We start from the raw sequence: 72,089 nt of genomic DNA, 5'->3' as shown, positions 1-72,089 counted from the left end.
GAATTTGGAGTCAGAAAACCTTAATTCAAATCCTTTCTCTGCCACTTACTGTGTATGGGTCTTTGAACAAGTCATTGAAACTTTCTTGCCTCAATTTCCTCATTTATAAAATTGGGGGAACTATTAAATATATAATATATAAATATATTTGATATTTAAATGTATATAAATATTTTATGCACATAAATATAAAATGTCTTTAAATATGTTAAGTAAATATATACATTAAATATGTATATGTAATATATAATTGATTTTCAAATGTTTCTAATGGAAAATTCAAACTTTAAGTATGTTTTTGTAACAAGTTCTCAAAATTGTATTAAGCATTTTACATATATAATTACATTGATAATTATAAAGAAAGTGAAACCATTTCATATTTTGAAGCATCTGTTTTAAGAAACAGAAGGACTCATTTTCTAAGCTAGGCCTTCATGGATTTTTTTTTTTGTATTTTTGTTCTGGTTTGTTTCAATTATAAAAGGAAAAAAAAACTATTCACAAGTCTTTTGACAAAATGGCGAAGGAGTTCTGGCACACAGAAAATACCAGGGTACAAAATCACAAATGTCTGAACCCAGCACCATCAACCCCAATATTATCATTAAAAGACAGAGTTAGGCAAGGGGACGGTTTGAGCACACAGTTACATGAATGCAACTCTAAAAAACTATACAACTTAGAAATCCTATAAATATTAGAATCTAAAATTGTTTGCCTCTATAAAGGTGTTTTTAAATATATATAAAAAGGCCTTCTTTAGTGGCACACTAGTCCTACCAGAAAATAAACACCCACAGCCCCTCAAGGGAGGGAGCCTTGTCAGTAACATGGTTAAGTTGACCAGGCATGCTTAAACTTGTCAAAGCCAGAGGGTCTCTGTCTTTATGATATCTCTTTACTTAAGATCTGGTTTCTAGGTGTCCTGTCATCTAGGAATATTAATGGCTATTAATGGTTAATGGTCCCAGGTTACTGTCTGTTGATGGTGAGGGTTGATAGGAACTAACCCTCTTGATTACTGTAAGAACGCAAACATAAGTTTCTCTGTTAACCCTTTTAGCTACTATTGATCTTAGATTATCTGTTAACCCCTTCTAGCTACTATTGATAGATTATCTGTTAACCTTTTTAGCCTCCTCTATCAGTTCAGAATCTACTTTTCCCAGCATCTCCAGTTCATAACTTTTCAACACTGGTGCTTCCATTGCAACCCCCACTAGGCTCTTCCTCCTGAACGATTGTAGTGGAGCTGGTTGTAGGGCCCTGAGCAAACTTTTGCAGTCTGGATCTGGGGTTTCCATGGCACTGAAAAGAGGGAGAGAGGAAAGAGGTGGAAAAGTATGGGTTGGGGGAGATCTCAACATCATCTTGTGTCATGTCCTTGGGTTTGCTAGTGTAGCTTTGCTGCCTGTAGCTTAGGAGATGTAGGAAGGGTGTTGAGTGAACTCAGGGTCAACGAGCATCATCCTTGATTTTCGTTTTCGTTTTTAACCTTCTTTTGGATTCTGGGTGTCCTAGACCTTGGAGGCAGTGGAAATTGCTTTATCTTTGGTGCATAATTTCTATTTCAGAGAGGTTTGAGAGAGGTTGTAAGGATCAGAGAAAATGTCTCATCTGCCATCTCATCGTTCATGTGACCCAGACCTGTCTAACCAGTGATCTCTTAATGGATAAATCCAATAGCCTTTTTATCCTTTTTGACCTCACCACAGCTCTTGATTCTACTAACTTTTCTTTCCTGGATATTGTCCTATTCCTTGGCTTCTGTAATTCCCTCCTGTTTCTCCTCCTACCAGCCCGGCTATTTCTTCTCATTTCCCTTCCCTGTGTCACCATCCATCTCTTGCTGCAAAGCATGGGTAACCCCAAAAGTTATGTCTTATGTGAATATTCTTCTCTCCCTTCATTACTTAAAAAAATCTCATAATAGATTTCATAATGGATTTAGTTATAAATATGCTGATAACTTCCAATTCTACATGTCCATCACTAACCTCTCTCTTAAGCTCTAGTCCCACAACACCAACTGTCTTCTGGACACTTCCACCTAGATGTCCCCTCAATATCTCAAATTCAACATGCAAACCTTGCAGAGTTCAATCTTCTTTGTCCAATGGATTTAGCTGTAATTGCTCTTTATCTGGCATAAAATTCCTTTAAAAAAAATTGTAGGCTTTTGAAATTGAAAATGTCTAGTGAAAGTGACTAATCTGGTGTCTTCCTGGTCATGTGACCCTTTTGGCTCCCTATAGATGCCATATCTTGAGTTTCTCTAAAATCTGTTCTAATTTCTCTATCCCACCTAGTTCAGGCCCCAATCACCTCTTATACTGATGATTGTAATAGCCTCTTAATTGGTCACCCTGCTTCCTGTCTCATCCCCTTTAATTTCTGATCCTTCAAAATAATCTTCCTATGGCATTGATATGACTATGACACTCCCCTTATTAAAAAAAACACACACACAGAGAATCAAAAAGCATAAAACCTTCAGCAGTTTCCTATTGCTTGTCACAATGCCTATAATATAATAAACACAATAAATATTTTCTTTCTTCCTTCCTCCTTCCATCTTTTCTTTGTCCCTCCTTCCTTCTTTCATTTTCTTTCCTTCTATCCTTCCTTCCTCCTAGGATAAAATACAAATTCTTCAGCCTGGAATTTAAATAACTCCACAATCTGAAAAGCTTCCTTGCTTGGGGGACTCTGAAGGGAATATAAAATCTAAATTTGAAGGAGTCAAAACCTCTATCCAAAATTCCACAAAACTCTGTGGGATCAAACATTTCTCCCTTTATACAGATGAATAAAACCCACTGACCAAAAGGGATTTCTGTCTAGATTGTACATGAAGGGCATCTTATTAATGATATCCTCTGGTTTTGTTCTGTGAACTGTATGATTTACATGTTCAAGCTATGCTGTGTATGAATCCAAACCACCTTTACAAAATTCAGCTGAAATGGCATCAGTCTGGATAGACATATTGAGACCATAAGGCTGTGGTCCTTAGCCCCAAAATGAGCTCTTAAGGTACTTGAGAGTTCTGGGACCATGGGTTTTTGGTTTTTTAGTTTCTTTTTTTTTTTTTTTTTTGCTGGTTTTTTGTTTTTCTTTTTGTTTTTACATATCTGACTGTTTCCCCTCCTTGGGAAAGGCTTAATAAGAATTAATTCTTATAACTAGTTACCTCATTATCTTCCCAAGCTGAACATAAAATAGTACAGGTAAACTTCCAGATACATCCAAGATCATCAGATTCATGAATCCTTTAGAATGTGTTAGAATGAAAGAGAAATAGCTTGTGAGTATGTTGGCCACACTCTCTTTTGCTCCCAGAATCTAAATTTCAAGAAGGAAGGGAAATGTCTTGGCATATATTTCATATAACATAAAAGCACAATATTTTGGCACTGGATAAGACCTTAGGGAACTCTGACCCATTTCAAAGATGAGGAAACGGAAATGCTGAAAGATTAAGTGACTTGCCTAATGTCACTAGCAAAACAGGAACTAGAACCAAGGTATCCTGATTCCTGTAGTGGCAGCTAGATGGCTCAGTGGATAGAGCGCTGGTCCTGGAGTCAGGTAGACCTGAGTTCAAATCCAGCCTCAAACACTTACTAGCTATGCGACCCTGGAGAAGGAAATGGCAAACCATTCTAGTTACTAAGAGTCAGACACAACTAAATGACTGAACAACAACAAAAATCCTGATTTCTATTTAGATATTCTCTCCATTACATAACTCTGCTTCCTTCAAGTTGATTTTAATTGGTTGTAATAGATCTTCTATGTCAAAATGCAAACACATATATTGAGGAGGTCCTCTTGATGCCTCTCCAGACTGTTCATAGCCCTCCTAATCCCTTCCTTTCACAAGATGCACTTCCAATCTTTTGTTGTTGTTGTTGTTGTTCAGTTGTTTTAGCAGTGTCTGAATCTTTGTGACTCCATTTGGAGTTCCTCAGCAAAAATACTGGAATGGTTTGCCACTTCCTTCTCCAGCTCATTTTACAGATGAAAAAACTAGGACGAACAGGGTGAAGTGACTTGCTCAGGGTCACATAGCTAGTAAGTGTCAGAAGCTAGGTTTGAACTCACATCTTCCTGACTTCAGGTCCAATGCTCTATCCATTGAGCCATCTAACTGCCCTCACTTCCAGTCTCTAAGGAGCAAATTATGATTCCATAGAGTAAGACAGCTTGGTGTAGTGGAAAGAGTCATGAATTAGGAATCAAGACTTGGGTTTTAATCATAACTCAACTACTTACCAACTGTGTGACCTTGGACAAATCACTTCAACTCCCCTGGGCCTCAAGTTTCCTTACCTATAAAATGAGGAGTTTTAAATTTGATCATCTCTAAGGTCCCTTCTAAACGTTATGATTTAGAAAAAGTTAAGTTTTCCACTTTCTCATGCCTTAGAAATATAGCCTAGCCTTGGCCACTAGCTGTGATAATTGCATAAATAAGATAATGAGATACCATTGTTTCTTGTAGCTGAAGAAGGTATGAGACTTCACAAGACCTCACACCCCAACCCACAGCTTACACACACACACACACACACACACACACACACACACACACACACTCCACTTTCCTCACCACTGCCAACTGATATAACAGTCTTGAGGAACTGACTGCTGGTTATAATGGTTATAAAGATGCTGGTACTAAGTCAGACAAGGAATGGAGCCCAGTAAGGAGTGAAAGGTGGGGCCAAGCAGAGAAAAATGTAACAGTAAGTGGAAAATGACACTGCAAGAGATGGAGACAAATGAATTCCAGAAACAAAAAATTCTACAGTGGTATATGGAAACGACTATCTGGACTTTTTATATAAATGTGGCCTACCATACCAAAAAAGGTTAGATAGCACAGGATAAAATGATAGTAGCACTAAGCCTCACCTTCAATAGAGGCCTCCTATTATCTATTTCTGCATGTCTGGTCATGAAAACCTTTGCTGACTTATTTTTCCATACACTTTTATATTGGGATTCTCATTCCCACTCCATATGGTTTTCAGCTGAACAATGAAATTGAAATTGCCTTAAGTAGTCCCAAATGATTTCCTACATGATGAGGAAGATCTTCCTTTAAAAAAAATAAAGAAAATGTCCACAGGTAAGAAAAAGCTCACTACTATTAATCATCTATATTGGCTACCATTAAATTAAAATGCAGATTGGCTTATGAATCTCCAAACTGCCTACAGATGGCTTAAATCTTTATCTGCTATCCCAATAGGATCATCTATAGAGCTATCTTGCAAACTTGAAATTTGAAATACAGATTCAAAGGACCCTACAGGTCTTACAGAGGCAGAGCTTTCTATGGACCGAGCAGCCAGGCAGTCATTTCTTGAGAAGTCGGAAGATTATACTGGCCTTGACTGCCAACCATATACAAAAGTTTCCCACCTGGGGGCAGCTAGATGGCACAAAGGATAAAGTACCAGCCCTGGATTCAGGAGGACCTGGGTTCAAATCCGGTCTCTGACACTTGACACTTACTAGTTGTGTGACCCTGGGCAAGTCACTTAACCCTCATTGCCCTGCAAAGAAAGAAAGAAAGGAAGGAAGAAAGGAAAGAAAGAGAAAAAGAAAGAGGAAGGCAAGGAGATAGAATAAGGGAGGGATTTTTAGAAGGGTGTATAGATAAAGAAATAGGATGATGAGGGGAGAGGAAAAGGGAGGGATTCTTTAAAAGGGTACATATTAGGGAGGTAGTAGTTAGAAGTAAATTATACAGGTAAGAAGGGATAGGGTAAAAAGAGGTGAGAAGGATAATCATGAGGAAAAATAGGATGGAGGGAAATACACAACTAGTAATTATAACTTTGAATGTGAATGGGATGAACCCATCCATAGGAAAGAAATGTATAGCAGAATGGGTTAAAAATCAGAACTCAACAACATGTTGTTTATAAGAAACACATTTAAAAATGAGATACAAAGGGGCAGCTAGGTGGCGCAGTGGATAAGAGCACCGGCCCTGGAGTCAGGAGTACCTGAGTTCAAATCTGGCCTCAGACACTTGACACTTACTAGCTGTATGACCCTGGGCAAGTCACTTAACCCCAATTGCCTTGCTAAAAAAAAGAGAGAGAGAGAGAGAGATACAGAGAGTGAAAATGAAGGGCTGGAGTAGAATTTATTATGCTTCAGCTGAGATTGTTTTTTAAAGCATCGATAGCAATTATCTCAGACAAAGTTAAAGCTAAAATAGATTTAATGAAAAGAGATAAGCAGGGAAACTACATTATGATAAAAAATACCATAGAAAATTAATCAATATGAATACTAAATCCATATGTACTAAACACTATACATTTAAATTTTTGAAGGAAAAGTTAAATGAACTACAGCTGGAAATAAAGGTTATACTATAATAGTGGGGTACTTTAACCTTCCCCTCTCAGAATTAGATATATCTATCTAAGCAAGAAGAAGGAGAAGGAGGAGAAGGGGAGGAGGAAGAAGAAAATGAGAATGAAAATGAGAATGAAAAGAATGAGAAGGGAGGAGGAGGAGGAAGAGGAAGAGAAGGAGGAAAAGGAGGACAAGGAGGAGGAAGAGGAGGAGGAAGAGGAGGAGGAAGACAAGGAGGAGGACAAGGAGAACAAGAAGAACAAGGAGAAGAATGTAAGAGAAATGAATAAAGAAACTATTTCAGAGAAACCTGGGAAGAATTATATGGACCAATATTTCTAAGGCATAGCATAGTACCTGACATATTTATTGGAACTGAATAAATGCTTGTTGATTGAAAAAAAACTAATGAGAAACTAAACAATCTAATCTTAAAGAATTAGTGAGTTGAAGAACAAATCGTAGAAACAATCAATAATTTAATTAAAGAGAATGACTACAATGAGACTTGTCAAAATCTATGGGATGTGGCAAAAGCCATAATCAGAGGAAAATTTGTATCTCTAAATGCTTACATCCATAAACTAGAAAAAAAAAAGTAGACCAATGAATTGAGTATACAACTTTTTTTAATCTAGAAAAGAACAAGTTAAAAATCCCCAATTAAACACCAAAGCATGCATCTTAAAAATTAAAGGTAAAATTAATAAAATTGAGTGCAAGAAAACCATTGAATTAATAAGTAAAAGTAGGGATTGGTTTTATGAAAAAAACAATAAAATAGATAAGCCATTGGTTAATATTATTTTAGAAGAAAACCAATCACTAGTATTAAAAATGAAAAGGGTGAATATACCGATAATGACAATGAAATCAATGAATAGGATGCAAAAATCCTAAACAAAATACTAGCTAGGAGACTGCAACAATATATTATAAAGATTATACATTCTGATCAGGTAGTATTTATACTAGGAATGCAGAGATGGTTAAACATAAGTAAAACTGTTAACATAATTGATTATATCGATAACAAAGGTAACAAAAACCATATTATTATATTAATAGACGCAGAAAAAAACTTTTGATAAACTACAACACTCATTCCTATCAAAAAGCACAGGTATAAATGGATTGTTCCTTAAAACGATAAGAAGCATTTGCCTAAGACGATCAGCAACCATCATTTGTAATGGTGATATGCTAGAAGCCTTCCCAATAAGATCAGGAGTGAAACACGAATACCCATTGTTACCAATATTATTTAAAATTGTTTTAGAAATGCTAGCAATAGCAATGAAAGAAGAATAAGAAATTGAAAGAATCAGAATGGGCAGTGAGATAATAAAACTATCTATTTTTGAAGATATGATGATATACTTGGAAAATCCTCAAAATTCAACTAAAAAGTCAGTGGAAACAATAATTTTAGCAAAGTAGGATATAAAATAAACCCACATAAATCATCAGTATTTCTATATATCACCAACAAAATTCTGCAAGAAGAGATAGTAAGATATGCCCCATTTAAAATAATCCTAACCATTGGTAAATTAGGAGAGGAAGGAATAGTATACTTCTCAGATCTATGGAGAGAAGAATTTATGACCAAACAAGAGATAGAGAATAATATGAAATGCAAAATGGATTATTTTGATTACATTAAATTAAAAGGGGGTTGTACAAACAGAAGCAATGCAGCCAAAATTAGGAGAGCAGAAAGCTGGGAAACAATTTTTACAGCCAGTGTTTCTAATAAAGGCCTCATTTCTAAAATATATAGGGAAATAAGAAATGATGAGCAGAAGGATTTTAGAGAAACTTGGAAAGACTTAAGTGGACTGATGCTGAGTGAAATGAGCAGAACCAGGAGAACATTGTACACAGTAACAACAACATTGTGTGATGATCAACTGTGATAGAATTAGCTCTTCTTAGCAATACAATGATCCAAGACAATTCCAAAGGACTTATGATAGAAAATGTTCTCTGTATCCAGAAAAAGGAACTGTGGAATCTAAATGCAGATTGAACCATACTGGTTCTACTTTTTGTTGTTGTTTTTGTGTTCTGATTCTTCTTTCACAACATGACTAATGCAGAAATATGTTTAATGTGATTGTACATATATAACCTATATCAGATTGCTTTCTATCTAGGGGAGGGGGAAGGGAAGAAAGGGAGGGAGAAAATTTTAAAACTCAAAATGTAATAAAAAAAATGTTGAAAACTATCTTAAAATGTAACTGGAAAATAATAAGATACTTTTATGATTAAAAAAGAGAAAAGAGGGAAGCATAAAGGGAACTCAGCTGTCTTATATTAAAGCAGACATTAAAAAGATTTGCAGAAATAAATAAAACAATGTCACTTTTGTCACTACTCCTTTTTTGGCTTGAAAAATGTTTTCATAAAAATATGTATGTTGTGCTAACATGTAATGGGTTTATTAGCATTATTTAGAAATGACTTAATACTTTAATATGTTCAGTATCAATTTTTGATATGGTAAATATTAATAGATATAACCCAAATAAATAATTTCTTCAGGGTGCTCAATAATATTTAAGAGTATAATCAATAATAAATCAATAATCATTAATCAAGCAAATAAATGAATGAATCAATCAAACAAAATTAATTAAATAAATGAACGGGCATGTAAATAAATAAATAGATGGATAGAATAACTCTGGATAGTAGAAAATGCTTGGGAGTATACCTACCAAAACAAATCCAGGAACTACATGAACATAGTTATAAAAAAAACTCTATACAAAGTCAGATTTAAGTAATTGGATAAATATTAATTCTTCATGAGTTCAAATACAGCCTCAGACACTTAATAGCTATATGACCCTAGGCAAGTCACTTAAACTTGTTTGCCTCAGTTTCCTTCTTTGCAAAAGAGCTGGGATATGAAATGACAAACCACTCTAATGTCTGCCAAGAAAATCTCAAATGGGTCATGAAGAGTCAGGCACAACTGAAATGACTGAAGAACAAATTTACATTTAGAAATTTGCAAATACCACACATTTAGGCTTGATTTATTGTTCTGTTGATTGTCTTCATTTGAGAAAATGATGAAGAAAATATTAATAATGCAAATTAAACTTAAAGGTACTTTTTTTCCTTTCCTTAGTCAATTGTTAAACATTTACCAGCACCCTAATGGAGATACCTGAAGGTGGAATGGGTTGCCCTGAGAGCTGGTAGGTTCTTCATCACTGAAGGTCTTCAAGCAAAGGCTGAATAGCCACTTATTTACTTTGCTAAGGGAATTATTCTTCAGGTATAGGTTGGGTTAAATGTAACAAACATTTACTTTATTTTTTTCCAGTTACATGTAAGGGTAGTTTTCAATATTCATTTTCATAAGATTTAGTGGTATACGAATGTAATGGAATACTATTGTGCAATAAGAAATGATGAGCAGGCAGGTTTCAGAAAAACCTGGACTTATATGAACTGATGCAAAGTGAAATGAGCAGAACCAGAAAAACATTGTACACAGTTATCAGTAACACTGTGTGATGATCAATGATGAATGACTTCATTTTTCTCAGCAACACAATGGTCCAAGACAATTACAAAGTATTCATGAGGGAAAATGCTATCCCCATCCAGATAAAAAACTGCTGGATTCTGAATGTAGTTCAAAGAATACTTTTTTTTCATTTTTCTCTCCTGTTTTTTTTTTTCCCCCTTTTGATCGGTTTCTTCTTTCACAATTTTGACTAATATGGAAATGTTTTACATGATTGCACATATAGAACATATCAAATTGCTTACCTTTTTTTTTTTCCGGGGCAATGAGGGTTAAGTGACTTGCCCAGGGTCACACAGCTAATGAGTATCAAGTGTCTATTTGAACTCAGGTCCTCCTGAATCCAGGGCTGGTGCTTTATCCACTGCACCACCTAGGTGCTCCCTGCTTACCATTTTAGGAAGTAGGGAGGGTAGGGAGAAAAATTTGGAACTCAAAATCTTGTAAAAATAAATGCAAAAAATTGTCTACATATTATTGGGGGAAAATAAAAGGCTATTTAAAAAAGAAAACCATAAGTTAACATTAAAAAAAAATAAACAAAAAGATATATCCACTACCTTTTTTCAAAAGGATTTTTAAAAAGACTAAACTAAATGAAGTTGAGAGTTTGTTCCAAGTACTAACTAATATCTTAAGCCTACTCAAAAATCCTGTAAAACACTATGGATACCTAGACTATTTACTTTACAAGATACAAACTGAAGATATGGAAAAATTAATTCATTCAACTTCAGTAATACAAGAGTTTGAATAATTCACAACACCAGGACTTAGATAAACTTTATGTCTGTACTGCCTAATGTAAAGAATTGTTATTTGAGGTTTTTAATGACCCCATCTTTTGGCTAGAATTTAAAAAAACCTTGGCACGCACACTGGCCTGGGGCTCTGCAAACAGCACAGTGCTCCACTGTGTAGTCGTCACCATGGCGCTGGCACCTCAGGTCATCACCACTCACCAACACCTACATGGGCCTGGCAAAATTATAATGATTGGAAGCCCAGTGAGGGCAGTCATGTGACTGTCAGAGCGGCCAGCCAGTTGGCTGGGGGCTGTGTGTGGTCAGCCTGGTTTCTGCTGGGAAGGGAGGTTTTTCACCATTCTAGCTTGAAGCTGGAAGGCGACAGGACACTGCTGTGTGTTCTCAGCTGATTCCTGGGTGGTGGTATGATTCAGGTTGTATTATTTCCCTTTCCCCATTTTATTTCCTTTCCCTTAATCCTACTGATCCTGTTTGTGTTTGTTTGTTTTTTTTTAAGTTCGTTCTTGTTAAATAAATCCTGCTCTGTTCTGAGGGAGGCTGTAGGTCTCCTTCCTTGCCCCAGTATTGCAGCAAGCCGCCTAGTTAACACTCCCCAATTAAAAATTGGTCCCTAGGGGGCAGCTAGGTGGTGCAGTGGATAAAGCACCGACCCTGGATTCAGGAGGACCTGAGTTCAAATCCGGCCTTAGACACTTGACACTAGCTATGTGACCCTGGGCAAGTCACTTAATTCTCATTGCCCCACCAAAAAAAAAAAAAAATTGGCCCCTACACTTCCAAAAAGATTTGTAATAGTCTTCAGAGTAAACCAGTGCTGTCAAACTCAAATAGAAACAGGGGTCACTAAACCATACGTAGGGATCCTTGTAGGATCCGCATTAACTTATTTTTAAAATGTAATATTACCTATTGTGTTGTATTTTTACTTTTTGTTAAATATTTCCCAATTACATTTTAATCTGATTTTGGCTGCACTGTTCTGAACCATGTGGCCCATAGGCTCTTTATCACCTCTAATGTGTGTGTGTGTGTGTGTGTGTGTGTGTGTGTGTGTGTGTGTGTATATCCCCCAGATATCCAGCAGATCCATACTGAATTTCTAAGTCAGTATGTTACCATGGTACGTTTGTAATGATTGGAATGATGCCACCTACTGGAGACTTACTATAGGAAAGCTCCACCATGAGTAGAATGCCTCAGAGGCAAGGCCATGTGAATTTTCCTTGGCGTCAGGAAGTAACGATTGTGCATGGGTACTGTCCACCAAGGCTACCAGCCAATCAACTTGAGGAGCCTCCCATTTTTTGGGAGGGGACAGGAAGGAGGAAGGACCTGTGCGGAGAGGTCTTTCTCTTTTTGGTTCCTGACTTTATGGTGGTGGTGGTGGAGGTGGTGGCAGAGGAAGTCACTGGAAAATTGAGGAAAGATAGGATTGCCATGCTGTTGGAATTCTGTTCTCAATCTTTCTCTTTCTACCTTTCAGTAAACCCTTAAAAACCTAAACTCATTTTTATCAGTGATTTTAGTCAGTTTCCCCCAAAACTGGGGGAACAGATTAGAACCCACATTTAGAATCTTAAATTACACATATTTAATAAAACTGCATGAAAATTGTTTGTAATTTGGACTCAATCTCCCCAGCTGATATGACCAGGAGTACAGAAAATGCCTTGCTGGCTAGAGTATGGGCACAGACTCCTACATGACATAGTGATTAGAGCTGGCCTTGAAATGAGGAAACACTGAGTTTGAATCCTGCCTCAGATACTTACTTACTAGTTGTGTGACCCTCTGCAGATACTTAACTTCTACCAGCTTGCCTCATTTATAAAATGGGAATAATCATAGCACCTACATCACAGGGTTGTTTTAAGTCTCAAAAGAGATAATATAAAGTGCTTTGCAAATCTGAAAATATTAATATTCTAGCTATTTAGTGGAATAAATGTAGCATTTACATAACACTGTAGCCCATGGAAAGATTATATTCTTTTATTGATTTCTTTGTCATACAGGTTTAGGTTGAACTTTCAATAATAAAATTCAATAAATTTGATTCCTTAATCATAAAAACTTGCTTTACACATTATTTACATGTTTCCAAAGTCTACAGCCATACAGAATATCACAAGGACTTAATTGGCTCTACACATGGTACCATTACACAGAATGGGAAGGGCTAACCAAAGGACATACATTCAGAAATCAAGTTGTAGATACGCACAGTGTATTTGGCACTGTTTGTGAAGTTAACATCTGCCTCTCAAAGACAGGAATTTTTAAGCTTTAGTCACAATATGTAGTAATTTGCTATCAGAACCCAAAATAACTCCCCAACTTCATAACCTGGTAATGAGAAATCTGTAAGTTGGAGAACACAACCAGAACTCAACTAAACTCAAATGTCCAACTTCCTGCTGTGCTCCAAGTTATTGCTAGCCATAAGTGATTTAATTTGGCTATTTTTACCATGGCAGGGATTATTAAAAAGAATAATTTTAAATGCCTTTAATTGCCCAGAAAGATAATTAAATTAAATAACACTTAAATTTTCTGTTTGCTTTTGGGAGCATTGAATGCATAACTCATTCTGATTTTGAAGGGAATAACAAGCGATTAAAAGCCAATGCTAGGAAAGAAAAAATTATATTAGCAGCACAGCCCAGCTCACGTGTATGAAATTTTGGATGTCCGTATCTAAACTCAGAGCTTCAAGCGACCTTTTTAGTCCTTCCCCATCAGGTCACAGCTTAACCCTTTATTTTAGATGCAAGACATACAATTCTTAAGAAATGGAAGGAGTAAAAGAAAATAGAGCAGGCTTGCAACTTTCATCAATTTAAACTATATGATTTTAATGCTCCATTACATGTAATATGTTTGACTATTACTGTATTCAACTTAATATGCAACGCACTATTATATTAATTCCCTTCACCTTGATATGTTCCCTTAAGTTTTTCTTCTTCTTTAAAATGAAATATAACTTTTCAGCTTATCTGCAAGTTAACAAGAATATTACAATCTATAATGAAGGCAAAAAAGTTTCAGCAGAACCTGGAACACAGCGCTGGAATACTAATCTATAGTTCATCAGCAAAGGATAAGTAAGAGGTACACTGTAACTTCAATCAAGACAAAACTTTCAGCAATAAATTAATATTTTTAAAACCCAGAGTGTTTCAACATATAAATAACAAGAAGTGCAAAGTAATATCACTTGACCAAATTTCAGTTTTCAATGGATTTTATTTCAAGTGTGTTTTCAAAATCATATATGGGGATTTATTACCCATTGCTGAAATACATTTATTCTTCATAGCTTCAGAACCTGATGGACAGTAACAGAACATGCTCTCTGAATTCAGTCTTTAACTACTATTTTACTTTACAGGCTTCTGAAACCTAAATTGTAAATAATGACCCTATTCCAAATGCACAATTCCAATGCAAATATTGTACATTTGTAGACAGGTTCTCCCCAAAACTAACATAGCAAATTCAAACAGTGACTTATGCCTAATTTAAGAGCAGGAGTGAGGGAAGAGGCAATGATTAAATGCCTAAAAAATGGATATTCATAGATTTAAAAATAAAATGGAACCAGTGCTTTTTTTCTCTCTCAAGAAAGGAAACAAAAACCTAAGCCCAATCTTTTTGTAGACTTTGGTAATATTTAACTCCCTGCAGAGGCTTCAATCCTTAAAAAAATAATAATAAATTAAAAAATTCCAATGAATGCCATATAAAAACTCTATTTATAACTCCATTCATAGGAACTTAATGCTACTCCAAGGAGGGAAGAATTCTGAAGGTGTTGGATCGCTTCTGGAGGAGATAACCAGCTGCCATTGTTAACTTCCCTCACTTGCTATTCATAAATGGACAGTTAGACACTTTAGGTCTAATATAAACACTGGTTGCTGCTTAAAAACAAACTGCCCTCCAAAAAAAAGAGACCAAAGCTGCTTTTTCTAGTCTCAGGGAACTTACTATCGTTTCATTTCTCAAACTACTGCTGGACAACCATTTCCTTTTGGAAAACATCTTAGGAATTTTTCAATTTTTTGTTTCCAAAGTAGCAAAAAACGTTTGTCCCTGACCTTCACAATCCATACCATAAACAAGCACACCAGGTCAAGGGCTCTAAAGTGACCCAGCTGGTTCATGATGTGGTAAGGGACAGGAATGGACGGACATCTGATGACAAGTGAAATTCCCTCTTAGCTCCAAAGGTGCATGCTTTTAACATGTGAGCAACACGCCAAACTGTCAGGCTGGAGAGTTCTCATATTTAGAATGCTTCCACTTAATAGAGAGAGTCAATACATTATTCTTAAAACTTAAAATTTTGGTCACTAGGAAAAAAAAACACCAAACCCTGCCTCTCCCCTCCCTCCCTCAAAGTCCCCAAACAATAACCAAACAGCTTCAATCATCCCTCCTCTGCCCTCCCCACAAAAATAGGGAAGAGACTGAGGCTGAAGCCTTTGAGAATCCTACATTTCAGACTTGGATAGTGTTATTTTCTCAAAGCTGCAGGTCTATATAGTTCCTTCTTCAATACTTCCCATTTATAAATTTACTTTCATACTCACAATCGCATGCACACACACACATACACACACACTCGCTCTCAAGTAAGACACTTTTTTGAGTTTGTCGATAAATTATGAGGAGGATTGTGAACTGGGTGTATACAGAATTGATCACAGGTGCTTGTAAACATCAGAATCCCTTGGGTCCTTTCCTCCAAAAGCTTGAATTCAAGCAGTGCAATCAATGATTACTTTCCCAAGCGCTGCTCACAGGCTGCATACCGATGGAGGGCAGAGAAAAAGTCCTCATATCTGATGTTTAGGTGTGAAGGCAAAGAGCTAGGAAGAAAATACAGAAAATAATAGTTAAAGGATGGGGGCAGTGTTTTAAAGGCAAAAGACAAAACAGTACTGTTCTAAGATTGTATCTGTAGAAGGTGGCAAGAGAGCTCCTGAGAAATAAAAGTAATGTAAAAAGCAAACTATATATCAATAAATGGTTTTTAAAGACAACTCTGACATGCTAAAGTAACTGTACTGGCTGACTGTAAATCTCTTGTTACATGTGTCCGTCTCCATAAAATGAGAGAAGTAAATTCTCTTTTTTATGGCCTGACCACTTCTACTAAGAGGTTCCTTAAGAACAAACCTCTTGTTCAAAGCTAAGCATAAAATGTTCAATTTTTGTAACTTAATACTGTTTGCATGGGCAACAGTGCAGGTCTCAGTCACAGTCTCATGAGCACAGTAATTTTCATATGGTGGAGTCCTGAAGCAGCATGGAAAGCAACTAATAAATGGAATATACTTTATATTCAAACTTTCCTTCCAATATTTCCTTGAGTATAATGGAAATTCCTCACTAATGACCTGCTCCAGCTTCACTATAGCTTGGAGATAACTCTAGGTTTTCAAAGGCTATAGGTCTAGAAGTCTTGCAAAGATAGAATGGCTTCATCTACAGGCCAAGGGATCTCTACTGTCCAAGAACTAGCCTCATTAAGTTTGGAGCTTAAGTTTAAGTTTCCAGCTTGGTCATCACAGGGTGACAAAATTTTTGGTTAAAGAAAAAATTGTCAGTTCTCTACTCTATTTTATACATTATGTCCAAAACTGAATCGACTATCTTTCCTACAAACTTAGCACCACCCTCTATTTACCAATATTGCTAATAGTATAGTTTCCTCTATTAATTTTTTTTTATTATTTCCTGTCCTTAATCCCTTGTGTAGAATCATTCCCATCAACTCTTCCTTATTAAGGTTTCTAGGATTGGCCCCCTAACTCCCCCATCTCCATTTTCACTGCTACAACCAAGTCCTCATCCTCCTCTCACTGTGATTACTACAAAGCCTCTTTATCTCATTATAAATGTGTCCCACCCTAAACTATTCTTTATACTCCCTAGTCCAATAGCTAATCACTAATTTGGCAAAGGCTTCTATAATCTAGCTACAATATTATCTTTTATGCTGACCACTGATGACATTTTTTGTCTATAAAGTAAGACAGACACTGGACCTGTGATTTCATTAGTATAGAGAACTCCCTCTGCCAATGCAGGCTGGCACCTTAGTCTTTTTTTTTTTTTTTCAAGTGAGGCAATTGGGGTTAAGTGACTTGCCCAGGGTCACACAGCTAATAAGTGTTAAGTGTCTGAGGCCGGATTTGAACTCAGGTACTCCTGACTCCAGGGCTGGTGCTCTATCCACTGCTCCATCTAGCTGCCCCTGGCACCTTACAGTCTTAGAGAGTTTCCTGCAGTACTGAGAGGTAAAATGACTTGAATCCAGGTCTTTGGGGGCTTCAAAGCCAGGTCACCATCCTCTATGCCACACTGCCCCCTACTGTTCTCTTTTATATATGTGCCTATTAAGGCTGTACTACTTAAGAGCAGGAACTATTATATTTCATTATACCCCACTACACCTAGGTGCGCTAAGGCTCAAAGTAGGTACTTCATAAATATATTTACTATCTTAAACTCAAATAAGCATACCACTTTAATTACTTACATAATCTCAGTCAACCTAATGTGCCAGGGAAGATATCCTAATGTGCTGTCCACGGGACCAAACTTCAATACTAAATCGGGGTCAGGGAAACCATTCAAACCTTGGAAATAAAGAAACTCACATGAAATGAACAAGTTATTTACTCCAAGCACACAAAAAGATCTCATAGTATAAATGCTTAATCTGAAGGCGCTCTCATACATCTTTATTTAGATCATTTTAAACTTTTCCGCTCAGGGAAAACAGAATCAAAGAATGAAGAAAATGAAGAAATACACTTTAACATGTGACTTCTATCTTATTTAAATGTACCCATCTGAAACAATCTGCTTGATTAGCAGAGGCGACACTGACCACTGAAACTACATCTACAAGTGGGGATCAATTGGCAAAGGTGAAATGTGGGAAAAGGATGTTTGCTGATTCTGGCAAAAGGAAATGTACACAGAGTGGTGTTATCAACAAGTAAGGCAAAAGAGCCTGTAATAGACATACTTTTTTTGTTTGTGGCGGTGGACAGGGGAATGCACATGATGGGCTTCTTCCCCCAATGACTTAGGGCAGCCTTTATCATTTTCAGGTCTATAGTTCACAAACTTTAGTCCTGAGGTAAGTTTAGCCTAAGGATTCTGCCTATCCAAAAAATTCCTACCAGAATCTTAACCTGAAAAGTGTCAAGACCTAAAAGTTCCTTCCTATGAATAAATGGTTTTGTAGCCTTAGTCTCTTTCACCTTAGTAGAGACCCAGCCTTTAGTGATCCTTTGCATTTTCCTACAACTTCTTCCTTTTTATAATTATTTTTAATCTTTTACTGTCATAATTATTATTTTTAATTTTTTAAATAGAAAATATTTATAGATAATCTTAGAAGGATAAAAATGAAGGTTTTATTTCTCTCATCCTCCATCTAGCCTCCTTCCTCATCCAGACTTTTGACTAATTTTGGTAGAGGAAAAAGTCTAGCTTCTGAGCTGCCTAGTGCATGGGATAAAACCTTAATTATTCCTAATCCTGATCCATGTTGGCTTCTTGTTGTTGCTGTTGTTATTTGGGGGAAGGGGGTAATCAACCTAATGTAAATTCATTCATTCATTAAAAACTAAATACTTACTATATTCAAGACACTATGCTAGGTATTGAGTCTCTCACAGACCCAGAGAAAGTATTCAATAAAGTTCCAGATGATACCTTTTCTACCTTTCTGATGAAAAACATGTTAAGACATAAAAAAGACTGCCTCTTCACAACAATTTCAATAACCAAGTTCCCAGCAAATTTCTGTTCCTCTACCTAGTTTTTTCTTTAGTGTACACATGATTAATAATCTCATCCTATTTGCACAGTTTATTCCAACACTTTAAATTTAACCCAAATTTTCTTTTAGGTAATAACCTCACTTTCTAGGTCGGTTCTCACCCCGGTACACTCGCTTTAGTCATAGAATATAATAAAGTCTTCCTCATATGAGTTTGGTTGATTAATAACAGTTTTTCTCCCAGAAAGAGTAGACTAGTGCATAGTGTCTGGAAATGAACTATGTGACATTTTAATAGAGATGAATTAGGTACACCAAAGCCATGTGGTAAAATTCATTACCTGGGAAATCAACTAACCCCCAAATGGAAAATAACTGAGTCTTTTTCTGATCCTGTAGGTGTTTAAGAACACAATTCTCATTAACCAGAAACCCTGTTCTGACATGTGGTAGGACAGAGAAGCAAACCAAGATTCCCCCAACCCTTTAACTTTTCTGTTTGGAACTGATCATCAAACCAATTCTCTTTAAAAGACCTCACTTTTAGCAAACAAATTCCCCATTGTCCAAGGTTTCAGCTTTCTTCTTCATCCAGCCTTTTGTCAAACTAATTTTGGTAGAAAAGGCTGACTAGCTTGTGAGCTGCCTGGTTTGCATATAACAAAATCTTGTTCTTCCTAATCCTGATCCATGTTTGGGGGGAAAGAGGAGGAAATTAACCTAATATTCATTCATTGATTCATTTGATAAAAACTGACTATTTACTGTATACAGGACACTATGATAGATACTGAGGAAGATACAAAGATTAAACAGTCCCTGTCCTCAAAAACAGGGGGCTGTCTTTGAAATTGTCTGTTACAATCTAATAAATATGCTTCTAACACACACACACACACACACACACACAACACCACTGACATATAGAGAATCCTTTTATCGTTAAAAGCAGTGACAGCAATTTCCCTTTCATTTCTAACCAGAATTACTAATTATTTAATAATTAGCCTGTTACTGTTTATCTGCATTCTTGAGATATTTTAGGCCAGGTTGAAAATTATTGGTTTCCTCTTATGCATTCTGACCAATAGGCTTCATATTGCTAAGAGTCTAACCATATATGCAAAACTAAAAGTATGCGTTTATACAGTTATAAATTAATGGAATGGGGGGCAGCTAGGTGGCGCAGTGGATAAAGCACCGGCCCTGGATTCAGGAGTACCTGAGTTCAAATCCAGCCTCAGACACTTGACTCTTACTAGCACCCTGGGCACATCACTTAAACCCCATTGCCCCACCAAAAAAAAAAATTTAATTAATGGAATGAAGGTCCTGTCAATTCTATAAATAATCTTCTAAAGTTTAGAGCATTTATAGTACTATGCCTACATAATTTCCTCTCCCTACACAACAGCAGTTTGTTGGCATGTTGAAACTAAATTAGCCTTACTGTTCCCGAAACTGGGTAAGTCAATTTTGGCTATCCTAGCTCTTTAAGTTTGAGAATGACTACTGGAAAGAAAAAAAATTAGAGACAACATTTCAAATGATCACAGACTTACATTAAATTATTTTAACCAAAAGCAAAAAAACCTCCCAACAACTTCTAAAAACGAAATTTTCAGATTCTAAACAGTCTCAGAACAAAGCTTTAGATTCAATCTTCAGACATGGAAATAAACACAGATTTGTTAACTTTCATCTACTTACATAAGAAGAATGATAAAAACCAAATTTCTGTCACTGACTTATTTCATCCAACAAGTGTTCTACAATGGTCTCTCTGCACATGCTGAGTGTGTTGTAGAGGGGAATCCTGTATAGACGTGGTTTGTATTAAGTGGGTTTTGAAGTCCCTTCCAACTTGGATACTTTCAACTCCTATTAAGCTTTTGCTTGAATAGTATCTAATAATTCCATCTACTCTAAAGCATCTGAGCAATCGCCTAATTCTGGAAAAGTTCCCTAGAGAAGATCTGTCACATCAAAACCTCTTAGATCCTTCCAGATCCTTCCTAAGTTACTGGTCATCTTTAGGAAACTACATGCCCTAATTAATGTCACAGATCTCCTTAGCATCCTTGAGACTGACTCAAAGCATAGTCTGTTCATTTTTTCATAAGAAACTCTCTTGGCTCTCCCAAGTTACAGACCTTTTTAACCAATTGTTCAAAATCTTATGCCAGTTTTCATCAAGAGATTACAGGATCATACCTCTCAACTTACCACTCTGTAGGTGAAATAAGCAGCTTTTATGCACAATTTTCCCACTATTCATTACTATTATACCATTTTAACTAACCAAGAAATGAAAAAAAATAGCATAAGACTTTGCAGTGTCCATTGATCTATCATCAGCTTTTAAGTCCTTGGACAGGAAGGAACAAACTGTACAATCCCTGCATAAAATCTCAGACTATTAATGCTTCTTTTCAAGGCCTCTATCTAAAATGATATTGATAAAAATTAAAGAGGAGAATGTACAGTGTTGTGGCAGATGAAACTGTGATTTCAAAATAGCTAAAGTAAGTTGTCCTAGCCCCTCTTCTTAACTCATACTTACTCATTCCCGACACAATTTAACATTTTGTTAAAAACCTGGATAAAGGCATCACTAGCACATTTGTCAAATTGGCAGATGAGAGTGAAACTCAAAGGATAAATGTAAATCCAAACCAATTCTCACTATTCACTGTACCATCTTGGGCAATTCCCTTCACCTCTCTGGACCTCTGTTTTATCATATAAAATAAGGGGTGTGGCCCAAGTGACCTCTAAGGCTCTCTTCTGCTAAATCTATACTCCAATGACAAAAAAATTGGGAAGGATAGTTAACACAATAGATGACCAAGCCAGGATCCCAAAAGAAACAGACAGGGCAAAACACTGGTCTAAATCCAATGAGAAAGTACAAGAGTGAGTGATACACTTGGATTTGAAATGTTAACTTCACAAATATAAGATGAGAGAGATGTTTAGACAGAAGTTTTCCTGAAAAAATCTAAAAGCTTTAGAGTGCTACAAGTTCAATGTGAATCAGCAGTGTAACATGACATCTAAGAAAGCTAATGCCTTAAGAGAGCCATTGCTTAAGGAGATGGTCTCCTTATCTTTGACCACATCTAGAGTTGTGTGTCCAGTTCAAGACACCATGATTTAGGAAGGACACTAAAAAGCTGGATAATGTCCAGAAGAGGACCAAAGACTATGTCATGAGAAGTCTAACTGAATCAACTGGTGATTTCTCCTAGAGAAGGGAAGGCTCAAAGGAAACAGCTGTCTTCAAGTATTTAGAAGGACATCCCAATAAGGAAGATCTATATTGGCTGTTTACAGAACCAAAAGCAATGAGTTGAAGTTGATGGCACATTGGATAAAGCACCAGTCCTGGATTCAGGAGGACCTGAGTTCAAATCCTGCCTCAGACACTTAAACTTACTAGCTGTGTGACCCCGGGCAAGTCACCAAGTCACTTAACCCTCATTGCCTCCCCCCACACACACACACAAAGAAGTTAACAGAGGCAAATTTAGATTTGATGGCAGAAAAGATATTCTAAGGATCAGTGATGTCCAAAAATGAAATGGGCTGCCTCAAAAGGTAGTGGGATTGTCCCTCACTACATGGCTTCAAGAAAGAATGGATATACACTTGTCAGGAATAGTGGGGATTCCCTCTGAGTATAGGTTGGACTCAAATGTCACTGAGGTCCATTCTGATTCTAAATTCTGTAATTCTATGTGCTTAAAAATTGGTGAATACCCTCTAACTATGGCCAAAAGGAAGATAAACCACCTCTACAATGAAACTAGGAAATACCCAAGAAGTAACACCAATTATATTAAAACTTAAACCACTGAATTTGCAGAGATATTTTCCAGCATTTAAATATTATTAAATAAAATACTAAATAACCATAAATCCAACCGGTCAATTTATTCTATCCTACAACTAACTCAATCTGTCACATAAAATGAGACATAGTATTATTCAAAATCAAAGCATACTACAAGGGTTAAACTGAAGTTTTATCATGACCAATCTTTCAAGCCAAAATAATCTTAAATAGCACAGAACTCTAATTTCAACTGAGTAGTGCTTTCACTTAAGGAGCAAATTTGAAACTCCTTTCTGAGGAAAACTATCCATAACCAAAAAAACTCCTATAGTTCATTTGGTATGGAAAGCAGATGATTCTCTTACTGCGTGAGAATATAGGTCATATTCAAACTTACACATAAGAACGTTAATTCAGCCTCCCAAATGTACCAAAAATACATTTGGGGTTTTCTGGGCAAAGATACCAGAGTGGTTTGCCATTTCCTTCTCCAGCTCATTTTACAGATGAGGAAACTGAAGCAAAGAGGGTGAAGCGACTTGTCAAGGGTCACACAGCTAGGAAGTCTATGAGAGTGTATTTGAACTCAGGTCTACCTGACTCCAGGCCTAGTGCTCTGTTCACTGTGCCTTTAACTGTTGTCAGAAAGTAGCATATTTAAGATGATTATTATATACAGCTAAAGTTCATGACATAGTTTCAGTGACTAAAGATTTACATCAAGCAATCAAATTGTATTCATTTGAATAACATTACTGAATCTTTTACAGGATTCACAGCAAAGACACTATTTGATTACCCAATTGGTCCCACACATAAAGAACCCACTGGATAACTTCCTCTGTAAATTGAATACATTTTATCAGATCACTACAGTTATATAACACAACACATCTGCTTTTTGCCTTAAGTGGTAAAGAGCAAGCAAAATTCATTACTTACATACCATAACTATCCTTAGGTACTTGAGAATATTTATTCTTTCCTTATGCTAGTTTTAAAATCTATTTCCAACCATTTTATACATTTTTTTATTTAAAAAAAAGTTTTATTGATGTTTTTTGTTTCTATATTATATTTCCAGATTACCTCAATTCCATGAGAAGTCTCTTGTAACAAAATAAAACAATCAAAACATCTTTAGAACAGAAAATGAAATACAAGATTATGGGCTAAGTAAGGTAAACAGCAAAGCCTTTGAGCTCCACTTAATTACACCCCTTATGTTAATCAATTTCATTCATAATCAATAATGTAATAGTGCCTTTCCTTTGAAATTCATGCCATTCACATAGACAGAGTCTCTTTAAATAATTGCTGTCTTTTACTGCATATAGGACCATTCCCTCCTTTCTTCAATGACTTTAGCACTTGAGACATTAATTTCTGCTCACTTATTCCCTCTTGGCAACAGCAATGTCAACTATGACACTCCCTCAGCCTCCTTGACTTATGTTTCCTTACCTTCCTTAATTCTACAGAACTCCATCTCTACACACCTCAAACATATTCTGGAATTCATCACCATGACTCCTAGGATCACCAAGGCAGCATTTTCCCTCTTAAGACTAAAATATCCTTTACCAAACATCTTTTCACCAAACCTAATTGCCATCTACTTGGACAATCGAGAACTTTATACTACTGGGTCCTCTGATCAGGCATCAAGTTTTTAACACAGTCTTATGTATCTAAATACAGCATAAATGATTCTCACTGGAGCAATCTGGAACTATGCCCAAAAGGCTATAAAACCATGCATACCCTTTGACCAAGCTATATCATTATTAGGTATGTATCCCAAAGAGATTAAAAAAAAAAAAAACAAAGGAAAATGGGCTATATGTATAAAAATATTTATAGCAGCTCTTTTAGTGGTGTAAAGGAACTGGAAATTGAGGGGATGTCCATCAACTGGGAAATGGCTGAACAAATTATATTATTATGATGGAATGCTATTGTGTTATACGAAATGACAAGCAGGACACTGAGAAAAACCTGAAAAGATTTTAGGATTTGGTTTTTTTGTTTTGTTTTGTTTTTGCTGGGCAATGAGGGTTAAGTGACTTGCCCAGGGTCAGTCACACAGCTAGTAAGTATGAAGTGTCTGAGGCCGGATTTGAGCTCCTGAATCCGGGGCCAATGCTTTATCCACTGAGCCACCTACCTGCCCCCGAAAAGATTTACATGAACTGATATAAAGTGAAATAAGTAAAACCGGGAGAACACTACACAATAACAGCACATTTGATGTACACAGTAGATCTATTGTGAATAACTTAGCTATTCTCAGCAATATAATGATCCATGGGGCAGCTAGGTGGCTCAGTGGATAGAGCACCGGCCCTGGATTCAGGAGTACCTGAGTTCAAATCCAGCCTCAGACACTTAACACTTACTAGCTGTGTGACCCTGGGCAAGTCACTTAACCCCAATTGCCTCACTAAAAAAAAAAAAAAAGAATATAATGATCCATGACAATTCTGACTTATGATGAAAGGTGTTGTCCATCTCTAGAGAAAGAACTGGTGGAACCTGAATGCAGGTAGAAGATACTTTATTATGAGGCAGCTAAGTGGTGCAGTGGATAAAGCACTGGCCCTGAATTCAGGAGGACCTGAGTTCAAATCTAGCCTCAGAAACTTGATACTTACCAGCTGTAACCCTGGGCAAGTCACTTAACCCTCATTGACTGCCCCCCACCCCCCAAAATACTTTATTTTTCTTGGTTGTTTTATTTTAGTCTATGTTTTCTTTCACAGCATGTGTTCTGCATGACTACAGAGGTATAACCTATGTCAAATTACTTGCCTTCTCAATGGGGGTATAGAAGGGAGAGAAGAGAACTATACCCTCTCTTCCTTTGCAACTTTTATCCATACCCTCCCACAACTCCTTTACAATGGGTCCACCAAACATGCTGGATACCCTTACTAATTCTTTTGACATGGTGTACAAATGGAAAATATGCTTGTTCATCAGTTAGTTATTGCTCTCACCACATGTCTGGCCTGCCTTCTTTCTGGTGATAGATATTTCTGGTGATATCCTTTAGACTGTTTCCCTCTCTTATGCAATTCTCAGCTGTTGATGTATTGTAGCCTATTCATACCTATCATGTGCCTTGCCATGGTCCTTTGAGTGATCCTAACTTTAAATCTTTGGAGACTATGGTATGCCATGACTCACTGTCACACACTATCACTGGAAGAGGCCGGATTTGAACTCAGGTCCTCCTGACTCCAGGGCCAGTGCTTTATCCACTGTGCCACGTAGCTGCCCTGATTAAACAAACAACAGAAACCAATAAAGAAATGACAAGCTGTATCAAAAAACTTGATTTGGATATGATGGAAGGAATCCTAAAAAGCAATATCAAACTTGTAATCAGGTGAATATGGACTTTGGAATGAGATCATATGGGTGAGTTCAAATTCTCACTCTACTATTTAAAACCTGGGCTTCAGTTTATTCATCTATCAAATGACTGGTTGAACTAGATTATTTCTAATATGTAATTTCCATCTCTAAAATACGGATCTATACTTATTAAATGCAAGCGTTCTTCCTAAAAAGCTTAAATGTTAATATTTGTTTTTTAAGTGTAGGACAAAAAAAAGTCACTAAAACATATATAAAATTCCCATTTTTAAGAAGGGCCATAATTAAAGAAGAAACCTAAGCATTTTTTTAAAATAACAACCCTTTCCCCCCTGCTCCCTACAATCAAAGGAATTAACTACATTTGTCATTAGTCTAGTCTAAAAGCATTGCGTATATATATGTATTCTATTTCGTTTTTAGTACTATGTATTTAATTTTCACTAACATATTGGGGGTTTACTTTTAGTCACTACTATTTTTTTTTTGCAGGGCAATGAGGGTTAAGTGACTTGCCCAGGGTCACACAGCAAGTAAGTGTCAAGTGTCTGAAGCCATATTTGAACTCAGATCGGTCCTCCTGAATCCAGGGCCTGTGCTTTATCCACTGTGCCACCTAGCTGCCCCCAGTCATTACTATTTTTCAGATTACGTATTTGTCCATCATAATTTTTAAAAAGTATAATTAGTTGGGGGCAGCTAGGTGGCGCAGTGGATAAAGAAACAGCCCTGGATTCAGGAGGACCTGAGTTCAAATCCGACCTCAGACACTTGACATTAGCTGTGTGACCCTGGGCAAGTCATATAACCCTCATTGCCCCACCAAAACAAAACAAAAAAGTATAATTAGTTAACTTACTAAGTAAATTGTCTAAAACATTCACATCCATGTCTGTGGATCTCTTTTGCTGCTGAGCTACTAACTGGCAAAAATCTCGAGCAGCTCTCACAATATCTTCTTTTCCATCTTCTGGAGACAGCACCTTCACTGATGATTGGCAATTTAAAACTGAAAGAAAAAAAGTTAAGTAAAATATAAACACCATCTTTCATCTTTTAACTGGAAAGCAAGCAAGTTGTTTTAAAAATGCACATTTCAGATCCAAATTTTTCAAAGGATGAAAACACTTTCTTTTATACTGGGGTACACTTAAGTTACCATACTCAGAAAACAAACACACATGCACCTATACAACTGTACATGTGAAATTTATTTTACCCTCTTTCCAAAGTTCTTAGGTTTGACATTAAGTTTGGGTGACATGAAAACTAATTTGGAAAAAAGCAAGAACCCCAATTGTAGGATGTAATATTTTTCACAATAAAATGTAAAAAGCTATAACCTGATTGCAAACCTGTGAACAATTTAGTATTTGAGGTATAGAGAAAAAAGATGTGAATAGCCAAGAGAAAAAAAAGATTACAAAATCTGATGGGATTAAAGAAAACAGAGTGAGAAAGAAAATGATTGATTACATTTTAAGACAAAATACACAGGTGCATGATGTTCTATGTACATTTTTACCCACATAACTACCTTGATCTTCTTTGTCATTACTATTCACAAACTCTGGTGAGTATTTGGGACAATCTAGGCCCAGGAGTTCTTGTTGCTGTTTTAAAATTTCATCCATCAGTCTTGAATTATTTCTTTTGAAAATACCTTCAAAAAAAAAAAAAGACACAAATCAAAACTATGTTCCTTTTTCTTTTCTATAAACAATGTGTGCTTGTTGTGAAAACAGAAGAATGGTAGGAGAATTTAGGATAAAACAGAAAAGACCAGCCTTAAACTAGAACCACCAAAATAAGTTTTAAAAATCAAACCTCATGATTACTACTAGATTCTGGTTTCAAAAGAAGGCTAAAAAAAATTACCACAGACTCTTAAAATAGAATATGAATATAATGGGGATGAATTCAAGAGAAAAAAGCTAAAGATCAGCCATTGGTATTCTTTAGTATGTAAGGATAAAAACAGTGATAATAATATATAATACTTTACATACATCAGATCTCTCAATTCTAAGAATTCATTATTTTACATAATTAACATCAAAAGGATTGAAATAAGGTTTTACAAGGTCCCTTCATGACTTACCATCCTATTTTCTATGACTCAACAAATTACATGTGTGTAAAATATATGCATGTTATTGTATATACATGTAATGCATGTATAAAGTATAACATGTGTAAAATAATAATCAAAGGAAATTTTCAATAATAACAAGCCTAAAAGGATTCCATTAAAATTTATACAGCTAGGGACAGCTAGGTAGTGCAGTGGATAGAGCACCGGCCCTGGAGTCAGGAGTACCTGAGTTCAAATCCAGCCTCAGACACTTAACACTTACTAGCTGTGTGACCCTGGGCAAGTCACTTAACCCCAATTGCCTCACTTAAAAAAAAAAGTCTAAAAAAAAATTTATACAGCTAGGGGCAGCTAGGTGGTGCAGTGGATAAAGCACTGGCCCTGGATTCAGGAGGATCTGAGTTCAAATCTGGCCTCAGACACTTGACACTTACTAGCTGTATGACCCTGGGCAAGTCACTTAACCCCAATTGCCTCCCCCCCCCCCAAAAAAAAAGATTTATACAGCTAGTACTTTTTAATTTCCTATCTTTGAATTAAGTTAAGGCTTTAACTCAGGCCTAAAAATTCAAAATAAAAGCAATAATGATGATAGATTTATCTGGATAAGTAGATTACAAATATTAGCTCATTTTTCTTAACAACCCTAGGAGGTAGATGCTATTATCTCCATTATGCAGTTGAGGAAACTGAGGCAGACAGAGGATAAGTGACTTGCTGAGGATCACACAATTTTTAAGTATCTGAGGCAGGATGCAAACTTAGGTCTTCCTGACTCCAGGTCCAGAAAACACTGTCTACTGTTGCCATCTGTGTAGGTGCCAAAGTAAAGGAACAATAAATATGTGAGAGAAAAAAGATTTACCCATCAGACCGTTGTTTATTTGCAGTCTCATAAGTGATAATGTCCTATAATCCACTGTCTTCTTTGGTCTTTATCAGAGCATATTTACTGAGCACCTAATAATGTAATAGGGAAATTTCCTAGGAGCTAGGGATGGATATAGGAAGTATAAAGAGGAAATCATGGGTATCAAGGTAGCATGACATACCAGGGAGTCCCAAAAGTCTCAGTGTAGTTTTAAACTCTAACAGATTAAAACTGCATAGAGACCTTGGGAACATTCTCTATTTTATCTTCACTTTTTACTCACTTCGCAGATTTACTTAATGCATACTATGAATACTATTTTTCTGGGAAGAAAAATAAAAGCTGTACTTCACTTTTTGTCTCTTAACCCTCCATTCTCTAGTTTTCCTGATTTCTGACCATGAACCAAATACAGATATATACCTGGACTTCAGGGTTTTTTTCATCATACTAAGACACAAGTGCCATCTAGTGGCTAAAATGGGTAACTGGGATGGGGGTGGGGTGGGGGCAGAACTAGAGACCCACTTTTTTTAATGCTTCCAAGAATGCTGAGATTTCCTGATTTTGAAATAGGTGAGAATTATATTGGAAGGAAAAATGAAATTACAGATACTTTTCAAAAATACCTTCCAAATAAACTGAATGCTTCATAAAAGTATCTCAATTGGAGCCTTTGTCTAACTAATTTGAAGAAAGGGTAGTAAGAGGCAGGAAGATGATTTCTAGGAATTGAGGAAGTGGCAAGATTAACAATGAAATAACTTATGGTGTTTCAGATCTTACACTTAAAAAAAACACACAACCTGATTATGATCTACAGTTCATGTATTAACAAAGGGAACTGTACAATCTCCTCCAGGTGATAAAATTTAAATACTGCTTTATACTTAGCTTGATAAACTGGAATTACACTCAGAGATAACAGTGACTAAATTTTTAAAAGGCAGTTAGGGGGCAGCTAGGTGGCACAGTAGATAAAGTACCGGCCCTGGATTCAGGAGAACCTGAGTTCAAATCTGACCTCAGATACTTGACACTTACTAGCTGTGTGACCCTGGGCAAGTCACTTAACCCTCATTGCCCCCCCTAAGGCAGTTAGTTCCTATACAAACACCTTATTTTTTGAGATTTATTCTCTTTCCCACTGATATTTCTTCTTCAATTTTTCTTGTGCTCAATCAAGTTTTATAGAGAATTTGCCAGCTAAAAGCAGGTTATCATTTTGAATTGAGGTAAAATCTCATTCTTATAGACTAGGTTTGAACCAAGACCAATTCAGAAATAACCGATTGAAAAAGTAAAGACAAAAACACCCTGTGAATTATACTGAAAATTGAATCCCTTTACTACACAGTATTTTTTAAATCTTAGTTGCAGTTTTAAGCTACTAATGCATTTTTTAAAAAACACATATAAAGTTTATTTTTAAAATAGGTTGAAAATGAAATACAATACAAATGGGAAACCACAGCAGTTCTGATGGATTTCCATGACAATGCACAATCGCAAAAAGCAATTTTATATATATTCACATTTTATCTGAATGTAATCATGGGCAAATCCTCTCTTAAATGTATGGTACATATATGTACACACACACACAATATTAAAACACGTATAGACATTTATATGGTGGTTTTTCTTTTTTCTTTTCTTTTTTTTTTTTTTTTTGCGGGGCCATGGGGGATTAAGTGACTTGCCCATGGTCACACAGCCAGTAAGTGTCAAGTGTCTGAGGTCGGATTTGAACTCAGGTACTCCTGAATCCAGGGCCGGTGCTTTATCCACTGCGCCACCTAGCTGCCCCCGTGGTTTTTCTTTTGGCTGTTTTTACTTCATTTTTTTAGATATTGGGAGGAAGATTTAATTCATTCATAGTATTTAATTTTTACTTTTAAAATAGCGCTAAATTTTTAGTCACTGTTAGGCTAGTAAGGTTCAAAATATTTTTGAGGGGCTTGCTTTTCCTAGACTGGACAGGCATACAAATCTTCCATAAATATTCTGAACCTGTTTACTTTCTTACTTCATATTGAATAGGTAAAATGGTAAAAACACACTTTCAAATGAAATTAAAAGCTTTAGTAGTTTAAAACTGCATTGAGGCTTTTTCTATGCCTTGTATTTCACTAAGATTTTTAAAGTAATTTAAAACCACACAGGGCTTGTGTAGGTCAGTGTAGACAGGAATACTTTCTCCTACCTCTTTATGACCTAGTAGAAAGTGATGGTCAAAGTTTCTTTGGCCAAAAACTCCAACAAACTAAAGTGATAACGATCCTCTCCAATTTTAATTAGACTGGTATTTGAACAGACAAAGCAAGTTAGTATTCAGGCTTCTAACACAAAAGCTTTCCAGTATAGAAGAATTTGCTAAACTGACTTCTGGATGGTTACCCAAACTGTAAGCAGCTCCCTCAGCTCTCACCCACTCCCACCACATATATACTCTAGCAAAAACCTTGTTCTCATACTGAATCATGGATCAAGAAATATGAGAAACGGCAGTGACTTATTCCAAACCAAAAGTACGTAAAAAATTAAGTCAGAAGTCCAAAGGCAATTAAGAAAGGCGGCCAGTCAGCAAAGCCAGTGTCAAGTTTAGCTGGACCAATGGCTCTGATTTGAGACAATATCAGCCAACCTCCCCTAAGAAATATCCATGGTAGGGACCTTGAAAACCACAGACTGGTAGTCCAGCACTCTGATCAGAACAGTTCAGGTCCTATGGCTCTAACATTCCTAAACTTCCAGAAAGGGCTCCCCAAGAGGTAGGGCTCTGAATCCCAAAGATCCATGAGGACCTAACCCAGAGGAGGTGAAAGTCTGCTCAGGAACCCAAGGGAACCAGGCCAAAAGAACCTGGAAGTGGCAGAGTCCCAGTTCAGGACTAAAGTGTTTTAAATTTAAAATTAATGAGGAAAAGAAAACAATGGCCAATCTCAAAGAATTACTGCAAATTTAGAAATGCTCAAAAATAACAAACAACTTCATTAAGCACAGAGATTCAAAGAAAAAACAGAAACAGATTTTCCACAAGGAACACATAAATAGCTAGATGAAGCAAGAGATTAAAAAATTATATAATAACTAAAAAAAGGAAGGGATAAATGGCTTAGAAGAGAAAGTGGTAAATCTTCCTCCCAATATCTAAAAAAAATGACATAAAAACAGGCAAAAGAAAAATCCAACATATAAATGTCTATGTATACCTGTTTTAATATTGTATGTGTGTGTATCTCTATAGGTATGCATACATGTATGTATGTATGTATGTACCATACATTTGAGAGGATTTGCCCATGACTCTGCATTCAAATAAAATGTGAATATATGTAAAATTGCTTTTTGTGATTGTGCATGTGTCATTGTGCATCAAAACTGCTTATATTTTCCATTTGTATTGTATTTCATTTTCAACCTATTTTTTAATAAACTTTGTATTTTTTAAAAAATGCCTTAGTAGGGGCAGCTAGGTGGCTCAGGGAATAGAGCACCGGCCCTGGAGTTAGGAGGACCTGAGTTCGGATCCAACCTCAGACACTAAACACTTACTGGCTGTGTGACCCTGGGCAAGTCACTTATCCCCAACTGCCTCACCAAAAAAAAAAAAAAAAAAAAAAAGCCTTAGTAGCTTAAAACTGCAACTAATAACAAACTACCTGAAAACTATAAGAGAAATCAGTGATTCCAAAAGACAGCAAGAACAAAATTTAAAGATTAAGAAAAAAGAAAGTGTAAGATATATGATATAAACAAGTTACCTAGCAAACAGGTCAAGAAGAGATAATTTAGGAATCATTAGACTCCCTAAAAACTATGATGACAGTCAGCTAGGTAGCGCAGTGGATAGAGCTCAGAGTCTGGAAGCAGTAAGAACTCATTTCAAATCTGGAAAAAGACTGCTAACTTATTTGCCTCAGTTTCCCCTCAGTAAAATGAGGATAATAATAGCACCTATCTCCCAGGATTGTTGTGTGGATCAAATGAGATGAAAATTATAAAGCACTTAGCACAGTTCCTGGTACATAGTAAGTACTATATAAATGTTTGTTATTATTATCTTTACTATTATTATTTCAATTAATTATACATGAAAAACTGCCTAGATCTGTTAGAATTAGAAAGCAGAGAAAGAAAATCCACCAATCACCAGCTAAAAGGAAATCTAAAGATAAACCCCCATGAATGTCATAGCCAAATCTAGAGCTCTCACATCAAAGAAAAAAATAATAATGCAAGCATTCAGAAAGAATCAGTTTAAGGACCAAGGAACTCCAGTCAAAATGACACAAAACCTAGCAGCTTTATCTTGGAAGGCATATTCCAAAGGGCAAAAGAGATAGTCTTACAACTATCCAGGGACTCCTGGAAAGCTTAAATAAATGTATTTGACCAATATGTACTGCTAGCATTCTAATAGGGGGTGAAGAAAGAACTGTGCCTTCAGAACCTTAATGTATCCTTTAAAGGATACTGACGGAGTTAGATGGATAGTTTCTGTTCTGAGGGTTTGAAAGAAAGACAAAGAAGGGGAAATGAAATATTCCAGTGTAAAAAAGAAGGGGGTGGAATCTGCTATTTTTCAAAACTAGGATGCATATGAAGAGCATACAAAAATGGAAAGAAGGGGTGGAGGTGAGTATGAGATATAGGTCATTCATCTGAAACAATAGTGGATTAGACATACTCATAAGCAAATAGTCTGATGTAGAAAAACATCCAAGTTTACAGGGAAACAAGCAAGGGAGAAGGAGAGGATAAGAGAAAGGCTAATACCAGCAAGGAAAGAGTCACAAGTAAAGAAACCTTCTTGATCCTAAAGGACTAAAAGAAGTAGGGAGGTTGGGGGGTTCATAGGGAGTGGAGAGAGGAACAGGAGAGGAAACAGACTTATGCCTTAGACTGCCTCTTAGAAAACTGCAGAATGGCTGAACAAATTACACTATATGAATATAATGGGATATCACTGCACCCTAAGAAATGCCAAGAGATAATTTCTGAGAATCCTGGATGCTATGAACTCATATGGGAAGAAGTGAGAAGAACCGCGAGAACAATTTTAACAAGGACATGGTAAAGCAAAACAACTTTGAAAGACTTAAGTCTGATCAATGAAATGATTTCCAAAGGACCTATGATGAAGCATGCTCCCTACCCTCCTGACTCAAGGTGCAGAAAGAAACACGCATTTTTTGATGTGGTCATTGTTTGGATTTATTTTGTTAGAATATACTTATCTATTACAAGCTCTTGATTTTTAATTGGGGTGGGAATGTTAGGAATAATTAAAAAAAAGGTCATTATAACTTTTTTTAATTGTAGAGAACAGAAGGTTTATACAGTAAGGGAGGACAGTTTTGAAAGTGTAGAACTTGTCTTTTTTTTTTAAATGTAGATTCAGTTTCAAATAGAACTCTCTTTTTATGTTCTGCTGTATATGGAAATGCTTTTGTGCATACGCATTTATGTGTATGTGTAAGTTCAAAATTAAAAAAACAAATTAAAGAAAAAAAAAAACTCCCAGATCTTGTTCCATTGGCATAACCCTCAAGAACCAAGGTTATTTCCACTTTATTAAAAGGCTCTGGTATTAGGCCTAGAGCCAAAAAAACCTAGTACCACATATTTGTTGATGCTTAATGTGTAATTTAAGATTCTAAATGTGAATTCTAATCTGTTCCCCCAGTTTTGGGGGAAACTGACTAAAATCACTAATAAAACGAGTTTAGGTTTTTAAGGGTTTATTGAAAAATAGAAAGAAAAAGATTGAGAATAAAATTCCAACAGCCTGGCATTCCTATCTTTCCTCATATTTCCTGTGAAGTCCTCTGCCACCACCACCACCATCAAGTCAGGAACCCAAAAAAAGCGAGAGCTCTCCGGGCAGGCTCTCTTTCCTCCTTCCTGTCTCCTCCCAGAAAATAGGAGGCTCCTCAAGTTGATTGGCTGGTAGCCTTGATAGACAGCACCCATGAGCAAACATCATTTCCTGACACCAAGGAAAAGCCACATGGCCTTGCCCTCTGAGGCATTTTCCTCATGGCAGAGTTTTCCCACAGCAAGTCTCCAGTAGGTGGCATCATTCCAATCATTACATTAATAAGTGTTTACATTTTTTTTTTTAAAGCAGTGAAGAGGTAGCAGAAAGAACAATGGCCTAAGAATCAAAAGGCAATTTTTCCAGCACACTATTTTAATCTCTCTGGCTCATCTGTTTTTTCCCTCATTAAATAGATGCCAAGTTTCAACAATAGCTTGTGCCATATTACATTCAGTAGGCATTTCTACCATACTAACATTTATTCTTAGAGACTGAATGACTCAGGAAATGAGGGGGGGAAACCCAACTCATTCTTCACCCAAAACTTTTTTAAAATCAAGTTTTAAATAACAGGATTTTTTTTAATCCAGAGAGACAATAATAATATAGGTATGAGGAAGTAAGTTTTTTTTCAAAACTATAAGTTATACTCACACTGTAAGTTATTATTACAACCAGTAGTATTGACAATATAATCACTATGGTAGAATGATTTGTCTTTTGAATAGCTTCTCTTCACAAAGTTTGGTAAATGTCAGTGTTCTGTTTCTAATATATCAAAATGATTAAGTGATATATGTTTTATGACTCATTTTTTCCACAGATTATTTTTCTATGCAAATAGTCAATCACAATTTTGGCCAAAATTATGAAATATATCAGATATTTACTAAATTCCATTTATTAAAAATGCAGTGAAATGCTACATTTGCAATTTAGAAAGGCAAATTTACCACAACATATATAAGTATTACTGCCTTTATTTTATGGAGAAAGAAACCGAGTTTGAGAGATGGTCCCAAGGACCAGCTGGTAAGTGGCATGGCTAAGATATATCAAAGTATTCTGATTTTTAGTTCAATGCTTTCTACTATAACACTGTAAAAAGAATTATATAAAAAAGGCAGGCATTCTGCTATTTCAACCCTGATTATATATGTAAGACAAGTACTGCTGGTATGCACACTGAGAAAATGCTGTGTTTTTTGCTAGTTTGATTCATTGCTTAAAGTTGTTAAACATCAAGGATACCCACCTCATACTACTCTATTACAATTTTTATTCCATTGTATATAATCTTTGACTGCCTAGTTTTCCCTGTATTGATATGTATTTATTTAGTCCTTTGCAACTATTCTTGTATATTTAACAGTGTAAATTTATTTGGTCTTTTATATCTTTTTAAAAATCTTCAGTGTTTAATACTTTACTACTCTCAAGAATCATAATTTCACTAGAGTAGGTAACTTGTTCCATCAATGCAGATTACAATCTATCATTTAAACAGTTGTGAAAAGCTATCATTATCTGAAAAAATTTATCACCCTGTGGCCAACCTGGTGATTGACCTCTCTAAACAGGCAGGCTAGCCCTACAACAATAGACATGCTGTCTCTCACTGTACTTGTAGCTGAAGCCCTCCTTCCAACTTGAGGAACAGAGAATCACCATCATACACAATGAGGCATCACAAAAGGACTTCTGAATTCCTTGTTGATTAGTGGAGGGGAGGGGGAGTGTAAAATGAGATTTATGCAATTATATGCAATTTCAATATTCATACTTTCTTTGTGATCCTTTTACAAAGTACTGAGAACTAGAGGAAGATGGCCATTTGCCAACCCAAATAAAAGGCTAACAAGGAGCAAGGAATTGAAGTGTTTGAACTGATTCTCTACCATAAGAGGAGGCCTCTCTGGAAATTCACCTCATCATTCCTACCAGCTCCTTCTCTAGCCTTTATTATCTCTAGAAACTCACCATGCTGCATGAAGAAATCAACTTGTAAACTCACACCTCCTCAGATAATCTCCCTTCTACCCTTCACTTTTTAGCATCTTTCAACATGTAGTTTTTCCCTCTATAGATTGTCAGCTTCTTGAGGGCAGAAGTTTCTTCTGACTTTCTTTGTATCTCCAGGCTTGGCATAGTTCGTGGTACATAATAAGTGCTTAGTAAATGTTTATTGACTCTGATAAGTATAATTCAACAACAACAACAAAAAAATTCAGAGTAAATCTCAAATCTGATCAGTATTCTGCAATATTGCTTTTAAAATGTAATCAAGTGTTAAGCTTACATAATTAGTCTAAGTATATATTTAGTCTCTCTTAAAATATATAATTATACATTTTATTGTGCTCTCTTCCCTTCTTCACAAACATGTCTCAAGCATCTAATATTTGTTTGCAGGTACTATGAATGGAAAGGGAAAGAAAAGGACTAACTCGGAGAAGTGAGACCTATGGACACAAATAAGCTAATCAGTCAAAAAAAAAAGAAAAGAATTAAAACTTTCATTGTTTATTGATCAGCTCTACATTCAAAACAGCATTACAGAATGTAAAAAAGCCAAAGTTCTATTTCTAATCAACAAAAAATAACTAAAAGCAAAAAAACATGTTTTTAGGATGTTAAGAAAGGACTCAAAATATTACCCTTACAATTCTCAAGTGGATTGACAAGTATTTGCTCGAATTTTTACAGATGAGGAAACTAAAGTTCAGAGAGGTTTGCCCAAAGTCACAGTAAAAAGTGGTAGAGATGGAACTAGAATCTGAACCAAACTAATGACAAAATTATGTGTTCCCTCTCCAATTCTCTCTCTCTCTCTCTCTCTCTCTCTCACACACACACACACACACACACACACCATGTATCATAAGGTATCAGTCTCTAAGCAAGCAGATCATCACTATAAAAAGTAAATAACTGAGTGAGAACAGAATTAGTATTTGTGGTCACCATTATGTATGGGTTAATTAGAAATCACAAAGAATAAAACTACCTTAATACTTGAAATTAATATTAAATTACCTCATCAATAAAAATACCCTTCAAAGTATGCTTTAAAAAATATACTAATTTTTTTTAAAGCATCAGACTAAATTACCAAATGTGGTAAAATATGAAAGTTTTTAACAGTCGGTTAGGATAACTGAAAGACGCCAGTTTTTCAAGGACCACCCTTTTGGGGAGGAGATGAACAGTCCGCCTGCTGCGCATGTCAGACTGCCTGCCGGGTTTTTGACTTCCGGGGTGGAGAGAACGAGAGGAGCCTTTTTGCCGGCTTGGTGGGACTCCTGGCGGCGCAGCACAGACGGTCTCCCTCTCTCCAAAGGTGGCCTTGTCGGTTTGGTGAGTTTTTATAAGGAATATAGACTAAGCCTAGATTTGAGACGATTTGTACTGTATTTCTATTTTCCTATCCTTCTAATCAACAACACCTTATATACAATAAAGGCTCTATCTAGAAAACCAGAAGCTTCTTCCATTTACTGGTCTGGGAGATAAATTAAGGGAAGGGTTAAGTAGGGGAGATTTATGATCTAATATCCAATTTTAATCTCACACTAATGATTCATCATCATCACTTTATCTATTAAAAAATCCAATTAAAATCCTATTTGGAAAAATATTTTGAGAAAGAAAAGGACAACCTCCTCTGGTTATGAAATAATCACTTAAATTATCAAGATTATAGTCAATAAAGCCACCACTAAAATTACACATAATTAAAAGATCTACAACAAAACAAATTGTATATACCAATAAATAGTTTTATTGGAACACATGCTTCAGGGAGCCCCAGGCTGTCTCAGAGTATAAAATTTCAAGTGGAATTAGCTTGCTAAAGAAAAGAATATGGGAAAAGACTTGGAGAGAGGAAGTATGATATTCTAGACCAAGAGTCAAAAAACAACATTTACATTTTAAGCTGTGTTCTGCCACTTATTAGCTGTGTTTTCAGTACCTTATTGAGACTCGTTTTCTTTGATGCAGATGCCTATCCTCACTACTTGACACAATTGTTATAAGGATCAAATTAAATGATCTGACAAGGATACCTGTAGAATTATTGCCTTTAGGAGGTTAAAATAGATAATGTCCCTTTTAACAGTGAGTCTACAAAATATGTGAAAGTTTTCCGTTGGATTATTACAGTAATACAAGGCAGGCATAAAGTGTGTGTTCTCTCTCTGGCTGTGACTGTGAAATTTACATATATATATACATGCACACATATGTATATATACATATATTTACATGTTTTTCATATATGTGTATACAATAAAAGCACAGCTTTAGAACCTTACTCACTGCCTAGCTCTCTCCTGATCCTACCCCAGTGAAAACTCTCCCTAATGCAAGATAATCACCTAATGTTTTAGGACCATAACAATGCAACTTACACAGTGTAATTTCTTAAGATCCAATCTAGGGGGCAACTAGATGGCGCAATGGATAAAGCACTGGCCCTGGATTCAGGAGGACACAAGTTCAAATCCAGTCTCAGATACTTGGCTCATACTAGCTGTGTGACCCTGGGCAAGTCACTTAACCCTCATTGCCCTGCAAAACAAAACAAAACAAAGACCCAAACTACCTTGAAGGGGATGTGTCACACTGGCACAAACATGGTGAAAAGAGAGCTTCAGGAAATCTCAGTAAAAGAACTCTAAAATGTCATGCTATACACTTTGCAAGCTACCTTTAAACCCCCACCCCCCCCCCTCTCTCTAATTCAGGCCCTTATCCTCTCCTGACTGAACTACTGTGACAGCTTCCTAAGTGATCATTCTCTACACAGATGCCAAAATCATCCCCAAAGCACAGTTCTAATTCACTCCTCATCTTAAAAACATTTAGTGGCTCCCCATTTGCTATAAGATAAAATATAAACTCCTTAGAAGCCAGCCATGTTGGACTCTCTACAATCTAGCAATTTAAAAGAAAAAGCAGAGAAAAGTGGAATACCATTGTCTAGAAAAAATGCTATTGAGAACATGTTCTCTACTAAGTGTGGAAACTATAAAGTCCTTTGGCTTAAACTCTAAAAGCTACATATAAGAAAATATAGGTGTAGATAAGAATAATTTGTATGTGGAATTTCAAAGCAAATTCATTAATATTTAGGAAAATTCAGATCTGTATATAATGTATTATTAATAGCTGATAAATTATGTTTTGTGGTTTGCAGCATGTTTCACATGTACTCTCTCATTTTATCTTTGACATTACTCTGAAGCAATTATTTTGCAGACAGGGAAAAACAATCATGGTGGGGAAGTGCCTTGCCCAAATTCACACATCTTCTAAGGAAATGGCAAAACCAAATCTGATTCCAAATTAAGTGCTCTTTCCACCACACCACGGTTCCATTCTAATCCTGAGAAATAAAAAATAGCCACAACACGAATGTTTAGCTAATAGAGTTAAAGTCTACCAACTTTGAATAAGAACAGTCAATTTGTCTTTCAGTGCCTTTTATAATTTTTCCCCCATCACATAAAATCAGCTGTACAAGGAGTTTATGAAAATTCTGTATTTCAATAATACTGAAAGTATAGAGTAGTGGAGAAAAATCTGGCCTCAAAGGCAGGAAGCCCTTTAGAGTATAAGTCTCTTCTCCTACAAATACTTACTTGGCCTAATGATATAATATATATAAAGTGTTATAATGTTAGCAATAATTATTATTTTCAACCTTGAGTAAGTCAATTAATCTGAGTGCTTCAAGGGACTCTCTGAGACTATAAATTATAGAGCAGGCAACAAAAAGCATTAGTAGAGGGAGTTCCCTGTGCCAATGAAATCAAAGCAGGTGACCTAATATGGCCATGGGTGATATATTACTAAGGTACAAGTTTACTAACTACATAACTTCAGAATTGTAATTTCAAGGTGAAGCTGATTTTGAACCCAATTCAGTTAGCAAGAGAAGACTATGAAAACTTGCCTGGAAAGTAAACAATATAAAACTGCAAGCTAAAAATAAAAAATTCCTATATGTGTACTTCTAAATTATATTTACACAATTTTTATAAATTTGTGTGCATAACACCTAAAATTCTGATGGTGTTTTGCAATTTACAAAATACTCTCAGAGACATGCCAGACATCTCATTTAATTCTCACAGAAACCTAGGGAAACAGGCAGGATAGATACTATTATCCCAATTTACAGAAGAAACTAAAGTTCAGAGAGATTAAATGATTTATCCAAAGTTATAGAGCTATTGACAAAGCCTCAGTTCAAATCTAGGATTCCTGACTTTCTTTCTTTCTTTATTGGGGGGGGGGGGCGGCGGAGAGGGGGAGAAAGCAGGGCAATGAGGGTTAAGTGATTTTCCCAGGGTCACACAGCTAGTGTCTGAGGCTGGATTTGAACTCAGGTCCTCCCTCCTGAATCCAGGACCAGGAAGCCACCTAGCTGCCCCCCCTCCCCCCACCATTCCTGACTTTAAATTCAATGTTCCTTCTCACCACAACAGAGCTTAATCTAATAAATTTATCTGGCAGCATTGGAAACTACAGCACTAAAATGATTTTTGCTTTTTCTTTTCATTGCACAACTCACACACCTAAGACAAATTCTTTCTTCTAGAAATAACTATGTTAATTAGTTAATACTACAGCTAAATTGAGATTACACTCAATAAGGAAAATGGAGCATTAGGAAGGATGAATGATATTATGAATTCAACCCAAATAAACAAGGTTTACTTATATCCAGCTTATAGCACCCAAAAAACTCAGCTACCATGGCAGCTAGGTAGTGATGACTAGGTTTCAACAATGAGTATCCCTTAGAGTTGACTTTATCTTTAGGGACACAAAAACAAGCATGAGTTTACTAAGGTTTTAGCATCAAAGAGTCATGTAAGCCTTACAGTCATGCCTAGGCAGTTTCTAAAAGATCCCTGCTAATTATTCATGAATCTGGAATGATAGACATATAGCAAACCTGTCCACTTATCACTTCTGTGTCTATCAACATTCTGACAATTCTTACAAATAAACAATACTCCAACTTCTACAGAAGTAAAAAATTACCCCCTACACAAGAAACGATAGAACACATTAAAGGTGAACGAAAACAAAATAGCAAGTATCTTGTGTCTACATTTACCTCAAGTAAATAGATTCTGAATACATCAGGAGAGACAAAGTAGATCAAACTATCTGTATATGTTGCAAGTTCCTTCAAGTCCCGTGAATTCGTTTTTAATTTGTATCCCTACTGTAAAGGAGGATTTCTCAGAGTAGCAGGAATTTAGTTTCACAGGATTAAATTAGAGGGTGACTCTACTAGACAAATCGTCTATTACAGTCCAACTAGCCTATCTGCTGTCCCTTGAACATAGCATGTGCCTTTCTGCCTACATGTCCTTGCTCAAGCCCACCCCTCTACCTAAACATTCTCTCTCTACCTCTCTTTCCAACTTGCTTACTTACACACATCCTTGTTTACACATCCTTCAAGGCTTAGCTCAGGTCTCACCTTCTGGAAGATGTTATTCTTGGCCACCTCAACCCACAGTGATCTTTCTGTCTTCTAAACTTCTACTGCAGTTAATATCTATACAATTCATGTCCAAATATCTTTTAACAATACTTGTGTTGTCTCCCCATATATAAGTTCCTTAGGGCAAAAACCATGTTTTAATGTATTAATATACTAAATCTATCTTCTTCACGTTTTCAATCACTAGGTGCCCTCATCAGTACCCTCCCCAGACATTTAAATATCATCTCTAAGCAAATGACTACTAAATTTAGTCTTTTCTAGGCTCTAGGTCTGCATCTCCAGCTGCCTACTGGATAATCCAAATTGGACATTCTGTAGACAATTTCAAACTCAATACACATATCCTGAATCTTTCCCCTAAAACTCATTCCTCTTCCAAATCCACTCCTTTAAGGGCGTTGCCAAATCGTATTGTTTCTACCTCCACATCACTACAGCATCCATCCCTTACTCTATGCATATGGCTACTGTTCTAGTTCAGACCCTCATCTCCTCCAAGTTAACCTCTGAACTGATCTCCTTAAATCCTAGCTCTCTCTCCACTCCAATGCACCCATCAGCCAAAGTGATTTTCCTTAAGGGCTGACTCATGTCTGACTAAGGTCTGACTAATGTCACTGCCCTGCTCAATTTCCAACGGCTCCCTTTTACCTCTAAGATATAAGCTCTTCTATTTGGCTCTTTAAAGCCTTTCACAACCTGGCTTCAACCTACATTTCCAACCTAATTATTTATCACTCCCCTTCTCACACCAAACTGACCTCCCTGTTTCTCACACATATCACTTTCAAACTCTGGGAAAGTACAACCACTTCATCTCCACGTAGAATCCTCTTAGAATCAACACTCAGCTCAAGAACCACTCTAGCTATATGAAGCCTTTCCTGACTCTCCTCCAGCTGCTAGTACCCTCCCATTACCATAAATTTACCTTGCATTTATTTTGTATATATTTATGCATATTAAGTCTCCCCCAATAGATGCAAGCTTCTTAAGGTAGGAAATATTTCATTTTTTCACTGTCCCCCCCCCCCAGGCACCTGGAGCACAGTAGGTACTTAATAAATGCTTGACCAATTGATTAGTATCCCCAGCAAAAAGCTAGAGATGATGAGTATTCTCATTTTCAAAATTTTAAGTTATCAATATAAAACTAGATAGAAATAGATTTCTAAATGAAATGAGTGTGTACAAGTTACTTGGGTAAAGCTCTTGATTTACTCAGGCTTTTATTCCAAAATCTACTAATGATTCACTGTTCAATGTTCTATCACTCAGAATAGTTACAAAGTAAAAATAAAAAGTTTACTTCTTTTTATTAGAGAAAGCTCAGATTTTGTTCCAGTAAGGTTAGGCAAAAAGTATTCTAACACTATTATTTGAAAATGTTTCATAAAATCTCCTTATTTTCTTTATAAATGGTCTTATTTGTTCCATGCCATTCTCTATCTTTTTTAAAGTAAAGCAATGAAGACAGGACACTTTAGGATCACATGAGTAATTCAATAACGATGGGAAGTTGTCTGAACAAGGAAGTGTGTCAGTCAGCTGTCTGCATCTGAATCTGTGCCAAGCAAGGAAATCATATATACAACTGTGGATTTCAACTACTCTACTAGAGAAGGTACCTTTTTAAAAGAACATTAACTGGACATAAGTAATTCCAGTTACTTTTTTTTAGGCACTTACCTAAGAATAATATTCTTCCAAGAAGTTGGTTAAATTTCTCTGTCCCCAAAAGTAATGCTGTCTTTACTGCCTTGGATTCATTTAATTAGTTCCATAAAATAGCCAATCACTAAGAATGTTTAACTTCATCCTGTTTGTTGTTGTTACTGTTTGTGCTAAAGAAAAGGAATTACTCTAATACACCATAAAATGTAAGTTATGAGATAACCAGAATACAAAGCTAAGGAAAACCCATCCTCAATCACACCTATGCCCCACTCTAAAAAACAAAAATCCACCTACTCCTGTTAATCTGGCAGCCAAATTGGTCAAAGGTAGAAAGAATCAAGAATAATAGAATAATATATAATAGCTTCTTTACATGGAAGTTTCACTGACACCTCAAAGTTAATACATCCAAAAGCAAACTCCCCTGAAACCTGCTTCCTCCTTTTGACTTTCCTATTTTTACCAAAGAAGAAGAGAAATGAAATAAGCACTTAGATAGTGCCTACTATGTGCCAGGCACTGTGCTAAACACTTTACAATTATTAGCTCATGTGATCTTCACAACAACCTTGGGAGGTAGGTGCTATTGAGGAAACTGAGGCAAACAAAGGTTAAGTGACTTGCCCAGGGTAACATAGGACTCCAAGCCCAGTGCTCTCCACTGTGCCACAGAGCTGTCAAAAGTGCCAACCACTAAGTTACATCCATGTTTGAAACTCTTTTGATTCTTCCCCTTCTCCTTCCTTTCCCATACACAATCAACTGTCCTTATATTTGTCCTCTCTTCTCTGTTAATCACTACCACTGACATAAACTACTGTAAAAAGCTAATTGGTCTCACTTTCCCACTTCTTTAAACTTAGCCTGGGTAATTTCCATATACATATGTTAGTGTGTTTGTCACACAATTCCTCTCAAAACCTTTCAATAGCTCCCTTTTGCATTGTAATAAAGTTCAAACTCCTTAAACCAGATATCTTAGACACACTACATTTTCATAACTGTTCATTCAACAAAGTTCCTACTATGTCTAAAGTATCGTGCTAATCCTAGAGGAAAAGATAGAATGCTTAGGTATTACAAGGTCCTAGTCTTCAAAGAGCAGGTGAGGGGATAAGATAAATATCCCATATTACAGAAACTCATTAGTTAAAAAAACATGTGCTTGGAGCTATGTTCCCCCCTTGGCCCCAATACCAGTATCCTCCTTCCTCCACCCAGATTCCATGTTCTTCTGCCCTGCAATTACTCATAATTTTGCCTTTGTGGTCTCTCACACTCAAAAAACAACAGCAGCAGTTAACATTTATAGAATACTTACTGTATGCCAGCCACTATGCTAGGTATTTTACAATCATTATCTCTTTTGTTTCTCACAACAACCCTGGAAGGCATTTTACAGATGAAGAAACTGCAGCAAAGAGAGTGACTCACCCAGAATCAAAAAGTATCTGAGGTCACATTTGAACTCTGGTCTTCTTGACTCCATGCCCAGTATTCTATCTACTCCTGTGCAACTCAGCTGCCACCTTTTAACATCATCATTTTATATCACTTTAAGGTTTACTAAGTGCTTTAACTATGTTACCTCATTTACCCTTCATAATAATCCTGTATGGTTATTATTATTCTCATTTACAAATAAGGAAACTAAGGCTGAGAGAAATTCAGTGACTTGCCCAAGGACACAAGGCTAGTGTCTGAGGTCTTAATCTAAATTCAGGCCTTCCTGCCTCCAAGTCCAATGCTCCATCCGCTGTTCTTCACCTCTCAGATTCCACATAATACTTGGTTTGCACCTCTCCAATGAATGAATGAATGAAACATTTATTAAGTGCTTACTATGTTTAAAGCACAGGATAGGAAAGGATAGAAAAGTAAAAAAGAGCAATACAAAGCAGAATGGGCTGCCATGGGAGGCAGTGAGTTCTTCTCTTTAGGTATTCACAGAGAGGCTACAGGGGGCAGCTAGGTGGCACAGTGGATAGAGCACTGGCCCTGGAGTCAGGAAGACCTGAGTTCAAATCCAGCCTCAGACACTTAACAATTACTAGCTGTATGACCCTGGGCAAGTCACTTAACCCCCAATTGCCTCACCAAAAAAAAAAAAAAAAAAGAATAAATACAGAGAGGCTACATGAGAGTTTGTATGTGGTATTTCTGGTCAGGAACTAGACGGAGTCCGAGTTTCTTTTCCACCTGAGATTCTGTGATCCTTTTGACTCCAAATCCAGCACTTCTTAAAACAAAATCCCACTGGGGAAAGCTAGGTGGCACAGTGGATAAAGCACTGGCCCTGGATTCAGAAGGACCTGAGTTCAAACCCGGCCTCAGACATTTGACACTTACTAGCTTTGTGACCCTGGGCAAGTCACTTAACCCTCATTGCCCTGCCCCCCCCCCCAAAAAAAATCCCACCAAACTTTATATAACAGTATCTGTTATATAATAATTATTACATGACAAATCTAGAACATTTAATGAAACAAAGCTCTGCTCAAAAAGGTCCCATTCCAATAGAGGGAGACAAACATTTTTCAGCTGCTGAGCAGAAGGGCTAATGGTCTCAAGCTGAAGCCACAGAACATAGAGTATCACTTTCTTTAGTGTCATTTCCACTAAATTCCTTTCTCACTGGGCTGCATTACTCTGGGATGTCTCCACCATGCCCCAGGAAGTTCATAACGGGATAACCTCATCATCCTGTAAGATCTCATCAGACTTGGCGCTCCACCTCATCTACCCTAGACCTCTCTCATCTGAGGGAAAGGCCATGAACTTCAACCCTCCATGCAAGCAAGGAGCTCAGCTCAGACATTTACTCATCTCATCTGGCTCCACTACTTGGAGGCTTCTTTGACCAACTTTTCCATCACACCTCTGCATTAAATATCTTCTTCTCCTCCCCTTTTCAGCTTCCAATTGTGTTTCTGTCTCCTTCCACTGGAGTTTAAGGATTGTAAGCTTGACGACAGGAACTGTCTTTTTAATTTTTGATATCCTCAGCATTTAGCACAGTGCTTGGCACATGGCAGATGCTTAATCAATGTTTACTGACTGTTAATAATGTTTACTGATTATTAATAAAACTATATCCAGTTCTGACTTTGAACTATTTAACAGTGGCAAGGACTTCGGAGATAAGAAAATTTTCCCCTTGGGTTTTTAGTAGCTATATCTGCTAAGAAAGCAGGAGATTGTGAGATCCCAGCCTGAGGCAGTTCATAGGATTATAAACGTAGAGCTGGAAGGAACATCAAGAGATCATCTAGTTCAGCCCTCTCACTTTACAGATAAGGAAACAGGCCCAGAGAGAAGAAGGTACTTGCCCAAGGTCATATGGGTAGTGGTAGTATTAGTAGTTCGACAAACCCAGGTCTGTGGCTCCAGAGCCAAAGTTCTTTCCATTGTATTATGTTGCCTTTATTTCAGGGTTGCATCCCACAAAGGTTGCTTCTCTGAGCAATGGTTTAAGGACCAGACTGGAAACAAAGGTAGTAATGGGGAGATGAGGGGAAAGAGGAGAGTGGGGGAAGAGTGGAATGATGCTGTACCCAAGGCTCTTGGGAATGAGTTGCTACAATTCTGTAATTGCTATTGGTATTGGAGGACATCAGGGATGAAGCATTCTCTTCTCCACAAGGGTAGCAGAAGACACAGCAGAGGCTGGGTGAGAACTATGGCTGGTAGCCAGGTAAGACACAGATATTCCTAAGGCTCCTGAGCACAGGATTTTGACTGTCATCATCAGGGTCTGCCGGTTCAGGAAGTGGCAGTTGGTTGACAAGTGGTGGTGGTAGTGGCAGGAATGGCAGACCCTCTTCTTCACCGTGGGTTACTCTCCAGGATCGTGGCACTGGGGGTACACTAGAGGCAGCACCAGGGGCCATGAGTGAGCATGATGCTGTTCCCAAGATATCTATTGTGTATCTTTTTAAACTGTAGTTATTTGTATTTTATCCCCCAATAGATGGTGAGCTGCATGACTTCAGCCAGTGCGTATCACACTGCTCTTCATATAGTTGTCTAATAAACATTTTTTGTTTTTTGTTTTTTTTTAGTGAGGCAATTGGGGTTAAGCGACTTGCCCAGGGTCACACAGCTAGTAAGTGTTAAGTGTCTGAGGCCGGATTTGAACTCAGGTCCTCCTGAATCCAGGGCCGGTGCTCTATCCACTGCGCCACTTAGCTGCCCCATTTTTTTTGTTTTTTGTTTTTTTTTTTCCTAATAAACATTTAATGAAATTGAATTTTACTTCTGATTTACTAGTCACTCTAACCGTTCCATTCATACTGCAACATACTAATATACACGTCTACTCTCCCATTTATACAAATCAACGACTGCTTTGTTCCACTAATCTTACTCTCTTCTATCAGTTTTTGGTGTGCAGATCTTTTCCTTTTCTGTTAAGCTTTATATCAAATCAATCCTAATGCCCAAAATGAATGTATTCCTCTTCTGCCCTTAACCAGTACTCTCTTGGAAAAAGCACTGGCCTCAGGGAAAGGAAGACTTGGGTGAAGGAATAGAACCTTCAATTGATACTAGCGGCTCTGTGACTCTGGACAAGCTGAGTAACCTCTCAGTATTCTAGGAAACTATAAGTGTAACGGAGATAAGATGCCAACCTGCACAGATAGAGGGAGTATGTTTATCTGGGTGTTCTTTTTATCAAGAAATCAGAGGGGCAGCTAAGTGGCGAAGTGGATAGAGCACAGGCCCTGGATTCAGGAGGACCTGAGTTCAAATTTGACCTCAGACCTTTGACACTTAGTAGCTGTGTGACCCTGGGCAAGTCCAAGTCACTTAACCCCAATTGCCTCACACAAACACAAAATCAGAAATCTAGTCCCTATCCCTATGCTTCTCATCCTTAAAATTTACACTGAAGCCAACAGTCACCAGTCTTGGTTTAATTTTTCTAAAAATTATCTTTCACTGTCACTCTTCCCACCCCCCAAAGATGTCTACAGCTCCCTACTAAGATTTCAAGCTCCTCAATTAATCAACTATTCACGTACTTCTGTTACATAGGCCCAACTTTATATAACAGCATAATAATAATAATAAATAACAACTAGCTACCATTTATGTGCTGCTTTTAAGGTTTGCAAAGCACTTTGTAAATGTTATTTCATTTTATGTTCAAAATAACCCTGGGATATAGGTGCTATTATTATCTCCATTTTACAGATCAGGAAACAGGCAGACAGAGGTTAAGTGATTTGCCCACACTCACAGATAGGTTTCTAAAGCTAAATTTGAACGAAAGTCTTCCTGACTTCAGGTCTAGCACTCTATCAGCCATGCCACCTAGCAGCCTAGTCCCACTACTTCTCTAAAAGAACCTTTCATTCAAACTCATCTATTTACCGTTTCCTGGGGTGTTCAGAAATTAGGCTCTGAGAACTCACTAACCCTCTTCCAGTCAATCCAAACCCTGCCCAATTCGAAAGTACTTCTTTCAGGAAGCCAAACCACAGGGTTTTCTCCCTCAGCTCAAATCTTAGGACTATCGGGTATGTCATGAATTAACAGTGAGTTAGCTCTTAAAATATGCTGTCTTATACTGTCAGTCAGCTTTTCATGTGCCTAAGTCTTGTATCTAAAGAATTTATACTTCTTGTATTTCCCCCAGCCTTTTAGAACAGGACCTTGTATCCAAGTAAGCTTTCAATCTTGTTTTGTTGCTCTTTCTTCTCTTTCCTCTCTCTGACAGGGCCCAGTGAGGTTTAGGGGGCTGTGCCCTTCGCGTCCTGAGATAAGACTGCTAAGTTTCTACTTTCGCTCTCAGTTCTCTTACTTTGCAGACGGTGCACAGCATTTCACAACGGGAAGACACCCTAACACGGTGTGTCCGTCTGTAGTAGAAACGGGGCTGAATCATCAGTCAGGAGACGAGTTAGGATCTAGGCTCTACCCTTTACGAGCAGTGTGACCACGGACTGACAGTCACTTCCCCCTTCCCAGCCTCAGATTTCTCATCAGTAGAACAAGACTTTATCATACGCTATCTACTACGCATGATCATTAGGAAGAAGTCACTCAGTCAACCCTACAGAGCTACGGATATGCGAAGGGTTCACCTACAAGTAAAGGTGAGGTAGACTCCAGTCCAGGCTGGGCCGCCCGGAAAGACCCCGGGCAGGAGAATGACTGTCCCTCGTCCATGCCCACTCCTAAGCCCGAAACTGTATGGCTGCTGCTCCTCAGGGAGATGGAGGAGAGAGTGCCAGAGCCCCAGACCACGGGCTGCCTCCCCCCTTCCCTAGCCCCGCACCCACCCCACCTCCACGGGCCGGGCCTCACCTTGGTGGTCATAGACGCTGATATACGAGATGCCCACCGCCATGCACCACACCACGAGGCTTGCAATGTCCGAGAAGCTGGGCTCCTCCTCCTCTGTGACCACCAAGCCCATGTGCACCGGCAACTTCTCCAGGGACTTGCCGTCCGAGCGCCAGCGGAGCCGGGGGTGGGTGGCGGCAGAGGCCCCGCCGGGTGGCCCGCGGCCGTGGGGATGGTGGTGGTTGTAATGATGGTAGTGGTGGTGGTGGTGGTTCCTGCCCGCCGCCGGGGGCTTGCGGAGGGTAAAGCCGAGCGGCGCTAGGACCACGGAGGAGGCGACGCGGCACCACCGCCGCCAGATCCAGTTCCAGGTGCCGAAGCGGACGCGGAGCCAGGACGCGAGCGTGCGGTGGAGGCAGAGCAGCGCGTGCAGCACGCGCCACACCAGCTCGTACAGCCCGGTCATGCTCGCGAAACTCGGGGCCAGTCAGCCGCCGCTGCCCTGGGCCCTCCTCCTCTCCCGCTCTCGCCGCTCCCGCTGCGGCCGCCACACCTGCGGCGCGAGTGTTACTTATCTTCACCGGCCGCAGGCGCGAGCCATCTCCGGATGCCCCCCCTCCCCCCCCCTTGCCCAAGCCCCTAGCTACTGCCAACACCTCACCTCGCCCCCGCCGCCATCTTCCCCCTCCACCTCCTCCCGCTTGTCACCCCGCCTTTGCCGATACATGGAAGGCGCTGATTGGTCCGGGTCGAGCTCTGACGCGACTTCTGGGTCGGAGGGCGGAGGATGTGGCGAGAGCCCGAGGCGGCGAGAGGGCAGGCGTGCACATGCCGGTAAGCACTGCCGGAGCTGGAGGAGAGAGCAGCGCCCCCAGGACTTGTGGAGGACAAGGAGCATGCAGATTCTTTTTTTTTTTTTTTTAATCAGGTCTGAGGAGGAAGAGCCTAGGAAATGTGCCCTGCATCCCTGGCGCCCGTCTTAAATGTACCGGGTAGAACAAGCCCACTTACATTTTGTTCTGTTGTGGAACTCAGGAACTACTTATTCCCTCGAGCCGGCCCCACCCTGCCCTTCCAAAAATATCTGGAGAAGATGGGCCAAGGGATGTAGTTAGATGCCTGTCTGAATGTTGAATGGCTGCCACCCTTAGCGTCACTTGGTGATAGGATTTTGTGTGACCCTGGTTATTTCACTTTAACCCCTGAGTCTAGGTTTTCTTATCTGTACAATGGGCATGATGATGTGTCACAAGATCAGAAGGTCGTTGGGAATTATTGGACGAGATGATGCATGTAGATCATTTCACGAAGCCTGACGTACTAAATTGAAGCAGAGTGGGAAAGGGAAAGTAGATGTTACCTAGTCCAACCCTCTTTTACAGAGGAGGTAAATGAAACCTAGAGAATTCCCCATCCCAGAAAACACACAGAATTCAGACTAAAGGGCAAGGATTCTGACTCCAAATCTAGTGATCTTTCCATTGTTACTTTTGAAACTTTCACCTCCTTAGCACAGTGATCAAACCAGAATTTCAGAGTAATTAGTTGTATTGTTTATTTTCAGTTGTTCAGTCGTGTAGCATTCTTCCTGACCCCATGGACCATAGCTTCAAATCCATTGGTGAGTTGGGTGTCTACCCCAAGGATGTGAAGATTTCCCCCAGTGGAATGGGCAGATGAGAATAATTTGTTCCAGTAGCTGTAAAAGCCCCTGAAGTCAGATGTCAAAGATGCCAAGGTGATCCATTGCATCCCCAGCCATCAGCCATTGCTGGTCATCCTGACTTTTGCCTTGCCACTGAACTTCATTAGATTTGAAAAAGAAAGTGAAGTTCTGCCTCACTTAAATCAAATTCATGTGCAAGTCAAGAAATCACTCTGTTATGTCATTGGTCCTCTTTGAAAATGTAGGTTGGGATGGAGAGGAGAAAGATTGTTGTTCAGTCATGTCCAATTCTTCATGACATCTTTGAGTTTTCTTGGCAAAGATGCTTGTATGGTTTACTATTTCCTTCTCCAGCTTATTTTATAGATGAGGAAATAAGCAAAGAGGATTAGGTGATGTGCCAAGGTCACACAGCTTAGTAAGTGTCTGAGGCCTGATTTGAACTCCAGCAGCACATTATCCATTTCACCACCACCCTGCAAGGAGGCACATAGGTACCTTTAAAATATAATCTGAATCTCATTTTACTAACAAAGCCCCTGAGATCCAGAGAGACTAAGTGATTTGCCTAGGATTAGATAAGTACTAGTTTGAAATCTTGCTGCAGAACCACAGCCCAGAGAGAATTTCTCACTTCAAAAAAACAAACAAACAAACTCACTGGTCTAAGAGCTTCAGTTTTTTCACACGTAAATACATATGTTAAAGTAGATGACCCCTAAATTCCTTTCCAGCTTTAAATCTAGGATGTCGTGATTCAGAGTGGAGATTTTCAGTTAGTTCTGGGTATAGAGCCAGAGCTAGATTAAACTGAGATTGATCAATTAGGGATTAGTGACAATTATATCAAATTGTACTTAAGACTTCGTTTCTTTAAATGTTCTAAATCTATCATGTGTAAAAATACTGTGCTTTAAATTTTGATGGGGTTTTGTTCTTTAAAAAAAAAAAGTGCTACATTTGGAGTCAAAAAGATCACAGAATCTCAGGTGGGAAGGAATTTCAGACTCCATCTAGTTCCTGACCAGAAATAACTTTGTACAAGATCTCAAATGGGTGTTTGTCATGTAGCTTCTCCTGGAAGTCCTAAAGAGAACCCACTGCTTCTCATGGCAGCCCATTCTACTTTTGTATTTCTCTATTTAACAGAAAGTTTTTTGTTACAAGGAGCCAAAATCCACCTCCTTTCCATTTTTACACATTGTCCCTAAATGTGCCTTGTACTATCAAAGAAAACAAGTCTCCCACATGACAGATCTTCAAATATTGGGAAGCAGTTCTTACATGCCACCCTACCCAGGACACCATGTTTTCTTTTCTCTAAGCTAGGTATCCTCAGTTCCTCTGAAGTCATGATCTACATGAACTTCACTGTGTTAGTCTCCTTCCTCTGCATTCCACCAAGCTTATTAATGTCCTTTCCCCTCTTTGGTCCTTTCACCACCAAAATGAAGACCATTCGAAGCAATCAGACTGTCTACATCCCAGAAAATGTTGACATTTCTCTTAAGGGTCATATAGTTATTGTGAAGGGGCCCAGCAGAATCCTCCATAGGGATTTCAACCATATCAATGTTGAGCTCAGTCTTCTTGGAAAGAAGAAAAAAAGGCTCTGGGTGGACAAATGGTGGGGAAATTGAAAAGAACTTGCAACTGTTTGAACTATCTGTAGTCATGTACAAAACATGATCAAAAGTGTTACTCTGGGTTTTCATTACAAGATGAGGTCTGTGTATGCTCACTTTCCCATCAATGTTGTTATTCAAGAGAATGGCTCACTTGTCAAAATCAGAAATTTCTTGGGTGAAAAATATATCCGAAGAGTGCACATGAGACCATGTGTGGCTTGTGCTGTTTCTCAAGCCCAAAAAGATGAGTTAATTCTTGAAGGAAATTATATTGAACTTGTATCAAACTCAGCTGCTCTGATCCAATAGGCCACCACAGTAAAAAACAAGGATCAGAAAATTTTTGGATGATATCTATGTTTCTGAGAAAGGCACAGTGCAACAAGCTGATGAATAAGTTGGAAAAGATGCCAAATGCAGTGTCCTGAGGAGTCAACACTTATTCAGATGTCAAAATAAAAATACTTTTTGTCAAAAAATAATAATAATAACGTCCTTTCCCAAAATATGGCACTCAGAACTGAACACATGCTCTAGGTGGTCTGACCACTGTCCGGCAAAACAGTCACTTCCCTCATTTTACATTGTCAACATGAAATTTTAATGAAAACAATACAACAAGATTGAGGTCCTTAATCAGGGCAGAAGAGTCGCATCTTGTGGTACTGCACAGCAAGCATTGGAATATCTAAAGAATAGAGTTGGGAACAGGTTTTTTTATATAGGGTACTAAGAGAGAGTGAAGACACTGCCTTTGGGAGAGTTAAGTATCTCATAGTTTCACAACTGCTAGGTAGACTGATTCAGGATTAAGTCCCTAGAAGATGACTGAGAAACAACAGTAAAGGTCTCAAAAAGTTTTGAGTGAGTCCTAGCAGTAGTACAGAAGAAAAATCTTGGTGGTGAGAAAGCTCTTCAAATATATGAAAAGAAGGCTAATGATTTAAATTTTAATCCCACTATTTAACACAGTACCTTACACGTGCTTGATTTTTAATTATTGCAAGGTGTTACGGCACAATTGATACAGAAAATATTCAGCCAGGTACTCGAGGTGGAGAGAGAGGGAGTTTATTATGGGCAGACTCAAGGGGAGGATTTCATCCCTCTAACAATGAGCAACGAGTCTTGTAGCCCACCTGATTATATACAAAAAGAGTAGGTGTTGTATAGTGGCAAGTTTATCAAACGATGATGAAGTCAGTTATTCACGGAACAAAGGATGCATAGTGGTGCCTAGTGGTTATGGGAGGCTTGGTGTTGCAGCTGGGATACCGTTAAGGGAGGGTTATGGGAGGGTTAAGGGAAGCTTGGCATTATAGCGGGGGTACCTCAAGGCCAGAGCCTGAGACAGACGAGGTCAGAAAGCAGAGATTTTGCTTTATCCACTGTGTCACCTAGCTGCCCCTAGTAAACTTTGCTTTTAACTGCCACACCATTAGTGTGTGGGATACTTCAATAGTATGACTTTAGATTAAGAAACTGCTTATCAGAGCTTTTGAGAAAAACTGTCAAACACAGCAAGAAGGCTAGCTAAGAGGAATACATTTCCCTGGCCTATTAGGAAAGTCTCCAGGTTTCAGATTTTTAACATTTTTTCTTGCTATTTACCACAAGAGGCCAAATGATTTTGCCCAGGGTCACACGTTCATTATGCAGAGGGAATATTCAGGAGAGGGTTCTTGAACCCAGGTGTTCTTGACTTTAAGATCACTTCTCTATGCCACCTGTCCAGACTTTAAGCCCAGCAGGCTTTCAACCTTGGCAAAATCAGTTCTGATTTCCAGGTTTTGATCTTACCTAGAGGCCATCCTGCTCAGTCTTTCTTAGACCAAGACTTCAAATTATCATACAGAAGGCGATTAATCAGCAAGGAGGGATCTCATTTTCTCAGCAACCCTATTTTGAAGTTTTACTAGATTAGGTAAAGTCTTTCAGCAGCAAAGCAACAAGTCAAGGAATGTGCTGAGGGCAAGATGTGTGGGCCTACCCTTCCTCTCAGCTCTTAAAATAAGAAGCCTACTAAAAACCAGTTCGACCTAGCATTGGTACCACAGGGCACTTTTAAGTTGGCATGATGGCCATAAACTAAACCTCCATTAGAGCATTTGGGTTCTTTAGCTTTAAAGGCTTTGCTATGAAGTTTAAGATGTGACTTTAATATAGCTAAATAAATGTAAGTGGATCTTACTTTCACAATTATAAGCTGATTTATAAATGTCCTCATAGTTCCATTTCTGAATCTTGCAGCTCTTAGGAATAAGCATTATGAAACCTGATGCTGAAAGCTTATGCAAACTTATAACTGTGCCCAGATAATACTAAGAAATACAGGCTCTAAAAAGCCAGGTCAAACTTGATATATTCTTTGAGCAATTTCTGCGGCATTAAGAGAAAGAACTACTTGGAGCTAGTCCCTGGTTTCTTGTATTACGACTATTATATATATATATATATATATATATGTGTGTGTAGGTAGATGTAGACATTCATATGTATATGACTGATGGTTTAAAGTTAACAAAGTACTTAAAATGAAATTTGTTATTTGATCCTCACCACATTTCTATGAAGTAAGTAATATAAATGTTATAATCCTCATTTACCAAATAATGAAACTAAGACCCCAAAGATTAAATGATTTGGCAGAGGTTACAAACTAGTTGTCTTTATTTCTGTCCAGACCACAGTGTCTGACACCTTAGTATTTAATAAATGTTTGTCAACTGGCTGACTAGTTGAATGGAAGGGTCAGGATTTGAACCTTTACATTCTAACTCAAAGTTCAGCGTTCCTTCCTGCTACATCAGGAAGTCTTTCTTTATTAATAATACTTTATATTTGTTCAGCATTTTACAGATTACAAAGAGCTTTCACATATATTATTGTCTCTATACATCAGCCCTGTGAGGTTGGAAGGCAGATATTGTCTCCATTTTATGAGAGAGGATTAGGAAGACTAGTCTGGTCAAGTAGCAGATAGGTTGACAAGGATTAAGAATAAAAAGAAAGACTATCAGATTTGGCAATTAAGAGATCATTGGTAATTTGGGAAAAGGCAGTTTCACTTCAGTGATGAGGTACAAAACCAGATTGCCAAGGGATTGAGTGTGAGAGAGGAGAGAGAGTAGAGGCAGTGATTACATATAACTCTTTCAAGGAGTTTGACTAAGAGAGATTTGGGCCATTAACATGAGAGGATGTGAGTGTCTAATTAATGGGGAACACTTGGGTCTCTGACTCATCTTCTTCCCATGGGGGGAAATTCTGTTTCCCTCCCATAGAGCCTGTGTTCTGAGGTCTGAGGTCTCAGATCTGTTTCACTCCACAAATGAATGTGTGCCAAACTCTGTCAGTTTAAATTGTTCCTATAACAAGTAGCATACACAGTAAGATAGTTGACTGGGTTAAGAGATACAGTCTGTAAGGTGGTAAAATTCTAGCTATACTGTCTAAAATTAGATAATGAGTGGTCGCCAATAAATTATAAGCTTTAGCAAGAATTTAGACTTTTTTTTTTTTAGTGAGGCAGTTGGGGTTAAGTGACTTGCCCAGGGTCACACAGCTAGTAAGTGTTAAGTGTCTGAGGCTGGATTTGAACTCAGATATTCCTGACTCCAGGGCCGGTGCTCTATCCACTGCGCCACCTAGCTGCCCCAAGAGTTTAGACTTTTAAGCATTTCTTAAGGAGAATAAGAATTTGGTAAAGAGAGAGAGAGAAAGGCCTAGATTCATCTGTCTATCTCGGGGAGCTACAGTTCTCCTGCTCCACTCTCCATGAGAGACCTAGCGAAAGAGAGCAAGAGATCCAGCCTCGCCCCTTCTTCCTCCCACAAGCAAACATCACTTCCTGACGCCAAAGAAAAGCCACATGGCTTGCCCTCAGACACCTTCTCATGGCAGAGCTTTCCTACAGTAGCTCTCCAGCAGGTGGCATCATTCTAATTGCTACAGTTCTCCCTTTGTTTCTTCAAGAAACATGAGGCATTTCCTTGATGAAACAGTAAAAAATAACAGAATATAATACCCTATGCTAACAAACAATATGTTAATAGCAATATAGAAAAGGGAAAAGGGGAAATTTTGTCCAGAGGGGTGGTCCCTCATGAACTGGTGTTTTGACACTGGCCTGCAGAGGGAGGGCCTCTGCAGAGAATACATATTACAAATGGTGTACATAACAACAGAAGGGAATAAAAATCAACAGAACAAAACTTTTCATTTAAAGTCTTTGAAAGTCTTTTCTCAGTTGATTCTTGGGCTCCTCTGGGTGTAGTCATGGAATGGAAGTCTTTTCAGGGGTTGATGTGTGGATGCTGCTAATCAGACAGGAAAATTTCCTACAAAATTGATCTTAACACAACTTTAAAATAGCTTTGTCAATAATCAAATCAAACAATGAGAGTTCTTAAAAACATGTCTAAGGGAATTCAGAATCTTAGTTGTTATACATGAAACATGTAATAAAAACAAAAATTGAAACATTCTCTAAAACTTAATATTGCTACAGTCCTCTAAAACTTAATTACTGCTACTTAATTACTAAAAAAATCACTACAGTAATTTTTATCTGTTCAATGTTTGTCAAAAACTGTTCCCTCGGCCGTACCTTGACTTCATGCATGTCTCCCCTCATATGACAGTTCAATTTCTGCTCTTGCATGTATTCCTCTTGTGATCAGATGGCATCCTGGCCAAATAGCATCTGATAACTCAGAATGAAGGCAATTAATGTCTTAAATGATAAGTTCCCATAATCCAAGTCTCATATGGATTTAAAAATTGAGGATAATAATGATCGCAAAAAATATGAATGTACCTTGACTCAGAAGACAATATACAATTATGCAATAAATTAAAATAATATTTTTTTTACTAAGTATACAATTACTTTTGTGAAAAATCAGAATATATTTAAATACAAGTTAAAACACAACACAATCTTAAAACTTTTTTTTGAAAAAAGAAAACTTTTACAAATGTCCCCCTCTTTTTTTTGTTTAATATGCTTATCAAAAATAATACTTCTAGAATCAATTTACACTTGCCATGGCAACCAATTTGCCAGGGAAATGCTTTATAGAGTTTAATCAAGTAATTAGTTGAGAGAAAAAAAATAACAAAAACAAACAACTCAGAATATGGGAACACAATACTCCCAGAATTAACATTGTATTATGAAATCAAAACCATCTTACATTGTTTCAAAATTAGATAGATGAATGAATAGAAGAAAATATACATGGAAGAATAAAAGACAATGAAATTCAAACTAGGGAAATCAAATGAATGTAAATGATGGATAATATTAAACATTATTAAATGAATATAAACTTAACATTTTGTTTGTTTGTTTGTTTTTTTAGTGAGGCAATTGGGGTTAAGTGACTTGCCCAGGGTCACACAGCTAGTAAGTGTTAAGTGTCTGAGGCCAGACTTGAACTCAGGTACTCCTGACTCCAGTGCTAGTGCTCTATCCACTGCGCCACCTAGCTGCCCCCTGAACTTAACATTAATAAGAGTATTACAAAATATAAACTTGATCACATGACCATAAAAATCTTTTACAAATATTCCCTTTTTTCAAAAAAGCTAAGTATAAAACACAATCTCAAAAGCAAGAAAATCTCTATGAAAATAAACCCATACCATTAATTTCAAAATGTAGGTGTAATAGCATAGAAATCCTATGTAACCTCTGCACTGACATTATTTCTCTGAGTGAATTTAGAAAACTTTTGATTGTGATGTCTAAAATCCCCAATACTCATATCAATACCTTGCTGCTTACTTCTACATTTCTGTAAAACATGTCTTCTTGAAATATGATGATGATTGTCATTTTTGTTCAGCTTAAGTTTGCCTTCTTTAACCCTTTTATATTGTCTGTCAGTCCTTTCGTAATACAAATGCTTTCTAAGGTTACTAATTAAAGATAAAAGCAGATTAACAAAATTATGAACAAAACGAGCATATCTGGAATTTAAAAGGGTTTTCTAAGGCTGGTTTGGGAGAACCACAGCAGGTCGAGTCAGAATCACAGCCAGGCTGGGGAAGGGCCAAGGTTGACTGCTTCTGCAACTGTGTAGAAGCTGCAAATGCAGGTAGAGAAAGCTGTGCATGCTCAAGATCAAGACCTGAGGAGGGTGGATTAGATCTCTGGACTTCCCTGGCAGGAGGATCAAGGGGCATGGCATGGGAGGAGTAGGAGGTGGTGCCAGAGGAGGAGGAGGAGACCGGGTCCCAAGAGGAGCGGGCAGGACCACCTCTCCCATGTGGTGCATAGCCAGGGAAGCAGGCTTGGTTTCGAACTCAAACCTGGTTTCTCCTCCCCCCACTGCTTCTAGATGAGGTTGGAGCATTACTTCCAGGCATGCAAAAGAAGAGAAACTATTAGCATTAGAATTTGAAAAAAAGTGCAGGAGTCAGAGGTTTCTCTGAAAAGGCATGGTTGGGAGAGGAGGGGATATTTATATTCCCTTGTGTGAGTACCTTGCTGGCTCTTCTAACAAAAATAAAAAGAAAAATAGAAAATCCACAAAAACAAAGCACTAACATGATCTTATCCCCCATTTGTCTGGTTAAACAGACTAAAATCAGAAATAGGGTAATTAGGGAGTTGAAAAAACCCATTTGAAAATTTGAAGGGAAAACAGCTAGTACTTAGCAGTACTTTCCAATTTAAGGGGACAGGGAAGGGGAAATCTTGCCCAACTGGAAGATCAGAAGACGGAGATTCAGCTTTCCTCTTCGTGGTCAGCCATCTGTAAGGTGGTAAAATTCTAGCTATACTATCTAAAATATCTAATGAGTGGTCGCCAATAAATTATAAGCTTTAGCAAGAGTTTAGACTTTTAAGCATTTATTAAGGAGATAAGAATTTGTTGAAGAGAGAGAAAAAGAGGCCTAGATTCAGCTATCTATCTCAGGAAACTTCAGTTCTCCTGCTCTGCTCTCCACGAGAGTCCTGGCAAAAGCACGTGAGAGATCCAGCCTCACCCTTCTTCCTCCCACAAGCAAACGTCACTTCCTGACGCCAAAGAAAAGCCGTATGGCTTGCCCTCAGATACCTTCTCCTCCTGGCAGAGCTTTCCGACAGTAGCTCTCCAGCAGGTGGCGTCATTCCAATCATTACAAGTCTATGACTGTGGCATAGATTTTCTGGGCACCTTCGTTAGCATCAAGTTTCCCCTTCATTTAAGGAACAACTTGTTTTAAAGCTCTTATATCATAGAATGTTATCAGAAGTTGACAAAGGAAAAAAGTGTTAGGGAAAGGAACAAAGGTTATTGAAGATCAGAATGATTATTTTTCTAATATGCAACTCTAATTTCACTTTCTTATATGCAATTGGGCAAACATTTAGGTCAAAAACAGAAATTAAATCTCTCTCCTAGGTTCTGAAAGGCCCACATGCTGCAATATTGTTCCCTCCTCTACAGGTAAGATAGATGCAAAAGATATTGTGAAGACATACTCTTCCCACCAATTGGGTAAAGGAATATGGACTACATTATGAATTGTGACTGTGACAAGTCCTCAAAAAGATAGGATTACCAGATCATCTTACTTGTCTCCTGAGGAACATGTATGTGGGTCAAGAAGAAATAGAACTGAACATGGAAAAACTGATTGGTTCAGTATTGGGAGAGGAGCACAAGATGGTATATTGTCACCTTATTTATTTATCTTACATGCAGAACACATCATGCTAAATGCCATGAAGGACAAATCAAAAAACAGAATTAACATTTCTGGGAGAAATAGCAACAGTCTCAGATATGCAGATGATACCAGTCTGCTGGAAGAAAATGAAGAATAATTAAGAAGCCTATTGATAGGATGAAAGAGGTGAGTTTAAAAGCTGTCTTAAAGCTTAACACAAAACAAACAAACAAAACTGCCCCATACTTCCTGGCAAATAGAGAGATAGATGGTGACTGCAGCCGTGAAATTAAAAGATGCTTGCTCCTTAGAAAGAAAGCTATGACAAATTTTGTCAGCATACTAAAAAGCAGAGGCATCACCTTGCTGACAACTGTCTGTATAGTCAAAGCTGTGTTTTTTTCAGTGGTCATGTATGGCTGTGAGAGTTGGATTACATAGAAAGCTGAGTGCCTCAGAATTGATGCTTTCAAAATGTGATGCAGGTGAAGACTTTTGAGAGTTCAGCCAAATCAGTCAATATTTAAAGAAATTAACTCCAATTTCACTAGAAGGACAAATACTGAAGCTTAAATACTTTGGTCACATAGTGAGAAGACAGGACTCATTGGAAAAGACTGATGCTGGGAAAGATTGAAGGCAAAAGGAGAAAGGGATGGCAGAGGATGAGATGGAGAGTGTCATGCAAGCAACAAATATGAACTTTGACAGACTTCAGGAGATAGTGGAGGATAGAGAAACCTGGTGTGCTATGGTCCTTGGGTTCAGGAAGATTCAGACATAACTGTATGACAGAACAACAATGACCAGTTGAGTTCTACACTAATGCCCCATCTGTCTGTCCCCAACATTCCCTTTTTTCTACTTCCACTATAACCACCCTAATTTAAGTGTATGTAACTTCTTTCTTGCCTGGACTATTACACTAACTTCCCAATTGGTCTTCCTGCATCCAATTTCACTCTTCTATTCATCTTCCACACAGCTGCTAAATTGATACTCCCAAAATATAGGTCTGACCATGCAATTCCATTTCTTAAGAAATTTCCATGGCTCCCTGCTATTTCTAGGATAAAATATTTTATGTGTGTATGTATATGTGTGTATATGTATATATAAATTATATGTGTGTATGTATGTGTATGTGTATATGTATATGTGTTTATTGCCTCCGGATTTCCCAGGTACTCAGCATTGTGCTAGAGGATGAGCTAGAGAAGGAAATGACAAAACACTCCAATATCTTTGCCAAGAAGACTCCAGATGAGGTCATGAAGAGTCAGATATGGATGAAACAACTCAAACTAAAAGAACTCAACCACTTTCAACCTCTGCTCCTACATGTCAGAGACACAAACATCAAAACTGAATGCTTCGAAAACTTCATAAAAATTGACAGCCAGCACAAAGCTCTGTCCTCATATCATAGCTATAGCATTTTTATAATTCATAAATGCCTGCATGTATATTTTCTCATGTGATCCTTATAACAACCCTTTTGCAAGACAAATATAATTATCTCTTTTCATAGTTTAGGTTAAGTGACTTGCCCAAAGTCATACAGCTAATAAATTCCAAAGCCAAGACTTAAACCTAGGTCTCTTGAGTTGCCTCACCTAGTCTTTTCATTAGACATACCATTCTGCAGTAAGCTTATTTACTGTTGATTATTGGTATAAAAATATAGAGAGTAGGTATGGAACTGTGGTCAAGAAAATTATCTTAAACAAACAAGTTTTTGGATTCATAATCAAAGAATTGTGAAAAGGGAATAAAAGTCTCTATTTTGTTTCTGCCTCTGCTACCAAGTCTCCACATTGACACTGGACAAATTGCTTTAACCCTCTATACCAAAAATGTAAAAACTTTCTTTTCCTGAACCTGAGAAATCTGAGAGTATGTACTAGGAAGATAACTGGAACCATAGTCCATAAGACAGAATGGAACACAGACTATATAAAACAGCTTTAAACCATTTTAAAGATAGATAAGCAAACCCTGTGGGATAGTGACATAACCCTTGGCTCAGAGGGCCAATTGTATAAGACTTCCTTGGTAGATATTGACTAATCAATGCCCCACACTTGTGTGAAAAGTAGAGATGGACTTTGTGATAGTGGGAGAAAGATACCCAGGCTCTTCTGGCTTCTAGCTTCTAGCTTCATGAATGATTCCAATCTTTCACTGAAAGAAGAGAAGGACTCTAGAAAGAAGCCAACATGTAGAACATCAATTATGTCCCTATTCCCAACTCAAGACTTTAGAGAAAACATGGACCAAAAAATGAATAATAAAGTTTTAAAAGTATGCTTCAATCTGCATTCAGAATTCATCAGTTCTCTCTGTGAAGGTGGATAGCATTTTTCATCCATGAGTCCTTTGGAATTGTCTTGGACCATTGTTCTCATCAGAGTAACTAAGTCATTCATGGTTGATCATCCTTATTTTTGTTTTTGTTTGTTTGTTTGTTTGTTTGTTTGGTGAGGCAATTGGGGTTAAGTGACTTGCCCAGGGACACACAGCTAGTAATTGTGTAAAGTGTCTGAGGCTGGATTTGAACTCAGGTCCTCCTGAATCCAGGGCCGGTGCTCTATCCACTGCACCACCTAGCTGCCCCTGATCATCCTTATAATATTGCTATTACTGTGTACAATGTTAGGCAGCTAGGTGGTATAGTGGAGAGCACACCAGGCCTGGAGTCAAGAAGAGATATGAATTCAAGGGCAACCTCAGATACTCACTAGCTTACTAGTGACCTTGGGCAACTCACTTAACCCATATTTGCCTCAGTTTCTCATCTGTAAAATGGGCACACAATAGAGTAGAAAATGGCAAACCACTCCTGTATCTTTCCCACAAAAACTGCATGGACAAAAGCCAGTGGGGTCATGTAGAGTCCAACATGACTGAACATATGAACAACAACAAATGTGGATACAATGTTCTCCTGGTTCTGCCCACTTCACTTTACATGAGTTCATATAAGTCTTTCCAGCCAATTCCTACATTTAACTGATGGAATGAAGTAACTTTCCCAAGAGATTCTGATTCTTAATTCATAGTACTTGCCACCAGAGCTGATTTGATTGTAGATATATCATAGATTTGTAAGCTACAAGAGACCTTGGAGGTCTAGTTCAAACTGGTCATTTTATTTAGGAGGAAATGAAGCCCCACAGAAGTTAAGTAATTCTAGCATGTGCTTGTAGTTCCCTGAACTTCCCAATATAACATGTTGTCTCTCAGAATTATGCAAGCTATGACAGTAGCCAAGTTAGTTGCAACCAGAAATTGATTATATTTAGGGCCAAAATAAAAAAAGAACTTCTCCAGAGACCAAAAGAGTTGCTACAGAGAGTAAAAGCATAGCATTTTCTGGGCAGAAGGGTCATTGGATATTGGTATATATATTGGATATAAGGGTCATTGGTGTCGTTATTGTATAAATTGTTCTTCAGATTTTGCTCATTTCATTCTTTTTTCAGTTCATAAATTTGTTCATTTTTATAATATTGGTGTTATAGTATGAATTATTCTTCTGGCTCTGCTTACCTCACTCTGCCTCAATTTATATGTCTTCCCATGTCTTTTTTTATGAAATTGTAATTTATTAATTTTCCAAAATGAACCGGAAGTATAAATATAAGTGGATTTTTTTTAACATATAAGGTATTTTATTTTTTCCGTTACATGTAAAGATAGTTCTCAACTTTTGTTTATACAAGCTTTACAGTTTCAGATTTTTCTCCCTCCCTCCTCCCCTAGACAGCAGGTAATCTGATATAGGTTATATCTATATATCTATATACATATGCATATATATATAGATATATATATCTATACACACATATATATACACATAATAACATTAATCTTATTTCTGCATTAGTCCTGTTATAAGAGAAAAAATCAGAGCAATGATGAAAAATCTCAAAATAGAAAAAAACAATAGCACCAAAAACAAAAGAAATAGTATGGTTCATTCAGCATCTATATTCCACAGTTCTTTTTTTTTTCTTGGATTTGGAGATCCTCTTCTATCATGAGTTCCCTGGAACTCTTCTGTACCATTGCATTGGTGAGAAGAATATAGTCCATCACAGTAGATCAACACTCACTGTTGATGATACTGTGTACAATGTTCTTCTGGTTCTGCTCATCTCACTCATCATCAGCTCACGTAGGACCCTCCAGGTTTCTCTGAACTCCTCCTGCTCATCATTTCTTACAGCACAATAGTATTCCATTGTATTCATATAATACAGCTTGTCCAGCCATTCCCCAATTGATGGGCACCCCCTCAACTTCCAATTCCTTGCTACCACGTAAAGAGCAGCTATAAATATTTTTGTACATGTGGGTCCCTTTCCCCTTTCCATGATTTCTTTGGGAAAAAGACCTAAAAGTGGTATTGCTGGGTCAAGGGGTATGCACAGTTTTATCACCCTTTGGGCATAATTCCAAATTGCTCTCCAGAATGGTTGGATCAGTTCACAGCTCCACCAACAATGAATTAGTGTTCCAATTTTCCCACAGCTTCTCCAACATTTATTATTTTCCTTTTTTGTCATTTTAGCCAATCTGATAGGTGTCAGGTGGTACCTCAGAGTTGTTTTAATTTGCATCTCTTTAATCATTAGAGATTTAGAGCACTTTTTCATATGGGAATAGATAGCTTTGGTTTCTTCATCAGAAAACTGCCTGTTCATATCCTTTGACCATTTCTCAATTGGGGAATGACTTGGATTCTTATAAATTTTATTTAGTTCCCTATATATTTTAGAGATGAGGCCTTTATCAGAAGTACTGGCCACAAAAATTGTTTCCCAGCTTTCTGCCTACCTTCTAATTTTGGATGCATTGCTTCTGTTTGTACAAAAATTTTTTAATTTAATATAATCAAAATCATCCATTTTGCATTTTATAATATACTCTATCTCTTGTTTGATCATAAACTGTTTTCCTTTCCAAAGATCTAATAGGTAGACTATTCCTTTCTCTCCTAATTTACCTATGGTATCACCTCTTATGTCTAAATCGTGTATCCATTTTGACCTTATTTTAGTATAAGGTGTCAGATGTTGGTCTATGCCTAATTTCTGCCATACTGTCTTCCAGTTTTCCCAGCAGTTTTTGTCAAATACTGAGTTCCTATCCCAGAAGCTGGAGTCTTTGGGTTTATCAAACACTACATTACTAGTGTCATTTACTACTGCATTTCCTGAGCCTAGCCTATTCCATTGATCTACCACTCTTTTTTTTAGCCAGTACCAGATAGTTTTGATGACTGCCGCTTTATAGTAGAGCTCCAGGTTTGGTACTGCTAACCCACCTTCCTGTGAATTTTTTTTCATTATTTCCCTGGATATTCTTGATTTTTTGTTTTTCCAGATGAATTTTGTTATTATTTTTTCTAGCTCTATAAAATAATTTTTAGGTAGTCTGATTGGTATGGCACTGAATAAGTAAATTAATTTAGGCAGTATTATCATTTTTACTATATTAGCTCTTCCTATCCATGAGTAATTGATATCTTTCCAATTATTTAGATCTGATTTGATTTGTGAGAAGAGTGTTTGGTAGCTGTGTTCATAGAGTTCCTGGGTTTATCTTGGCAAGTAGACTCCCAAGTATTTTGTATTATCTACTGTTACTTTAAATGGAATTTCTCTTTCTATCTCTTGCTGCTGGGCTTTGTTGGTCATGTATAGAAATGCTGATGATTTATGTGGATTTATTTTATATCCTACTACTTTGCTAAAGGTTTTCATTGTTTCAAGTAATTTTTGAGTTGATTCTTTAGGATTCTTTAAGTATACCATCATATCATCTGTTTCCTCCTTGCCTATTCCAATTCCTTTAATTCCTTTCTCTTCTCTGATTGCTAAAGCTAACATTTCTAGGACAATATTAAATAATAGGGGTGATAATGGACATCCCTGTTTCACCCTTGATCTTATTGGGAAGGCCTCTAATTTATCTCCATTGCATATAATACTTGCTCATGGCTTTAGGTAGATACTGTTTATTATTTTAAGGAAAGCTCCACCTATTCCTAAACTCTCCAGTATTTTTATTAGGAATGGGTGTTGTATTTTGTCAAAAGCTTTCTCTGCATCTATTGAGATAATCATATGATTTTGGTTGGTTTTCTTATTGATGTGGTTGATTATGTTAATAGTTTTCCTAATGTTGAACCAACCCTGCATTCTTGGTATAAATCCCACCTGGTCATAGTTTATTATCCTGGTGATCACTTGCTGTAATCTCCTTGCTAATATCTTATTTAAGATTTTAGCATCAATATTCATTAGGGAAATTGGTCTATATTTTTCTTTCTCTGTTTTTGCTTTGCCTGGTTTTGGTATCACCACCATATTTGTGTCATAAAATGAATTTGGTAGAACTCTTTCTTCACCTATTTTTCCAAATAATTTGTATAATATTGGAATTAATTGTTCTTTAATGTTTGGTAAAATTCACCTGTAAACCCATCTGGCCCTGGGGATTTTTTCTTAGGGAGTTCATTAATGGCTTCTTCAATTTCTTTTTCTAATATGGGTCTATTTAAGAATTTTATTTCCTCTTCAGTTAACCTGGGCAGTTTGTGTTTTTGTAAATATTCTTCCATTTCATTTAGATTGTCAAATTTATTGGCATACAGTTGGGCAAAATAATTCCTAATTATTGATTTAATTTCCACTTCGTTGGTGGTAACATCCCCTTTTTCATTTTTGATACTGGTAATTTGGTTTTTTTCTTTCTTTTTTTAAATCAAATTAACCAATATTTTATCTATTTTATTGGTTTTTTCATAAAACCAGCTCTTAGTTTTATTGATTAATTCTATAGTTTTTTTGCTTTCAATCTTATTAATTTCTCCTTTGATTTTCAGGATCTCTAATTTAGTATCTAATTGGGGATTTCTAATTTGTTCTTTTTCTAGCTTTCTAAGTTGCATGCCCAATTCATTAATCTCCTCTTTCTCTTTTTTTATTCATGTAAGCATTTAGAGCTATAAATTTTCCCCTAAGCACTGCTTTGGCTGCATCCCATAGGTTTTGGTATGTTGTCTCATTATTGTCATTCTCTTGGATATGGTTATTGATTGTTTCTATGATTTCTTGTTTGGCCCATTCATTCTTTAGAATGAAATTATTTAGTTTCCAATTGATTTTCATTCTACTTTTCCCTGGCTCTTTCTTACATGTAATTTTTATTGCATCATGATCTGAAAAGGATGCATTTACTATTTCTGCCTTTCTACATTTGACTATGATGTTTTTGTGCCCTAATACATGGTCAGTTTTTGAAAATGTGCCATGTACTGCTGAGAAAAAGGTATATTCCTTTCTATCCCCATTCAATTTTCTCCAGACATCTATCATGTCTAACTTTTCTAGTAATCTATTCACCTCTTTCACTTCTTTCTTATTTATTTTTTGGCTAGATTTATCTAATTCTGAGAGGGGGAGATTCAGATCCCCCACTAGTATAGTATTACTGTCTAATTCCTCTTGGAACTCATTTAACTTCTCCTCTAAGGACTTGGATGCTATACCACTTGGTGCATACATATTTAATATTGATATTACTTCATTATCTATAGTACCTTTTAGCAAGATGTAATTTCCTTCCTTATCTCTCTCTTTTTTTTTTTAGTGAGGCAATTGGGGTTAAGTGACTTGCCCAGGGTCACACAGCTAGTAAGTGTTAAGTGTCTGAGGCCAGATTTGAACTCAGGTACTCCTGACTCCAGGGCCGGTGCTCTATCCACTGCGCCACTTAGCTGCCCCTTCCTTATCTCTTTTAATGAGATCTATTTTTGCCTGCACTTTGTCTGAGATAGGGATTGCTACCCCTGCTTTTTTTACTTTAGCTGAAGCATAATATATTCTCTCAATTGATTTTTAAAATCCTTTTTGAGCTCTTCCAGCAAGGCTTTTTGTTCTTGAGACCAATTCACCTTCCCTCGTGAGGCTTCACATGTAGGCAATTTGAGGGTATTGTCCTCATCTGAGTTTGCGTTGGCTTCTTCCCTATTGATACAGAAGCTCTCAATGGAGAGGGCTCTTTTTTGCTTCTTACTCATTATTGCAGCTTATTTATTTATTTTTTAAGTTGAGGTCTGCTCTGGGGGCACCAGGGTCCGTATTTTGGGCTTCTTGTGCAGGGGTCTAGGTGCTGTGTGACCGGCTTTTTACTCTGAGGCCTTTATGGTGTGTGGAGATCCCCCGCCCTGCACTTCCTGTCTGAGTGCGTTTGGCCAGCCAGGCGCCCAATCCCGGCGTCCGTTCCCGCCTGACCCGTTCATGGCCCTCCCGGCCGGTGCAGGTAGGTTTTTCCACTGTCCTTCTTGGCCACCAGATTTTTGAACCAGGTTCCAGGGGCCTCAGTTGTTCAGCTGTGGCCCACGACTCCTGCTGACTTTCCGTAACCCCCTCGGCGCTGGGTTGCTGCCCTGCGCTCGGCCTCCCTTTTGCCCCAGTCAGACCGACCTTTTCCTGAAGTCTTCTAAATTATCTCTGGTTGGAGGACTGTGTCTCTCTGTCCCTTTGCAGGTTCTGTAGTTTCAGAATCCGTCCAGAGGCTTGATTTAATCTTCTTTTTGAGGGAACAGAAGGAGAGCTCAGGCAGCTTGCTGCTTCCTCTCCGCCATCTTGGCTCTGCCCCCCTTCCCATGTCTTTTTGAAATCATCTATTTCCTTAAATGACTCCCTTTATGTTACAGAAAAGGAAACTCTGTTAGAAATGTTAAGTGATTGCCTATAGTAACAAAGCAAGTCAGTGATGGGATCCAAGAACTTAACTTTTATAAAAAATTTTGATAACTATATTCTAATATAATTGGTTTCCTTTGTAACCCTATTGTTTTATTTTATGCTCTTAAAAACATTAGTCTGAGAAGGGATCCATAGGCTTCACTAGACTGCCAAAAGCTCCATGACACAAACAAAAAGGTTGAGAACTCCTGGCATAGTGACTTCGCTTGAGGCTGTGAGATAGAATCAGTGTCCTGTTTAGAACAATAGTAGTCTCTAAAGGTTAGAGTCATAAAGGAAAAGCCTATAAGGGCAATTGGAAACAGGAAACTCTTGGAACAAATTGTCCACAGCTCTAAAAGTGAGCCAAACTAAATAAGTAATGTGAAATTATTCTTGACATGTATTTCATCTATAGATAATTTGTACCTTGAACTTCCTTCATGATATGATAAAGTCTAGTTAGGCTTTTGAACCATCTGCATATGCTGAACCATAGTGCACAGTGGGAAAAGGTGATTTTCTGGGAAGAAGTTAGGTAGCACGACTTGGAAGTCATTAAGAACAGCCAAGACCAAAGGTCAAAGCCTTAGTAAGAGAAGTCACTTGTTCACCTCCCTCTCTTCCCCATTTTTAATTCTTTAGGGAAAGGAAAAGTGTCAAGGAAGAAAATATGAGAACCTCCCAACAAAAAAGATAAGGGACTATCAATACTCCAATTTGTCAAAGTATATTTGACCAACATTGACTATAGTATATTGCTAACAAATGTTCCTAAGGCAGAGTTTTGGCAAGTGATGATGGCCATCTTTGTAGGGACACAATTTTTCTATATTCTGAAAGCTTTCTTAGCTAGGATGCCCTAAGTAGCACCACATTAGGGTGTCAACCCAATGTTTACTCAGGAGGGTATGTTGTTTCTTTATACAACATGTGCCCATCTCTGAAAACTCCTCAACAATAGGTTATGGATGGATGGTGGTACATTTTCTTCAGGCACCTGCTACCTCTTTACAGGGACAAATATAATGTGGTGGGGTTTTTTGTTTGTTTTGTTTTTGTTTTGTTTTTTTAGGCTTTTTTTGTTTGTTTTTGCAGGGCAGTGAGGGTTAAGTGACTTGCCCAGGGTCACACAGCTAGTAAGTGTCAAGTGTCTAAGGTCGGATTTGAACTCAGGTCATCCTGAATCTAGGGCCGGTGCTTTATCCACTACACCATCTAGCTGCCTCAAATATAATGTTTTTAAGGAATCATACTCTATTAAAAGATATAGTGTGTGTGACCCTGGGCAAGTCACTTAACCCTCATTGCCCCACAAAATAAAAACAACAACAACAAAAATGTTATGATACATATTGGGGCAGCTAGGTGGAGTAGTGGATAGAGCACGGGCCCTGAATTCAGGAGGACCTGAGTTCTGTGGAAATTTATTTTGATTTGGGGACCCTACCTTTGGGCTGAGATTAGAAAGCCTTAGGCCCTCAGGGTCTCTTCTGTGTGGGAGGTGCTGGTGCCCTTCCCCCTCTGCTTCAGCTGAGCCAAAAAGCCCCATGGGCTATACAAGACGCCAGGTCAGACAGCTGGGAGGGGGCTCCAGCTCCCTCCACCCTGGCAGAATCTATCCGAGAGATCCCAGGCTCATCCAGGCCAAGCTCTGGTGTAGCCCATGCTGAGGTCCCAGGCACATGGCAGGGGCACAGGCCCCTGGAGCCCTGGATGTGGTACTCACAAGACATCTGAGCATCCCCTCCCCACAGCCACAGCCGCAGCCCTGGCTGGCGGATTAGCTTGTGGGGGGGGAGGGGGCTCAAAAAGCCCTGAAATTTGAGTGGAGAGAAGAAAGATATATATAGACCTGGGAGTTAGACAGCAAGGGGGGACTGACAAGATTAGAAGAACAGAGAGGGGACTGACAGACAAGATTGAAAGAACAGAGAGGAGGTCGAAGGGCAAGATTAAGGAGGACTCTGGAGACTAGAGATAGCAGGGGGGCTGACAAGATGAATGGAACAGAGAAGGACACTGGAGCACTAGGAGAATGGAAGGAGAGGTCAGTAAGAGAGAAACACAGGGGTTCAGCAGTGGCAGTAAAGAGAGGAAAGTTAGAAGCAGGGGGATAGATAAAGTGAAAGGGGCTCAGAGTTAGAATAAAGGACCTGAGCAGTGAAAGTGGAGCATACCCTAAGGCAAGAGGCAGCAAAGGGCTCTTATTGTATTAAAAAATGTTCCAGGCCCAGCAGGTGGAAAGAGACACCAGGAACGCATTCAGGTTGTACATTTTATTTCCCTGTATACTTAATTTTAAATAGTATCTCATAAATAAACTCTGCTTTGATTATTTAA

The 72,089-nt window shown here is 37.7% G+C and overlaps 1 protein-coding gene and 1 pseudogene across 1 annotated transcript; one reads left to right on the top strand and one right to left on the bottom strand.

Annotated features, from left to right (window-relative positions):
- Positions 1-12,680: 12,680 nt before the first annotated feature.
- NUS1 (NUS1 dehydrodolichyl diphosphate synthase subunit) lies at positions 12,681-50,631 on the bottom strand. The gene is made up of 5 exons (XM_044001965.1): positions 50,047-50,631; positions 27,271-27,396; positions 26,593-26,742; positions 17,258-17,357; positions 12,681-15,581 (listed from the first exon to the last, which is right to left on the bottom strand). The coding sequence occupies exons 1-5, from the start codon at positions 50,489-50,491 to the stop codon at positions 15,491-15,493; spliced, it is 912 nt and encodes a 303-aa protein (XP_043857900.1). The 5' UTR covers positions 50,492-50,631; the 3' UTR covers positions 12,681-15,490.
- A 1,322-nt stretch (positions 50,632-51,953) lies between these two features.
- On the top strand, positions 51,954-55,733 carry LOC122754016 (annotated as a pseudogene).
- Positions 55,734-72,089: the final 16,356 nt, after the last annotated feature.

The sequence above is a fragment of the Dromiciops gliroides genome, chromosome 4 (assembly GCF_019393635.1).
Source record: "Dromiciops gliroides isolate mDroGli1 chromosome 4, mDroGli1.pri, whole genome shotgun sequence".
Taxonomy (NCBI): Eukaryota; Metazoa; Chordata; class Mammalia; order Microbiotheria; family Microbiotheriidae; genus Dromiciops; species Dromiciops gliroides.
This window is presented reverse-complemented; position numbering and strand designations above follow the sequence as displayed.

Coding starts and splice junctions, on each gene's coding strand:
- NUS1 (XM_044001965.1), bottom strand. CDS start 50,491: ATGACCGGGCTGTACGAGCTGGTGTGGCGCGTGCTGCACGCGCTGCTC. Junction 27,397..50,046: donor CAGCGTCTATGACCACCAAG/GTGAGGCCCGGC, acceptor TTTTTTTTGAAG/GTATTTTCAAAAGAAATAAT. Junction 26,743..27,270: donor TAATGACAAAGAAGATCAAG/GTAGTTATGTGG, acceptor TTTTTCTTTCAG/TTTTAAATTGCCAATCATCA.